We start from the raw sequence: 72,089 nt of genomic DNA, 5'->3' as shown, positions 1-72,089 counted from the left end.
ACCTCTCCTGTGAGTCAAGTTTTAGATTCCGATGCTTCACTTCAGGTTTACTGTATACCTTGGACCTTCTTATTGACGAAGAAATACAGAAATTGCATTCGAATTTAATACAAAAGGCACAATGCCGACTTAAGTAAAAGAGGACTGACACTCTCTCTTTCTATGATTTGAACCTCTCCTGTGAGTCCAGTTTTAGATTCCGATGCTTCACTTCAGGTTTACTGTATACCATGCACCTTCTTATTGACGATGAAATTTAGAAATTGCATGGGAATTAAATTTAAAAGGCACAATGCCGACTTAAGTACAAGAGGACTGACACTCTAACTCTCTATGTCTTTAACCTCTCCTGTGAGTCCAGTTTTAGATTCCGATACTTCACTTCTGGTTTACTGGATACCTTGCACCTTCTTAATGACGATGAAACACAGAAATTGCATCAGAACTAAATTCAAAAGACACAATGCCGACTTAACTACAGGAGGACAGACACTTTAACTATCTATGATTTGAACCTCTCCTGTGTGTCCAGTTTTAGAATCCAATGCTTCATTTCAGGTTTACTGTATCCCTTTTTCCTTCTTATTGACGATGAAACACAGAAATTTCATCGGAATTTAATACAAAAGGCACAATGCCGACTTAAGTAAAAGAGGACTGTGACTCTCTCTTTCTATGATTTGAACCTCTCCTGTGAGTCCAGTTTTAGATTCTATTGCTTCATTTCAGGTTTATACCTTGCACCGTCTTATTGACAATGAAACACAAAAATTGTATCGGAATGAAATTCAAAAGGCACAATGCCGACTTAAGTACCAGAGGACTGACACTCAAACTTTCTATGATTTGAACCTCTCCTGTGAGTCCAGTTTTAGATTCCGATTCTTCACTTCAGGTATACTGTATCCCTTGGACCCTCTTATTGACGATGAAACACAGAAATTTCATCGGAATTTAATACAAAAGGCACAATGCCGACATAAGTAAAAGAGGACTGTCACTCTCTCTTTTTATTTTTTGAACCTCTCCGGTGAGTCCAGTTTTAGATTCCGATGCTTCACTTCAGGTTTACTGTATACCTTGCCCCTTCTTATTGACGATAAATCACAGAAATTGCATCGGAATTTAATACAAAAGGCACAATGCCGACTCAAGTACAAGAGGACTGACACTCTAACTTTCTATGATTTGAACCTCTCCTGTGAGTCCAGTTTTAGATTCCGATGCTTCACTTCAGGTTTACTGTATCCCTTGGACCTTCTTATTGACGATGAAATACAGAAATTGCATCCGGATTTAATACAAAAGGCACAATGCCGACTTAAGTACAAGACGACTGACATTCTAACTTTCTATAATTTGAACCTCTCCTGTGAGTCCAGTTTTAGATTCCGATGCTTCACTTCAGGTTTGCTGTATACCTTGGACCTTCTTATTGACGATGAAATACAGAAATTGCATCCGAATTTAATACAAAAGGCACAATGCCGACTAAAGTAAAAGAGGACTGACACTCTCTCTTTCTACGATTTGAACTTCTCCTGTGAGTCCAGTTTTAGATTCCGATGCTTCACTTCAGGTTTACTGTATACCATGCACCTTCTTATTGACGATGAAACACAGAAATTGCATGGGATTCAAATTTAAAAGGCACTATGCCGACTTAAGTACAAGAGGACTGACACTCTAACTCTGTATGATTTGAACCTCTCCTGTGAGTCCAGTTTTAGATTCCGATGCTTCACTTCTGGTTTACTGTATACCTTGCACCTTCTTATTGACGATGAAACAGAGCAATTGCATCAGAACTAAATTCAAAAGACACAATGCCGACTTAAGTACAAGAGGACAGACACTTTAACTATCTATGATTTGAACCTCTCCTGTGGGTGCAGTTTTAGATTCCAATGCTTCATTTCAGGTTTACTGTATCCCTTGGTCCTTCTTATAGACGATGAAACACAGAAATTTCATCGGAATTTAATACAAAAGGCACAATGCCGACTTAAGTAAAAGAGGACTGTCACTCTCTCTTTCTATGATTTGAACCTCTCCTGTGAGTCCAGTTTTAGATTCCGATGCTTCACTTCAGGTTTACTGTAAACCTTGCACCTTCTTATTGACGATGAAACACAGAAATTGAATCCGAATTTAATACAAAAGGCACAATGCCGACTTAAGTACAAGAGTACTGTCACTCTCCCTTTCTATGATTTGAACCCCTCCTGTGAGTCCAGTTTTAGATTCCGATACTTTACTTCAGGTTTACTGTATCCCTTGGACCTTCTTATTGACGATGAAAATAGAAATTTCATCGGAATTTAATACAAAAGGTACAATGCCGACTTAAGTAAAAGAGGACTGTCACTCTCTCTTTCTATGATTTGAACCTCTCCTGTGAGTCCAGTTTTAGATTCCGATGCTTCACTTCAGGTTTACTGTATACCTTGCCCCTTCTTATTGACGATGAATCACAGAAATTGCATCAGAAGGTAATACAAAAGGCACAAAGCCGACTTAAGTACAGGAGGACTGACACTCTCACTTTCTATGATTTGAACCACTCCTGTGATTCCAGTTTTAGATTCCGATGCTTCACTTCAGGTTTATACCTGGCACCGTCTTATTGACAATGAAACACAAAAATTGCATCGGAATGAAATTCAAAAGGCACAATGCCGACTTAAGTACCTGAGGACTGACACTCTAACTTTCTATGATTTGAACCTCTCCTGTGAGTCCAGTTTTAGGTTCCGATGCTTCACTTCAGGTGTATACCTTGCACCGTCTTATGCACGATGAAACACAGAAATTTCATCGGAATTTAATACTAAAGGCACAATGCCGACTTAAGTAAAAGAGGACTGTCACTCTCTCGTTCTATGATTTGAATCTCTCCTGTGAGTCCAGTTTTAGATTCCAATGCTTCTCTTCAGGTTTACTGTATACCTTGCACCTTCTTATTGACGATGAAACACAGAAATTGCATCGGAATTTAATACAAAAGGCACAATGCCGACTTAAGTACAAGAGGACTGACACTCTCACCTTCTATGATTTGAACCTCTCCTGTGATTCTAGTTTTAGATTCCATTGCTTCACTTCAGGTTTATACCTTGAACCGTTTTATGGACGATGAAACACAAATATTGCATCGGAATGAAATTCAAAAGGCACAATGCCGACTTAAGTACAAGAGGACTGACACTCTCCCTTTCTATGATTTGAACCTCTCCTGTGAGTCCAGTTTTAGATTCCGATGCTTAACTTCAGGTTTACTGTATCCCATAGACCCTCTTATTGACGATGAAACACAGAAATTTCATCGGAATTTAATACAAAAGGCCAATGCCGACGTAAGTACAAGAGGACTAAAACTCGCACTTTCTATGATTTGAACCTCTCCTGTGAGTCAAGTTTTAGATTCCGATGCTTCACTTCAGGTTTACTGTATACCTTGGACCTTCTTATTGAGGAAGAAATACAGAAATTGCATTCGAATTTAATACAAAAGGCACAATGCCAACATAAGTAAAAGAGGACTGTGACTCTCTCTTCCTATGATTTGAACCTCTCCTGTGAGTCCAGTTCTAGATTCTATTGCTTTACTTCAGGTTTATACCTTGCACCGTCTTATTGACGATGAAACACTAAAATTGCATCGGAATGAAATTTAAAAGGCACAAAGACGACTTAAGTACCAGAGGACTGACACTCTAACTTTCTATGATTTGAGCCTCTCCTGTGAGTCCAGTTTTAGATTCCGATGCTTCACTTCAGGTTTACTGTATCCCTTGGACCTTCTTATTGACGATGAAATACAGAAATTGCATTCGGATTTAATACAAAAGGCACAATGCCGACTTAAGTACAAGACGACTGACACTCTAACTTTCTATAATTTGAACCTCTCCTGTGAGTCAAGTTTTAGATTCCGATGCTTCACTTCAGGTTTACTGTATACCTTGGACCTTCTTATTGACGATGAAACACAGAAATTGCAACGGAATTTAATACAAAAGGCACAATTCCGACTTAAGTACAAGAGGACTGACACTCTCACTTTCTATGATTTGGACCTCTCCTGTGAGTCCAGTTTTAGATTCCGAAGCTTCACTTCAGGTTTACTGTATACCTTGCACCGTCTTATTGACGATGAAACATAAAAATTGCATCGGAATTAAATTCAAAAGGCACAATGCCGACGTAGGTACAAGAGGACTGACACTCTAACTTTCTATGATTTGAACCTTTCCTGTGAGTCCAGTTTTAGATTCCGATGCTTCACTTCAGGTTTACTGTATACCTTGCACCGTCTTTCTGACGATGAAACACAGAAATTGCATCCGAATTAAATTCAAAAGGCACAATGCCGACAAGTACAAGAGGACTGACACTCTAACTTTCTATGATTTGAACCTCTCCTGTGAGTCCAGTTTTAGATTCCGATGCTTCTCTTCAGGTTTACTGTATACCACGCACATTCTTATTGACGATGAAACACAGAAATTGCATCGGAATTAAATTCAAAATGCACAATGCCTTCTTAAGTACAAGAGGACTGACACTCTATGATCTGAACCTCTCCTGTGAGTCCAGTTTTAGATTCCGATGCTTCACTTCAGGTTTACTGTATACCTTGCACCTTCTAATTGACTATGAAATACAGAAATTGCATCCGAATTTAATAAAAAAGTACCAATGCCGACTTAAGTACAAGACGACTGACACTCTAACTTTCTATGATTTGAACCTCTGCTGTGAGTCCAGTTTTGGATTCTGATGCTTCACTTCAGGTTTACTGTATACCTTGCACCTTCTTATTGACGATGAAACACAGAAATTGCAACGGAATTTAATTCAAAAGGCACAATGCCGTCTTAAGTACAAGACGACTGACACTCTAACTCTCTATGATTTGTACCTCTCCTGTGAGTCCAGTTTTGGATTCCGATACTTCCCTTCAGGTTTACTGTCTACCTTGCAAATTCTTATTGACGATGAAACACAGAAATTGCATCGGAATTAAATTCAAAAGGCACAATGCCGACTTAAGTACAAGAGGACTGACACTCTAACTTCCTATGATTTGAACCTCTGCTGTGAGTCCAGTTTTAGATTCCGATGCTTCACTTCAGGTTTACTGTATACCTTGCACCTTGTTATTGACGATGAAACACAGAAATTGCATCGGAATTAATACAAAAGGCACATTGCCGACTTAAGTACAAGAGGACTTACACTCTCACTTTCTATGATTTGAACCTCTCCTGTGATTCCAGTTTTAGATTCCGATGCTTCACTTCAGGTTCATACCTTGCACCGTCTTATTGACGATGAAACACAAAAATTGCATCGGAATTAAATTCAAAAGGCACCATGCCGACTTAAGTACAAGAGGACTGACACTCTAACTTTCCATGATTTGAACCTCTCCTGTGGGTCCAGTTTTAGATTCCGATTCTTCACTTCAGGTTTACTGTATCCCTTGGACCTTCTTATTGACGATGAAATACAGAAATTGCATCCGCATTTAATACAAAAGGGCACAATGCCGACTTAGGTACAAGAGGACTGACACTCTAACTTTCTATGATTTGAACCTCTCCTATGAGTCCAGTTTTAGATTCCGTTGTTTCACTGCAGGTTTACTGTATACCTTGCACCTTCTTATTGACGATGAAACACTGAAATTGCATAGGAATTAAATTCAAAATCACAATGCCGACTTAAGTACAAGGGGACTGACACTCTAACACTCTATGATTTGAACCTCTCCTGTGAGTCCAGTTTTGGATTCTGATGCTTCACTTCAGGTTTACTGTATACCTTGCACCTTCTTATTGACGATGAAACACTGAAATTGCATCGGAATTAAATTCAAAAGGCACAATGCCAACTTCAGTACAAGAGGACTGACACTCTCACTTTCTATGATTTGAACCTCTCCTGCGAGTCCAGTTTTAGATTCTGATGCTTAACTTCAGGTTTACTGTATACCTTGCACCGTCTTATTGACGATGAAACATAAAAATTGCATCGGAATTCAATTCAAAAGGCACAATGCCGACGTAAGTACAAGAGAACTGACACTCTACCTTTTTATGATTTGAACCTCTAATGTGAGTCCAGTTTTAGATTCCGATGCTTCACTTCAGGTTTACTGTATACTTTGCACCTTCTAATTGACTATGAAATACAGAAATTGCATCCGAATTTAATACAAAAGGCACAATGCCGACTTAAGTACAAGAGGACTGACACTCTAACTTTCTATGATTTGAACCTCTGCTGTGAGTCCACTTTTGGATTCCGATGCTTCCCTTCAGGTTTACTGTCTACCCTGCACCTTCTTATTGACGATGAAACACAGAAATTGCAACGGAATTAAATTCAAAAGGCACATTGCCGACATAAGTACAAGACGACTGACACTCTAACTCTCTATGATTTGCACCTCTCCTGTGAGTCCAGTCTTGGATTCCGATGCTTCCCTTCAGGTTTACTGTCTACCCTGCACCTTCTTATTGACGATGAAACACAGAAATTGCATCGGAATGAAATTCAAAAGGCACAATGCCGACTTTAGTACAAGAGTACTGACACTCTAACTTTCTGTGATTTGAACCTCTGCTGTGAGTCCAGTTTTAGATTCAGATGCTTCACTTCAGGTTTACTGTATACCTTGGACCTTCTTATTGACGATGAAATACAGAAATTGCATCCGAATTTAATACAAAAGGCACAATGCCGACTTCAGTAAAAGAGGACTGACACTCTCCTTTCTATGATTTGAACCTCTCCTGTGGGTCCAGTTTTAGATTCCGATGCTTTACTTCAGGTTTACTGTATACCTTGCACCTTCTTATTGACGTCGAAACACAGAAATTGCTTCGGAATTAAATTTAAAAGGCACAATGCCGACTTGAGTACAACAGCACTGACTTTCTAACTATCTATGATTTGAACCACTCCTGTGGGTCCAGTTTTAGATTCCGATGCTTCACTTAAGGTTTACTGTATCCCTTGGTCCTCCTTATTGCCGATGAAACATAGAAATTGTATCCGAATTTAATACAAAAGGCACAATGCTGACTTAAGTAAAAAAGGACTGACACACTCCCTTTCTATGATTTGAACCTCTCCTGTGAGTCCAGTTTTAGATTCCGATGCTCAGTTCAGGTTTACTGCATACCTTGCTCCTTCTTATTGACGAAGAAACACAGAAATTGAATCCGAATTTAATACAAAAGGCACAATGCCGACTTAAGTACAAGAGGACTGACACTCTCCCTTTCTATGATTTGAACTTCTCCTGTGAGTCCAGTTTTAGATTCCGATGCTTCACTTCAGGTTTACTGAATCCCTTGGACCTTCTTATTGACGATGGAACACAGAAATTGCAACGGAATTTAATACAAAAGGCACAATTCCGACTTAAGTACAAGAGGACTGACACTCTCACTTTCTATGATTTGGACCTCTCCTGTGAGTCCAGTTTTAGATTCCGATGCTTCACTTCAGGTTTACTGTATACCTTGCACCGTCTTATTGACGATGAAACATAAAAATTGCATCGGAATTAAATTCAAAAAGCACAATGCCGACGTAGGTACAAGAGGACTGACACTCTAACTTTCTATGATTAGAACCTTTCCTGTGAGTCCAGTTTTAGATTTCGATGCTTCACTTCAGGTTTACTGTATACCTTGCACCGTCTTATTGACGATGAAACACAGAAATTGCATCGGAATTAAATTCAAAATGCACAATGCCTTCTTAAGTACAAGAGGACTGACACTCTATGATCTGAACCTCTCCTGTGAGTGCAGTTTTAGATTCCGATGCTTCACTTCAGGTTTACTGTATACCTTGCACCTTCTAATTGACTATGAAATACAGAAATTGCATCCGAATTTAATAAAAAAGGACCAATGCCGACTTAAGTACAAGACGACTGACACTCTAACTTTCTGTGATTTGAACCTCTGCTGTGAGTCCAGTTTTGGATTCCGATGCTTCACTTCAGGTTTACTGTATACCTTGCACCTTCTTATTGACGATGAAACACAGAAATTGCAACGGAATTTAATTCAAAAGGCACAATGCCGTCTTAAGTACAAGACGACTGACACTCTAACTCTCTATGATTTGAACCTCTCCTGTGAGTCCAGTTTTGGATTCCGATACTTCCCTTCAGGTTTACTGTCTACCTTGCACCTTCTTATTGACGATGAAACACAGAAATTGCATCGGAATTAAATTCAAAAGGCACAATGCCGACTTAAGTACAAGAGGACTGACACTCTAACTTCCTATGATTTGAACCTCTGCTGTGAGTCCAGTTTTAGATTCCGATGCTTCACTTCAGGTTTACTGTATACCTTGCACCTTCTTATTGACGATGAAACACAGAAATTGCATCGGAATTTAATACAAAAGGCACATTGCCGACTTAAGTACAAGAGGACTTACACTCTCACTTTCTATGATTTGAACCTCTCCTGTGATTCCAGTTTTAGATTCCGATGCTTCACTTCAGGTTCATACCTTGCACCGTCTTATTGACGATGAAACACAAAAATTGCATCGGAATTAAATTCAAAAGGCACAATGCCGACTTAAGTACAAGAGGACTGACACTCTAACTTTCTATGATTTGAACCTTTCCTGTGAGTCCAGTTTTAGATTCCGATGCTTCACTTCAGGTTTACTGTATACCTTGCACCGTCTTATTGACGATGAATCACAGAAATTGCATCGGAATTAAATTCAAAATGCACAATGCCTTCTTAAGTACAAGAGGACTGACACTCTATGATCTGAACCTCTCCTGTGAGTCCAGTTTTAGATTCCGATGCTTCACTTCAGGTTTACTGTATACCTTGCACCTTCTAATTGACTATGAAATACAGAAATTGCATCCGAATTTAATAAAAAAGGACCAATGCCGAATTAAGTACAAGACGACTGACACTCTAACTTTCTATGATTTGAACCTCTGCTGTGAGTCCAGTTTTGGATTCCGATGCTTCACTTCAGGTTTACTGTATACCTTGCACCTTCTTATTGACGATGAAACACAGAAATTGCAACGGAATTTAATTCAAAAGGCACAATGCCGTCTTAAGTACAAGACGACTGACACTCTAACTCTCTATGATTTGAACCTCTCCTGTGAGTCCAGTTTTGGATTCCGATACTTCCCTTCAGGTTTACTGTCTACCTTGCACCTTCTTATTGACGATGAAACACAGAAATTGCATCGGAATTAAATTCAAAAGGCACAATGCCGACTTAAGTACAAGAGGACTGACACTCTAACTTCCTATGATTTGAACCTCTGCTGTGAGTCCAGTTTTAGATTCCGATGCTTCACTTCAGGTTTACTGTATACCTTGCACCTTCTTATTGACGATGAAACACAGAAATTGCATCGGAATTTAATACAAAAGGCACATTGCCGACTTAAGTACAAGAGGACTTACACTCTCACTTTCTATGATTTGAACCTCTCCTGTGATTCCAGTTTTAGATTCCGATGCTTCACTTCAGGTTCATACCTTGCACCGTCTTATTGACGATGAAACACAAAAATTGCATCGGAATTAAATTCAAAAGGCACAATGCCGACTTAAGTACAAGAGGACTGACACTCTAACTTTCCATGATTTGAACCTCTCCTGTGGGTCCAGTTTTAGATTCCGATTCTTCACTTCAGGTTTACTGTATTCCTTGGACCTTCTTATTGACGATGAAATACAGAAATTGCATCCGCATTTAATACAAAAGGGCACAATGCCGACTTAGGTACAAGAGGACTGACACTCTAACTTTCTATGATTTGAACCTCTCCTATGAGTCCAGTTTTAGATTCCGTTGTTTCACTGCAGGTTTACTGTATACCTTGCACCTTCTTATTGACGATGAAACACTGAAATTGCATAGGAATTAAATTCAAAATCACAATGCCGACTTAAGTACAAGGGGACTGACACTCTAACTCTCTATGATTTGAACCTCTCCTGTGAGTCCAGTTTTAGATTCCGATGCTTCACTTCAGGTTTACTGTATACCTTGCACCGTCTTATTGACGATGAAACACAGAAATTGCATCGGAATTAAATTCAAAAAGCACAATGCCGACGTAGGTACAAGAGGACTGACTCTCTAACTTTCTATGATTTGAACCTCTCCTGTGAGTCCAGTTTTGGATTCCGATACTTCCCTTCAGGTTTACTGTCTACCTTGCACCTTCTTATTGACGATGAAACACAGAAATTGCATCGGAATTAAATTCAAAAGGCACAATGCCGACTTAAGTACAAGAGGACTGACACTCTAACTTCCTATGATTTGAACCTCTGCTGTGAGTCCAGTTTTAGATTCCGATGCTTCACTTCAGGTTTACTGTATACCTTGCACCTTGTTATTGACGATGAAACACAGAAATTGCATCGGAATTAATACAAAAGGCACATTGCCGACTTAAGTACAAGAGGACTTACACTCTCACTTTCTATGATTTGAACCTCTCCTGTGATTCCAGTTTTAGATTCCGATGCTTCACTTCAGGTTCATACCTTGCACCGTCTTATTGACGATGAAACACAAAAATTGCATCGGAATTAAATTCAAAAGGCACCATGCCGACTTAAGTACAAGAGGACTGACACTCTAACTTTCCATGATTTGAACCTCTCCTGTGGGTCCAGTTTTAGATTCCGATTCTTCACTTCAGGTTTACTGTATCCCTTGGACCTTCTTATTGACGATGAAATACAGAAATTGCATCCGCATTTAATACAAAAGGGCACAATGCCGAATTAGGTACAAGAGGACTGACACTCTAACTTTCTATGATTTGAACCTCTCCTATGAGTCCAGTTTTAGATTCCGTTGTTTCACTGCAGGTTTACTGTATACCTTGCACCTTCTTATTGACGATGAAACACTGAAATTGCATAGGAATTAAATTCAAAATCACAATGCCGACTTAAGTACAAGGGGACTGACACTCTAACTCTCTATGATTTGAACCTCTCCTGTGAGTCCAGTTTTGGATTCTGATGCTTCACTTCAGGTTTACTGTATACCTTGCACCTTCTTATTGACGATGAAACACTGAAATTGCATCGGAATTAAATTCAAAAGGCACAATGCCGACTTCAGTACAAGAGGACTGACACTCTCACTTTCTATGATTTGAACCTCTCCTGCGAGTCCAGTTTTAGATTCTGATGCTTAACTTCAGGTTTACTGTATACCTTGCACCGTCTTATTGACGATGAAACATAAAAATTGCATCGGAATTCAATTCAAAAGGCACAATGCCGACGTAAGTACAAGAGAACTGACACTCTACCTTTTTATGATTTGAACCTCTCCTGTGAGTCCAGTTTTAGATTCCGATGCTTCACTTCAGGTTTACTGTACACTTTGCACCTTCTAATTGACTATGAAATACAGAAATTGCATCCGAATTTAATACAAAAGGCACAATGCCGACTTAAGTACAAGAGGACTGACACTCTAACTTTCTATGATTTGAACCTCTGCTGTGAGTCCACTTTTGGATTCCGATGCTTCCCTTCAGGTTTACTGTCTACCCTGCACCTTCTTATTGACGATGAAACACAGAAATTGCAACGGAATTAAATTCAAAAGGCACATTGCCGACATAAGTACAAGACGACTGACACTCTAACTCTCTATGATTTGCACCTCTCCTGTGAGTCCAGTCTTGGATTCCGATGCTTCCCTTCAGGTTTACTGTCTACCCTGCACCCTCTTATTGACGATGAAACACAGAAATTGCATCGGAATGAAATTCAAAAGGCACAATGCCGACTTTAGTACAAGAGTACTGACACTCTAACTTTCTGTGATTTGAACCTCTGCTGTGAGTCCAGTTTTAGATTCAGATGCTTCACTTCAGGTTTACTGTATACCTTGGACCTTCTTATTGACGATGAAATACAGAAATTGCATCCGAATTTAATACAAAAGGCACAATGCCGACTTCAGTAAAAGAGGACTGACACTCTCCTTTCTATGATTTGAACCTCTCCTGTGAGTCCAGTTTTAGATTCCGATGCTCAGTTCAGGTTTACTGCATACCTTGCACCTTCTTATTGACGAAGAAACACAGAAATTGAATCCGAATTTAATACAAAAGGCACAATGCCGACTTAAGTACAAGAGGACTGACACTCTCCCTTTCTATGATTTGAACTTCTCCTGTGAGTCCAGTTTTAGATTCCGATGCTTCACTTCAGGTTTACTGAATCCCTTGGACCTTCTTATTGACGATGGAACACAGAAATTGCAACGGAATTTAATACAAAAGGCACAATTCCGACTTAAGTACAAGAGGACTGACACTCTCACTTTCTATGATTTGGACCTCTCCTGTGAGTCCAGTTTTAGATTCCGATGCTTCACTTCAGGTTTACTGTATACCTTGCACCGTCTTATTGACGATGAAACATAAAAATTGCATCGGAATTAAATTCAAAAAGCACAATGCCGACGTAGGTACAAGAGGACTGACACTCTAACTTTCTATGATTTGAACCCTTCCTGTGAGTCCAGTTTTAGATTCCGATGCTTCACTTCAGGTTTACTGTATACCTTGCACCGTCTTATTGACGATGAAACACAGAAATTGCATCGGAATTAAATTCAAAATGCACAATGCCTTCTTAAGTACAAGAGGACTGACACTCTATGATCTGAACCTCTCCTGTGAGTCCAGTTTTAGATTCCGATGCTTCACTTCAGGTTTACTGTATACCTTGCACCTTCTAATTGACTATGAAATACAGAAATTGCGTCCGAATTTAATAAAAAAGGACCAATGCCGACTTAAGTACAAGACGACTGACACTCTAACTTTCTATGATTTGAACCTCTGCTGTGAGTCCAGTTTTGGATTCCGATGCTTCACTTCAGGTTTACTGTATACCTTGCACCTTCTTATTGACGATGAAACACAGAAATTGCAACGGAATTTAATTCAAAAGGCACAATGCCGTCTTAAGTACAAGACGACTGACACTCTAACTCTCTATGATTTGAACCTCTCCTGTGAGTCCAGTTTTGGATTCCGATACTTCCCTTCAGGTTTACTGTCTACCTTGCACCTTCTTATTGACGATGAAACACAGAAATTGCATCGGAATTATATTCAAAAGGCACAATGCCGACTTAAGTACAAGAGGACTGACACTCTAACTTCCTATGATTTGAACCTCTGCTGTGAGTCCAGTTTTAGATTCCGATGCTTCACTTCAGGTTTACTGTATACCTTGCACCTTCTTATTGACGATGAAACACAGAAATTGCATCGGAATTTAATACAAAAGGCACATTGCCGACTTAAGTACAAGAGGACTTACACTCTCACTTTCTATGATTTGAACCTCTCCTGTGATTCCAGTTTTAGATTCCGATGCTTCACTTCAGGTTCATACCTTGCACCGTCTTATTGACGATGAAACACAAAAATTGCATCGGAATTAAATTCAAAAGGCACAATGCCGACTTAAGTACAAGAGGACTGACACTCTAACTTTCCATGATTTGAAACTCTCCTGTGGGTCCAGTTTTAGATTCCGATTCTTCACTTCAGGTTTACTGTATCCCTTGGACCTTCTTATTGACGATGAAATACAGAAATTGCATCCGCATTTAATACAAAAGGGCACAATGCCGACTTAGGTACAAGAGGACTGACACTCTAACTTTCTATGATTTGAACCTCTCCTATGAGTCCAGTTTTAGATTCCGTTGTTTCACTGCAGGTTTACTGTATACCTTGCACCTTCTTATTGACGATGAAACACTGAAATTGCATAGGAATTAAATTCAAAATCACAATGCCGACTTAAGTACAAGGGGACTGACACTCTAACTCTCTATGATTTGAACCTCTCCTGTGAGTCCAGTTTTGGATTCTGATGCTTCACTTCAGGTTTACTGTATACCTTGCACCTTCTTATTGACGATGAAACACTGAAATTGCATCGGAATTAAATTCAAAAGGCACAATGCCGACTTCAGTACAAGAGGACTGACACTCTCACTTTCTATGATTTGAACCTCTCCTGTGAGTTCAGTTTTAGATTCTGATGCTTAACTTCAGGTTTACTGTATACCTTGCAGCGTCTTATTGACGATGAAACATAAAAATTGCATCGGAAATCAATTCAAAAGGCACAATGCCGACGTAAGTACAAGAGGACTGACACTCTACCTTTTTATGATTTGAACCTCTCCTGTGAGTCCAGTTTTAGATTCCGATGCTTCACTTCAGGTTTACTGTATACTTTGCACCTTCTAATTGACTATGAAATACAGAAATTGCATCCGAATTTAATACAAAAGGCACAATGCCGACTTAAGTACAAGAGGACTGACACTCTAACTTTCTAAGATTTGAACCTCTGCTGTGAGTCCACTTTTGGATTCCGATGCTTCCCTTCAGGTTTACTGTCTACCCTGCACCTTCTTATTGACGATGAAACACAGAAATTGCAACGGAATTAAATTCAAAAGGCACATTGCCGACATAAGTACAAGACGACTGACACTCTAACTCTCTATGATTTGCACCTCTCCTGTGAGTCCAGTCTTGGATACCGATGCTTCCCTTCAGGTTTACTGTCTACCCTGCACCTTCTTATTGACGATGAAACACAGAAATTGCATCGGAATTAAATTCAAAAGGCACAATGCCGACTTAAGTACAAGAGTACTGACACTCTAACTTTCTGTGATTTGAACCTCTGCTGTGAGTCCAGTTTTAGATTCAGATGCTTCACTTCAGGTTTACTGTATACCTTGGACCTTCTTATTGACGATGAAATACAGAAATTGCATCCGAATTTAATACAAAAGGCACAATGCCGACTTCAGTAAAAGAGGACTGACACTCTCCTTTCTATGATTTGAACCTCTCCTGTGGGTCCAGTTTTAGATTCCGATGCTTCACTTCAGGTTTACTGTATACCTTGCACCTTCTTATTGACGACGAAACACAGAAATTGCAACGGAATTAAATTCAAAAGGCACAATGCCGACTTAAGTACAAGAGTACTGACACTCTAACTTTCTGTGATTTGAACCTCTGCTGTGAGTCCAGTTTTAGATTCAGATGCTTTACTTCAGGTTTACTGTATACCTTGCACCTTCTTATTGACGATGAAACACTGAAATTGCATCGGAATTTAATACAAAAGGCACAATGCCGACTTAAGTAAAAGAGGACTGTCACTCTCTCTTTCTATGGTATGAACCTCTCCGGTGAGTCCAGTTTTAGATTCCGATGCTTCACTTCAGGTTTACTGTATACCTTGCCCCTTCTTATTGACGATGAATCACAGAAATTGCATCGGAATTTAATACAAAAAGCACAATGCCGACTTAAGTAAAAGAGGACTGACACTCTAACATTCTATGATTTGAACCTCTCCTGTGAGTCCAGTTTTAGATTCCGATGCTTCACTTCAGGTTTACTGTATCCCTTGGACCTTCTTATTGACGTTGAAATACAGAAATTGCATCCGCATTTAATACAAAAGGGCACAATGCCGACTTAGGTACAAGAGGACTGACACTCTAACTTTCTATGATTTGAACCTCTCCTATGAGTCCAGTTTTAGATTCCGTCGTTTCACTGCAGGTTTACTGTATACCTTGCACCTTCTTATTGACGATGAAACACAGAAATTGCATCGTAATTAAATTCAAAAGGCACAATGCCGACTTCAGTACAAGAGGACTGACACTCTCACTTTCTATGATTTGAACCTCTCCTGTGAGTCCAGTTTTAGATTCCGATGCTTAACTTCAGGTTTACTGTATACCTTGCACCGTCTTATTGACGATGAAACATAAAAATTGCATCGGAATTAAATTCAAAAGGAACAATGCCGACGTAAGTACAAGTGGACTGACACTCTAACTTTCTATGATTTGAACCTCTCCTGTGGGTCCAGTTTTAGATTCCGATGCTTCACTTCAGGTTTACTGTATACCTTGCACCGTCTTATTGACGATGAAACACAGAAATTGTATCCGAAATAATTCAAAAGGCACAATGCCGACAAGTACAAGAGGACTGACACTCTAACTTTCTATGATTTGAACCTCTCCTGTGAGTCCAGTTTTAGATTCCGATGCTTCTCTTCAGGTTTACTATATACCATGCACCTAATTATTGACGATGAAACACAGAAATTGCATCGGAATTAAATTCAAAATGCACAATATCTTCTTAAGTACAAGAGGACTGACACTCTATGATCTGAACCTCTCCTGTGAGTCCAGTTTTAGATTCCGATGCTTCACTTCAGGTTTACTCTATACCTTGCACCTTCTTATTGACGAAGCATCATAGAAATTGCATCGGAGTTATATTCAAAAGGCACAATGCCGACTAAAGTACAAGAGGACTGACACTCTAACTTTCTATGGTTTGAACATCTCCTGTGAGTCCAGCTAAAGATTCCGATGCTTCACGTCAGGTTTACTGTGTACCTTGGACCTTCTTATTGACGATGAAACACAGAAATTGCATCGGAAATAAATTCAAAAGGCACAATGCCGACTTAAGTACAAGATTACTGACACTCTAAATTTCTATGATTTGAACCTCTCCTGTGGGTCCAATTTTAGATTCCGTTGCTTCACTTCAGTCTTACTGTATACCTTGCACCTTTTTATTGACGATGAAACACAGAAATTGCATCCGATTTTAATACAAAAGGGACAATGCCGACATAAGTACAAGAGGACTGACAATCTCCCTTTCTATGATTTAAACCTCTCCTGTGAGTCCAGTTTAAGTTTCCGATGGTTCACTTCAGGTTTACTGTATCCCTTGAACCGTCTTATTGACGATGAAACACAGTACTTGCATCCGAATTTAATACAAAAGGCACAATGCTGACTTAAGTAAAAGAGCACTGACACTCTCACTTTCTGAGATTTGAACCTCTCCTGTGTGTCCAGTTCTTGATTCCGATGCTTCACTTCAGGTTTACTGTATTCCTTGGACCTTCGTATTGACGATGAAACACAGAAATTGCATCTGAATTTAGTACAAAAGACACAATGCCGACTTAACTACAAGAGGACTGACACTCTCACTTTCTATGAATTGAACCTCCCTGTGAGTCCAGTTCTAGATTCCGATGCTTCACTTCTGGTTTACTGTATCCCTTGGACCTTCTAATTGACGTTGAAACATAGAGATTGCATCCGAATTTAATACAAAAGGCACAATGCCGACTTAAGTAAAAGAGGACTGACACTCTCACTTTCTAGGATTTGAGCTTCCCATGTGAGTCCAGTTTTAGATTCCGTTGCGTCACTTCAGGTTTACCGTATACCTTGCAACTTCTTATTGACGATGACACACAGAAATTGCATCGGAATTTAATACAAAAGACACAATGCTGACATAAGTACAAGAGGACTGACACTCTAATTTTCTATGATTTCAACCTCTCCTGTGAGTCCAGTTTTAGATTCCGATGCATCAATTCAGCTTTACTGTATCCCTTGGACCTTCTTATTGAAATACAGAGATTGCTTCCGAATTTAATACAAAAGGCACAATGCTGACTTAATTAAAGAGGACTGACACTCTCTCTTTCAATGATTTGAACCTCTCCTGAGAGTCCAGTTTTAGATTCCGATGCTTCACACAGGTTTACTGTATACCTTGCACCTTCTTATTGACGATGAAACACAGAAATTGCATCGGAATTAAATTCAAAAGGCACAATGCCGACTTAAGTACAAGAGGATTGACACTCTAACTTTCTAAGATTTGAACCTCTCCTGTGAGTCCAGTTCTAGATTCCGATGATTGACTTCACTTTTACTGTATACCTTGCACCTTCTTATTGACGATGAAACAGAAATTGCATCGGAACTAAATTCAAAAGGCTCAATGCCGACTTAAGTACAAGAGGACTGACACTCTCACTTCCTATGGTTTGAACTTGTCCTGTGGGTCCAGTTATAAATTCCGATGCGTCACTTCAGGTTTACTGTATACCTTGCACCTTCTTATTGACCATGAAACACAGAAATTGCATCGGAATTTAATACAAAGGTTACAATGCCGACATAAGTACAAGAGGACTGACACTCTCTCTTTCAATGATTTGAACCTCTCCTGTGAGTCCAGTTTTAGATTCCGATGCTTCACTTCAGGATTAATCTATACCTTGCACCTTCTTATTGACGATGAAACATAGAAATTGCATCGGAGTTAAATTCAAAAGGCACAATGCCGACTAAAGTACAAGAGAACTTACACTCTAACTTTCAATGGTTTGAACCTCTCCTGTTAGTCCAGTTAAATATTCCGATGCTTCACGTCAGGTTTACTGTATACCTTGCACCTTCTTATTGACGATGAAACACAGAAATTGCATCGGAATTAAATTCAAAAGGCACAATGCCGACTTAAGTACAAGATTACTGACACTCAAACTTTCTATGATTTGAACCTCCCCTGTGGGACCAGTTTTAGATTCCGTTGCTTGACTTCAGGTTTACTGTATACCTTGCACCTTCTTAATGACGATGAAACACAGAAATTGCATCCGAATTTAATACAAAAGGCACAATGCCGACTTAGGTACAAGAGGACTGACAATCTCCCTTTCTATTATTTGAACCTCTCCTGTGAGTCCAGTTGAAGTTTCCGATGGTTCACTTCAGGTTTACTGTATCACTTGAACCTTCTTATTGACGATGAAACACAGTAATTGCATCCGAATTTAATACAAAAGGCACAATGCTGACTTAAGTAAAAGAGGACTGACACTCTCACTTTCTGTGATTTGAACCTCTCCTTTGAGTCCAGTTTTAGATTCCGATGCTTCACTTCAGGTTTACTGTATTCCTTGCACCTTCTTATTGACGATGAAACACAGAAATTGCAACGGAATTAAATTCAAATGGCACATTGCCGACTTAAGTACAAGACGACTGACACTCTAACTCTCTATGATTTGCACCTCTCCTGTGAGTCCACTTTTGGATTCCGATGCTTCCCTTCAGGTTTACTGTCTACCCAGCACCTTCTTATTGACGATGAAACACAGAAATGGCATCGGAATTAAATTCAAAAGGCACAATGCCGACTTAAGTACAAGAGGACTGACACTCTAACTTTCTGTGATTTGAACCTCTGCTGTGAGTCCAGTTTTAGATTCAGATGCTTCACTTCAGGTTTACTGTATTCCTTGGACCTTCTTATTGACGATGAAATACAGAAATTGCATCCGAATTTAATACAAAAGGCACAATGCCGACTTCAGTAAAAGAGGAGTGACACTCTCCTTTCTATGATTTGAACCTCTCCTGTGGGTCCAGTTTTAGAGTCCGATGCTTCACTTCAGGTTTACTGTATACCTTGCACCTTCTTATTGACGACGAAACACAGAAATTGCATCGGAATTAAATTTAAAAGACACAATGCCGACTTGAGTACAGCAGTACTGACTTTCTAATTATCTATGATTTGAACCGATCCTGTGGGTCCAGTTTTAGATTCCGATGCTTCACTTAAGGTTTACTGTATCCCTTGGTCCTCCTTATTGCCGATGAAACATAGAAATTGTATCCGAATTTAATACAAAAGGCACAATGCTGACTTAAGTAAAAAAGGACTGACACTCTCCCTTTCTATGATTTGAACCTCTCCTGTGAGTCCAGTTTTAGATTCCGATGCTCAGTTCAGGTTTACTGCATACCTTGCACCTTCTTATTGACGATGAAACACAGAAATTGAATCCGAATTTAATACAAAAGGCACAATGCCGACTTAAGTACAAGAGGACTGACACTCTCCCTTTCTATGATTTGAACCTCTCCTGTGAGTCCAGTTTTAGATTCCGATGCTTCACTTCAGGTTTACTGAATCCCTTGGACCTTCTTATTGACGATGAAACACAGAAATTTCATCGGAATTTAATACAAAAGGCACATGGCCGACTTAAGTAAAGGAGGACTGTCACTCTCTCTTTCTATGATTTGAACCTCTCCTGTTAGTCCAGTTTTAGATTCCGATGCTTCACTTCAGGTTTACTGTATACCTTGCACCTTCTTATTGACGATGAAACACAGTAATTGCATCGGAATTTAATACAAAAGGCACATTGCCGACTTAAGTACAAGAGGACTGACACTCTCACATTCTATGATTTGAACCTCTCCTGTGATTCCAGTTTTAGATTCCGATGCTTCACTTCAGGTTTACTGTATACCTTACACCTTCTTATTGACGATGAGACACAAAAATTGCATCGGAATTAAATTTAAAAGGCACAATGCCGACTTAAGTACAAGAGGACTGACACTCTTACTCTCTATGATTTGATCCTCTCCTGTGAGTCCAGTTTTAGATTCCGATGCTTCACTTCAGGTTTATACCTTGCACCGTCTTATTGGCAATGAAACACAAAAATTGCATCGGAATGAAATTCAAAAGGCACAATGCCGACTTAAGTACCAGAGGACTGACACTCTAACTTTCTATGATTTGAACCTCTCCTGTGAGTCCAGTTTTAGATTCCGATTCTTCACTTCAGGTTTACTGTATCCCTTGGACCTTCTTATTGACGATGGGACACAGAAATTTCATCGGAATTTAATACAAAAGGCACAATGCCGACTTAAGTAAAAGAGGACTGTCACTCTCTCTTTCTATGGTTTGAACCTCTCCGGTGAGTCCAGTTTTTGATTCCGATGCTTCACTTCAGGTTTACTGTATACCTTGCCCCTTCTTATTGACGATGAATCACAGAAATTGCATCGGAATTTAATACAAAAGGCACAATGCCGACTTAAGTACAAGAGGACTGACACTCTCCCTTTCTATGATTTGAACCTCTCCTGTGAGTCCAGTTTTAGATTCCGATGCTTCACTTCAGGTTTACTAAATCCCTTGGACCTTCTTATTGACGATGAAACACAGAAATTTCATCGGAATTTAATACAAAAGGCACAATGCCGACTTAAGTAAAGGAGGACTGTCACTCTCTCTTTCTATGATTTGAACCTCTCCTGTGATTCCAGTTTTTGATTCCGATGCTTCACTTCAGGTTTACTGTATACCTTACACCTTCTTATTGACGATGAGACACAAAAATTGCATCGGAATTAAATTTAAAAGGCACAATGCCGACTTAAGTACAAGAGGACTGACACTCTTACTCTCTATGATTTGATCCTCTCCTGTGAGTCCAGTTTTAGATTCCGATGCTTCACTTCAGGTATATACCTTGCACCGTCTTATTGGCAATGAAACACAAAAATTGCATCGGAATGAAATTCAAAAGGCACAATGCCGACTTATGTACCAGAGGACTGACACTCTAACTTTCTATGATTTGAACCTCTCCTGTGAGTCCAGTTTTAGATTCCGATTCTTCACTTCAAGTTTACTGAATCCCTTGGACCTTCTTATTGACGATGAAACACAGAAATTTCATCGGAATTTAATACAAAAGGCACAATGCCGACTTAAGTAAAAGAGGACTGTCACTCTCTCTTTCCATGGTTTGAACCTCTCCGGTGAGTCCAGTTTTTGATTCCGATGCTTCACTTCAGGTTTACTGTATACCTTGCCCCTTCTTATTGACGATGAATCACAGAAATTGCATCGGAATTTAATACAAAAGGCACAATGCCGACTTAAGTAAAAGAGGACTGACACTCTAACTTTCTATGATTTGAACCTCTCCTGTGAGTCCAGTTTTAGATTCCGATGCTTCACTTCAGGTTTACTGTACCCCTTGGAACTTCTTATTGACGTTGAAATACAGAAATTGCATCCGCATTTAATACAAAAGGGCACAATGCCGACTTAGGTACAAGAGGACTGACACTCTAACTTTCTATGATTTGAACCTCTCCTATGAGTCCAGTTTTAGATTCCGTTGTTTCACTGCAGGTTTACTGTATACCTTGCACCTTCTTATTGACGATGAAACACAGAAATTGCATAGGAATTAAATTCAAAAGCACAATGCCGAGTTAAGTACAAGAGGACTGACACTCTAACTCTCTATGATTTGAACCTCTCCTGTGAGTCCAGTTTTGGATTCTGATGCTTCACTTCAGGTTTACTGTATACCTTGCACCTTCTTATTGACGATGAAACAAAGAAATTGCATCGTAATTATATTCAAAAGGCACAATGCCGACTTCAGTACAAGAGGACTGACACTCTCACTTTCTATGATTTGAACCTCTCCTGTGAGTCCAGTTCTAGATTCCGATGCTTAACTTCAGGTTTACTGTATACCTTGCACCGTCTTATTGACGATGAAACATAAAAATTATATCGGAATTAAATTCAAAAGGCACAATGCCGACGTAAGTACAAGAGGACTGACACTCTAACTTTCTATGATTTGAACCTCTCCTGTGAGTCCAGTTTTAGATTCCGATGCTTTACTTCAGGTTTACTGTATACCTTGCACCGTCTTATTGACGATGAAACACAGAAATTGTATCCGAAATAATTCAAAAGGCACAATGCCGACAAGTACAAGAGGACTGACACTCTAACTTTCTATGATTTGAACCTCTCCTGTGAGTCCAGTTTTAGATTCCGATGCTTCTCTTCAGGTTTACTATATACCATGCACCTTCTTATTGACGATGAAACATAGAAATTGCATCGGAATTAAATTCAAAATGCACAATGTCTTCTTAAGTACAAGAGGACTGACACTCTATGATCTGAACCTCTCCTGTGAGTCCAGTTTTAGATTCCGATGCTTCACTTCAGGTTTACTCTATACCTTGGACCTTCTTATTGACGATGAATTACAGAAATTGCATCCGAATTTAATACAAAAGGCACAATGCCGACTTAATTAAAGAGGACTGACACTCTCTCCTTCAATGATTTGATCCTCTCCTGTGAGTCCAGTTTTAGATTCCGATGCTTCACTTCAGGTTTACTCTATACCTTGCACCTTCTTATTGACGATGCAACATAGAAATTGCATCGGAGTTAAATTCAAAAGGCACAATGCCGACTAAAGTACAAGAGGACTGACACTCTAACTGTCTATGGTTTGAACCTCTCCTGTGAGTCCAGTTAAAAATTCCGATGCTTCACGTCAGGTTTACTGTATACCTTGGACCATCTTATTGACGATGAAACACAGAAATTGCATCGGAAATAAATTCAAAAGGCACGATGCCGACTTAAGTACAAGATTACTGAAACTTTAACTTTCTATGATATGAACCTCTCCTGTGGGTCCAGTTTTAGATTCCGTTGCTTCACTTCAGTCTTACTGTAAACCTTGCACCTTCTTATTGACGATGAAACACAGAAATTGCATCCGATTTTAATACAAAAGGGACAATTCCGAATTAAGTACAAGAGGACAGACAATCTCCCTTTCTATGATTTGAACCTCTCCTGTGAGTCCAGTTTAAGTTTCCGAAGGTTCACTTCAGGTTTACTGTATCCCTTGAACCTTCTTATTGACGATGAAACACAGTACTTGCATCCGAATTTAATACAAAAGGCACAATGCTGACTTAAGGAAAAGAGGACTGACACTCTCACTTTCTGCGATTTGAACCTCTAATGTGTGTCCAGTTCTTGATTCCGATGCTTCACTTCAGGTTTACTGTATACCTTGGACCTTCGTATTGACGATGAAACACAGAAATTGCATCTGAATTTAGTACAAAAGGCACAATGCCGACTTAACTACAAGAGGACTGACACTCTCACTTTCTATGATTTGAACCTCCCCTGTGCGTCCAGTTCTAGATTCCGATGCTTCACTTCTGGTTTACTGAATCCCTTGGACCTTCTTATTGACGTTGAAACACAGAAATTGCATCCGAATTTAATACTAAAGGCACAATGCCGACTTAAGTAAAAGAGGACTGACACTCTCACTTTCTAGGATTTGAACTTCTCATGTGAGTCCAGTTTTAGATTCCGATGCGTCACTTCAGGTTTACCGTATACCTTGCACCTTCTTATTGACGATGACACACAGAAATTGCATCGGAATTTAATACAAAAGGCACAATGCTGACATAAGTACAAGAGGACTGACACTCTAATTTTCTATGATTTTAACCTCTCCTGTGAGTCCAGTTTTAGATTCCGATGCTTCACTTCAGGTTTACTGTATACCTTGCACCTTCTTATTGACGATGAAACACAGAAATTGCAACGGAATTAAATTCAAAAGGCACAATGCCGACTTAAGTACAAGAGGACTGACACTCTAACTTTCTATGATTTGAACCTCTCCTTTGAGTCCAGTTTTGGATTCCGATGCATCAATTCAGCTTTACTGTATCCCTTGGACCTTCTTATTGAAATACAGAAATTGCATCCGAATTTAATACAAAAGGCACAATGCCGACTTAAGTACAAGAGGATTGACACTCTAACTTTCTAAGATTTGAACCTCTCCTGTGAGTCCAGTTCTAGATTCCGATGATTGACTTCAGTTTTACTGTATACCTTGCACCTTCTTATTGACGATGAAACATAGAAATTGCACCGGAACTAAATTCAAAAGGCACAATGCCGACTTAAGTAAGGAGGACTGACACTCTCACTTCCTATGATTTGAACTTGTCCTGTGAGTCCAGTTATAAATTCCGATGCGTCACTTCAGGTTTACCGTATACCTTGCACCTTCTTATTGACGATGAAACACAGAAATTGCATCGGAATTAAATATACAAAAGGCACAATGCCGACATGAGTACAAGAGAACTGACACTCTAATTTTCTATGATTTCAACCTCTCCTGTGAGTCCAATTTTAGATTCCGATGCTTCACATCAGGTTTAATGTATACCTTGCACCTTCTTATTGACGATGAAACACAGAAATTGCATCGGAATTAAATTCAAAAGGCACAATGCCGACTTAAGTACAAGAGGACTGACACTCTAACTTTCTAAGATTTGAACCTCTCCTGTGAGTCCAGTTCTAGATTCCGATGATTGGCTTCAGTTTCACAGTATACCTTGCACCTTCTTATTGACGATGAAACATAGAAATTGCATCGGAACTAAATTCAAAAGGCACAATGCCGACTTAAGTACAAGAGGACTGACACTCTAACTTTCTATGATTTGAACCTCCCCTGTGGGACCAGTTTTAGATTCCGTTGCTTGACTTCAGGTTTACTGTATACCTTGCACCTTCTTATTGACGATGAACCACAGAAATTGCATCTGAATTTAATACAAAAGGCACAATGCCAACTTAGGTACAAGAGGACTGACAATCTCCCTTTCCATTATTTGAACCTCTCCTGTGAGTCCAGTTTAAGTTTCCGATGGTTCACTTCAGGTTTACTGTATCACTTGAACCTTCTTATTGACGATGAAACACAGTAATTGCATCCGAATTTAATACAAAAGGCACAATGCTGACTTAAGTAAAAGAGGACTGACACTCTCACTTTCTGTGATTTGAACGTCTCCTGTGAGTCCAGTTTTAGATTCCGATGCTTCACTTCTGGTTTACTGTATCCCTTGGAACTTCTTATTGACGATAAAACACAGAAATTGCATCCGAATTTAATACATAAGGCACAATGCCGACTTAAGTAAAAGAGGACTGACACGCTCACTTTCTATGATTTGAACTTCTCCTGTGAGTTCAGTTTTAGAATCCGATGCGTCACTTCAGGTTTACCGTATACCTTGCACCTTCTTATTGACGATGACACACAGAAATTGCATCGGAATTTAATACAAAAGGCAAATTGCCGACATAGGTACAAGAGGACTGACACTCTAACTTTCTATGATTTCAACCTCTCCTGTGAGTCCAGTTTTAGATTCCGATGCTTCACTTCAGGTTTACTGTATCCCTTGGACCTTCTTATTGACGATGAAATACAGAAATTGCATCCGAATTTAATACGAAAGGCACGATGCCGACTTAAGTAAAAGAGGATTGACACTCTCACTTTCTATGATTTGAACCTCTCATGTGAGTCCAGTTTTAGATTCCGATGCTTCACTTCAGGTTTACTGTATACCTAGCACCTTCGTATTGACGATGAAACACAGAAATTGCATCGGAATTTAATACAAACGGCACAATGCCGACTTAAGTAAAATAGGACAGACACTCTCACTTTCTATGATTTGAACCTCTCCTGTGAGTCCAGTTTTAGATTCCGATGCTTCACTTCAGGTTTACTGTATACCTTGCACCTTCTTATTGACGATGAAACGCAGAAATTGCATCCGAATTTAATACAAAAGCCACAATGCCGACTTAAGTACAAGAGGACTGATACTCTCACTTTCTAGGATTTAAACCTCTCCTGTGAGTCCAGTTGCAGATTCCAATGCTTCACTTCAGGTTTACTGTATCCCTTTGACCTTCTTATTGACGATGGAATACAGAAATTGCATCCGAATTTAATACAAAAGGCACAATGCCGACATAAGTAAAAGAGGACTGATACTCTCTCTTTCTATGATTTGAACCTCTCCTGTGGGTCCAGTTTTAGATTCCGATGCTTCATTTCAGGTTTACTGAATCCCTTGGACCTTCTTGTTGACGATGAAACTAAGAAATTGCACCCGAATTTAATACAAAAGGCACAATGCCGACTTAAGTAAAAGAGGATTGACACTCTCCCTTTCTATGATTTGAACCTCTCCTGTGAGTCCAGCTTTAGATTCCGATGCTTCACTTATGGTTTACTGTATCCCTTGGTCCTTCTTATTGACGATGAAAGACAGAAATTTCATCGGAATTTAATTCATAATGCACATTGCCGATATATGTAAAAGAGGACTGTCACTCTCTCTTTCTATGATTTGAATCTCTCCTGTGAGTCCAGTTTTGGATTCCGATGCTACACTTCAGGTTTACTGTATCCCTTGTACCTTCTCATTGACGATGAAACACAGAAATCGCATCCGAATTTAATACATAAGTCACAATGCCGACATAACTACAAGATGAATGACACTCTAACTTTCTATGATTTGAAATTCTCCTGTGAGTCCAGTTTTAGATTCCGATGCGTCACTTCGGGTTTACCGTATACCTTGCACCTTCTTATTGGCGATCAAACACAGAAATTGCATCGGAATTTAATACAAAAGGCACAATGCCGACATAACTACAAGGTGAATGACACTCTAACTTTCTAAGATTTGAACCTCTCCTGTGAGTCCAGTTTTAGATTCCGATGCTTCACGTCAGGTTTACTGTATCCCTTGGACCTTCTTATTGACGATGAAATACAGAAATTGCATCCGAATTTAATACAAAAGGCACAATGCCGACTTAAGTAAAAGAGGACTGACACTCTCTCTTTCTATGATTTGAACCTCTCCTGTGAGTCCAGTTTTAGGTACCGATGATTCACTTCAGGTTTACTGTATACCTTGCACCTTCTTATTGACGATGGAATACGGAAATTGCATCCGAATTTCATACAAAAGGCACAATGCCGAATTAAGTAAAAGAGGACTGATACTCTCTCTTTCTATGATTTGAACCTCTCCTGTGAGTCCAGTTTTAGATTCCGATGCTTCATTTCAGGTTTACTGATCCCATGGACCTTCTTATTGACGATGAAACTAAGAAATTGCATCCGAATTTAATACAAAAGGCACAATGCCGACTTAAGTAAAAGAGGATTGACACTCTCCCTTTCTATGATTTGAACCTCTCCTGTGAGTCCAGCTTTAGATTCCGATGCTTCACTTATGGTTTACTGTATCCCTTGGTCCTTCTTATTGACGATGAAAGACAGAAATTTCATCGGAATTTAATTCAAAAGGCACATTGCCGACATAAGTAAAAGAGGACTGTCACTCTCTCTTTCTATGATTTGAATCTCTCCTGTGAGTCCAGTTTTGGATTCCGATGCTACACTTCAGGTTTACTGTATCCCTTGGACCTTCTCATTGACGATGAAACACAGAAATTGCATCCGAATTTAATACATAAGTCACAATGCCGACTTAAGTAAAAGAGGACTGACACTCTCACTTTCTATGATTTGAAATTCTCCTGTGAGTCCAGTTTTAGATTCCGATGCGTCACTTCGGGTTTACCGTATACCTTGCACCTTCTTATTGGCGATCAAACACAGAAATTGCATCGGAATTTAATACAAAAGGCACAATGCCGACATAACTACAAGGTGAATGACACTCTAACTTTCTAAGATTTGAACCTCTCCTGTGAGTCCAGTTTTAGATTCCGATGCTTCACGTCAGGTTTACTGTATCCCTTGGACCTTCTTATTGACGATGAAATACAGAAATTGCATCCGAATTTAATACAAATGGCACAATGCCGACTTAAGTAATAGAGGACTGACACTCTCTCTTTCTATGATTTGAACCTCTCCTGTGAGTCCAGTTTTAGGTACCGATGATTCACTTCAGGTTTACTGTATACCTTGCACCTTCTTATTGACGATGAAACATAGAAATTGCATCGGAATTATATTCAAAAGGCACAATGCCGTTTTAAGTACAAGAGGACTGACACTCTAACCCTTTTGTGATTTGAACCTCTCCTGTGAGTCCAGTTTTAGATTCCGATGCTTCACTTCAGGTTTACTGTATAGCTTGGATCTTCATATTGACGATGAAGCACACTAATTGCATCCGAATTTAATACAAAAGGCACAACGCCGACTTAAGTAAAAGAGGACTGACGCTCTCACTTTCTATGATATGAACTTCTCCTGTGAGTCCAGTTTTAGATTCCGATGCGTCACTTCAGGTTTACCGTATACCTTGCACCTTCTTATTGACGATGAAATACAGAAATTGCATCCGAATTTAATACAAGAGGCACAATGCCGACTTAAGTAAAAGAGGACTAACACTCTCACTTTCTATGATTTGAACTTCTCATGTGAGTCTAGTTTTAGATTCCGATGCGTCACTTCAGGTTTACCGTATACCTTGCACCTTCTTATTGACGATGACACACAGAAATTGCATCGGAATTTAATACAAGAGGCACAATGCCGACATAAGTACAAGAGGACTGACACTCTAATTTTCTATGATATCAACCTCTCCTGTGAGTCCAGTTTTAGATTCCGATGCTTCACTTCAGGTTTACTGTATACCTTGCACCATCTTATTGACGATGAAACACAGAAATTGCATCGGAATGAAATTCAAAAGGCACAATGCCGTACAAGAGGACTGACACTCTAACTTTCTAAGATTTGAACCTCTCCTGTGTGTCCAGTTCTTGATTCCGATGCTTCACTTCAGGTTTACTGTATACCTTGGACCTTCGTATTGACGATGAAACGCAGAAATTGCATCTGAATTTAGTACAAAAGCCACAATGGCGCCTTAACTACAAGAGGACTGACACTCTCACTTTCTATGATTTAAACCTCCCCTGTGAGTCCAGTTCTAGATTCCGATGCTTCACTTCTGGTTTACTGTATCCCTTGGACCTTCTTATTGACGTTGAAACACAGAAATTGTATCCGAATTTAATACAAAAGGCACAATGCCGACTTAAGTAAAAGAGGACTGACACTCTCACTTTCTAGGATCTGAACTTCTCATGTGAGTCCAGTTTTAGATTCCGATGCGTCACTTCAGGTTTACCGTATACCTTGCACCTTCTTATTGACGATGACACACAGAAATTGCATCGGAATTTAATACAAAAGGCACAATACCGACATAAGTACAAGAGGACTGACACTCTAATTTTCTACGATTTCCACCTCTCCTGTGAGTCCAGTTTTAGATTAAGATGCTTCACTTCAGGTTTACTGTATACCTTGCACCTTCTTATTGACGATGAAACACAGAAATTGCATCGGAATTAAATTCAAAAGGCACAGTGCCGACTTAAGTACAAGAGGACTGACACTCAAACTTTCTATGATTTGAACCTCTCCTTTGAGTCCAGTTTTAGATTCCGATGCATCAACTCAGCTTTACTGTATCCCTTGGACCTTCTTATTGAAATACAGAAATTGCATCCAAATTTAATACAAAAGGCACAATGCTGACTTAATTAAAGAGGACTGACACTCTAACTTTCAATGATTTGAACCTCTCCTGAGAGTCCAGTTTTAGATTCCGATGCCTCACACAGGTTTACTGTATACCTTGCACCTTCTTATTGACGATGAAACACAGAAATTGCATCGGAAGTTATTTCAAAAGGCACAATGCCGACTTAAGTACAAGAGGACTGACACTCAAACTTTCTAAGATTTGAACCTCTCCTGTGAGTCCAGTTCTAGATTCCAATGATTGACTTCAGTTTTACTGTATACCTTGCACCTTCTTATTGACGATGAAACATAGAAATTGCATCGGAACTAAATTCAAAAGGCACAATGCCGACATAAGTACAAGAGGACTGACACTCTCACTTCCTATAATTTGAACTTGTCCTGTGAGTCCAGTTATAAATTCCGATGCGTCACTTCAGATTTACCGTATACCTTGCACCTTCTTATTGACGATGAAACACAGAAATTGCATCGGAATTTAATACAAAAGGAACAATGCCGACATGAGTACAAGAGGACTGACACTCTAATTTTCTATGATTTGAACCTCTCCTTTGAGTCCAGTTTTAGATTCCGTTGCTTCAATTCAAGTTTACTGTATCCCTTGGACATTCTTATTGACGATGAAATATAGAAATTGCATCCGAATTTAATACAAAAGGCACAATGCCGACTTAATTAAAGAGGACTGACACTCTCTCTTTCTATGATTTGAACCTCTCCTGTGAGTCCAGTTTTAGATTCCGATGCTTCACTTCAGGATTAATCTACACCTTGCACCTTCTTATTGACGATGAAACATAGAAATTGCATCGGAGTTAAATTCAAAAGGCACAATGCCGACTAAAGTACAAGAGGACTTACACACTTACTTTCTATGGTTTGAACCTCTCCTGTGAGTCCAGTTAAATATTCCGATGCTTCACGTCAGGTTTACTGTATACCTTGCACCTTCTTATTGACGATGAAACACAGAAATTGCATCGGAATTAAATTCAAAAGGCACAATGCCGACTTAAGTACAAGATTACTGACACTCTAACTTTCTATGATTTGAACCTCCCCTGTGGGTCCAGTTATAGATTCCGGTGCTTGACTTCAGGTTTACTGTATACCTTGCACCTTCTTATTGACGATGAAACACAGAAATTGCATCCGAATTTAATACAAAAGGCACAATGCCGACTTATTTACAAGAGGACTGACAATCTCCCTTTCTATTATTTGAACCTCTCCTGTGAGTCCAGTTTAAGTTTCCGATGGTTCACTTCAGGTTTACTGTATCACTTGAACCGTCTTATTGACGATGAAACACAGTAATTGCATCCGAATTTAATACAAAAGGCACAATGCTGACTTAAGTAAAAGAGGACTGACACTCTCACTTTCTGTGATTTGAACCTCTCCTGTGAGTCCAGTTTTAGATTCTGATGCTTCACTTCAGGTTTACTGTATGCCCTGCACCTTCTTATTGACGATGAAACACAGATGTTGCATCCGAATTTAATACAAAAGGCACAATGCCGACTTAAGTACAAGAGGACAGACAATCTCCCTTTCTATGATTTGAACCTCTCCTGTGAGTCCAGTTTAGGTTTCCGATGGTTCACTTCAGGTTTACTGTATACCTTGGACCTTCTTATTGACGATGAAACACAGAAATTGCATCCGTATGTAGTACAAAAGGCACAATGCCGACTTAAGTACAAGAGGACTGATGCTCTCAGTTTCTATGATTTGAACCTCTCCTGTCAGTCCAGTTTTAGATTCCGATGCTTCACTTCTGGTTTACTGTATCCCTTGGAACTTCTTATTGACGATAAAACACAGAAATTGCATCCGAATTTAATATATAAGGCACAATGCCGACTTAAGTAAAAGAGGACTGACACGCTCACTTTCTATGATTTGAACTTCTCCTGTGAGTTCAGTTTTAGAATCCGATGCGTCACTTCAGGTTTACCGTATACCTTGCACCTTCTTATTGACGATGACACACAGAAATTGCATCGGAATTTAATGCAAAAGGCAAATTGCCGACATAAGTACAAGAGGACTGACACTCTAACTTTCTATGATTTCAACCTCTCCTGTGAGTCCAGTTTTAGAGTCCGATGCTTCACTTCAGGTTTACTGTATCCCTTGGACCTTCTTATTGACGATGAAATACAGAAATTGCATCCGAATTTAATACGAAAGGCACAATGCCGACTTAAGTAAAAGTGGACTGACACTCTCACTTTCTGTGATTTAAACCTCTCCTGTGAGTCCAGTTTTAAATTCCGATGCTTCACTTCAGGTTTACTGTATACCTAGCACCTTCGTATTGACGATGTAACACAGAAATTGCATCGGAATTTAATACAAAAGGCACAATGCCGACTTAAGCCAAATAGGACAGACACTCTCACTTTCTATGATTTGAACCTCTCCTGTGAGTCCAGTTTTAGATTCCGATGCTTCACTGCAGGTTTACTGTATACCTTGCACCTTCTTATTGACGATGAAACACAGAAATTGCATCCGAATTTAATACAAAAGCCACAATGCCGACTTAAGTACAAGAGGACTGATACTCTCTCTTTCTAGGATTTAAACCTCTCCTGTGAGTCCAGTTACAGATTCCGATGCTTCACTTCAGGTTTACTGTATCCCTTTGACCTTCTTATTGACGATGGAATACAGAAATTGCATCCGAATTTAATACAAAAGGCACAATGCCGACTTAAGTAAAAGAGGACTGATACTCTCTCTTTCTATGATTTGAACCTCTCCTGTGAGTCCAGTTTTAGATTCCGATGCTTCATTTCAGGTTTACTGAATCCCTTAGACCTTCTTATTGACGATGAAACTAAGAAATTGCATCCAAATTTAATACAAAAGGCATAATGCCGACTTAAGTAAAAGAGGATTGACACTCTCCCTTTCTATGATTTGAACCTCTCCTGTGAGTCCAGCTTTAGATTCCGATGCTTCACTTATGGTTTACTGTATCCCTTCGACCTTCTTATTGACGATGAAATACAGAAATTGCATCCGAATTTAATACAAAAGGCACAATGCCGACTTAAGTAAAAGAGGACTGACACTCTCACTTTCTATGATTTGAAATTCTCGTGTGAGTCCAGTTTTAGATTCCGATGCGTCACTTCAGGTTTACCGTATACCTTGCACCTTCTTATTGACGATCAAACACAGAAATTGCATCGGAATTTAATACAAAAGGCACAATGCCGACATAACCGCAAGATGAATGACACTCTAACTTTCTATGATTTGAACCTCTCCTGTGAGTCCAGTTTTAGATTCCGATGCTTCACGTCAGGTTTACTGTATCCCTTGGACCTTCTTATTGACGATGAAATACAGAAATTGCATCCGAATTTAATACAAAAGGCACAATGCCGACTTAAGTAAAAGAGGACTGACACTCTCTCTTTCTATGATTTGAACCTCTCCTTTGAGTCCAGTTTTAGGTACCGATGATTCACTTCAGGTTTACTGTATACCTTGCACCTTCTTAAATGACGATGAAACATAGAAATTGCATCGGAATTAAATTCAAAAGGCACAATGCCGTTTTAAGTACAAGAGGACTGACACTCTAACACTTTTGTGATTTGAACCTCTCCTGTGAGTCCAGTTTTAGATTCCGATGCTTCACTTCAGGTTTACTGTATACCTTGGATCTTCATATAGACGATGAAACACACTAATTGCATCCGAATTTAATACAAAAGGCACAACGCCGACTTAAGTAAGAGAGGACTGACGCTCTCACTTTCTATGATATGAACTTCTCCTGTGAGTCCAGTTTTAGATTCCGATGCGTCACTTCAGGTTTACCATATACCTTGCACCTTCTTATTGACGATGAAATCCAGAAATTGCATCCGAATTTAATACAAAAGGCACAATGCCGACTTAAGTAAAAGAGGACTGACACTCTCACTTTCTGTGATTTGAACCTCTCCTGTGAGTCCAGTTTTAGATTCTGATGCTTCAATTCAGGTTAATTGTATATCTTGCACCTTCTTATTGACGATGAAACACAGAAATTGCTTTGGAATTAAATTCAAAAGGCACAATGCCGATTTAAGTACATGAGGACAGACACTCTAACTTTCTAAGATATGAACTTCTCCTGTGAGTCCAGCTCTAGATTCCGATGCTTCACTTCAGGTTTACTGTATACCATGGACCTTCTTATTGACGATGAAACACAGAAATTGCATACGAATTTGGTACAAAAGGCACAATGCCGACTTAAGTACAAGAGGACAGACACTCTCACTTTCTATGATTTGAACCTCTCCTTTGAGTCCAGATTTAGATTCCGATGCATCAATTCAGGTTTACTGTATCCCTTGCACCTTTTATTGAAATACAGAAATTGCATCCGAATTTAATACAAAAGGCACAATGCTGACTTAAATAAAGAGGACTGACACTCTCTCTTTCAATGATTTGAACCTCTCCTGTGAGTCCAGTTTTAGATTCCGATGCTTCACACAGGTTTACTGTATACCTTGCACCTTTTTATTGACGATGAAACACAGAAATTGCATCGGAAGTTAATTCAAAAGGCACAATGCCGACTTAAGTACATGAGGACTGACACTCTAACTTTCTAAGATTTGAACCTCTCCTGTGAGTCCAGTTCTAGATTCCGATGATTGACTTCAGTTTTTCTGTATACCTTGCACCTTCTTATTGACGATGAAACATGGAAATTGCATCGGAACTAAATTCAAAAGGCACAATGCCGACTTAAGTACAAGAGGACTGACACTCTCACTTCCTATGATTTGAACTTGTCCTGTGACTCCAATTATATATTCTGATGTGTCACTTCAGGTTTACCGTATACCTTGCACCTTCTTATTGACGATGAAATACAGAAATTGCATCCGAATTTAATACAAAAGGCACAATGCCGACTTAAGTAAAAGAGGACTGACACTCTAATTTTCTATGATTTGAACCTCTCCTTTGAGTCCAGTTTTAGATTCCGATGCCTCAATTCAAGTTCACTGTATCCCCTGGACCTTCTTATTGACGATGAAATACAGAAATTGCATCCGAATTTAATACAAAAGGCACAATGCCGACTTAATTAAAGAGGACTGACACTCTCTCTTTCAATGATTTGAACCCCTCCTGTGAGTCCAGTTTTAGATTCCGATGCTTCACTTCAGATTTACTCTATACCTTGCACCTGTTTATTAACGATGAAACATAGAAATTGCATCGGAGTTAAATTCAAAAGGCACAATGCCGACTTAAGTACAAGAGGACTGACACTTTAACTTTCTATGGTTTGAACCTATCCTGTGAGTCCTGTTAAATATTCCGATACTTCACGTCAGGTTTACTGTATACCTTGCACCTTCTTATTGACAATGAAACATAGAAATTGCATCGGAATGAAATTCAAAAGGCACAATGCTGACTTAAGTACAAGATTACTGACACTCTAACTTTCTATGATTTGAACCTCACCTGTGGGTCCAGTTTTAGATTCCGTTGCTTGACTTCAGGTTTACTGTATACCTTGCACCTTCTTATTGACGATGAAACACAGAAATTGCATCCGAATTTAATACAAAAGGCACAATGCCGACTTAAGTAAAAGAGGACTGACACTCTCACTTTCTATGATTTCAATTTCTCCTGTGAGTCCAGTTTTAGATTCCGATGCGTCACTTCAGGTTTACCGTATACCTTGCACCTTCTTATTGACGATCAAACACAGAAATTGCATCGGAATTTATATACAAAAGGCACAATGCCGACATAACTACAAGATGAATGACACTCTAACTTTCTATGATTTGAACCTCTCCTGTGAGTCCATTATTAGATTCCGATGCTTCACGTCAGGTTTACTGTATCCCTTGGACCTTCTTATTGACGATGAAACTAAGAAATTGCATCCAAATTTAATACAAAAGGCATAATGCCGACATAAGTAAAAGAGGATTGACACTCTCCCTTTCTATGATTTGAACCTCTCCTGTGAGTCCAGCTTTAGATTCCGATGCTTCACTTATGGTTTACTGTATCCCTTGGACCTTCTTATTGACGATGAAATACAGAAATTGCATCCGAATTTAATACAAAAGGCACAATGCCGACTTAAGTAAAAGAGGACTGACACTCTCACTTTCTATGATTTGAAAATCTCGTGTGAGTCCAGTTTTAGATTCCGATGCGCCACTTCAGGTTTACCGTATACCTTGCACCTTCTTATTGACGATCAAACACAGAAATTGCATCGGAATTTAATACAAAAGGCACAATGCCGACATAACTACAAGATGAATGACACTCTAACTTTCTATGATTTGAACCTCTCCTGTGAGTCCAGTTTTAGATTCCGATGCTTCACGTCAGGTTTACTGCATCCCTTGGACCTTCTTATTGACGATGAAATACAGAAATTGCATCCGAATTTAATACAAAAGGCACAATGCCGACTTAAGTAAAAGAGGACTGACACTCTCTCTTTCTATGATTTGAACCTCTCCTTTGAGTCCAGTTTTAGGTACCGATGATTCACTTCAGGTTTACTGTATACCTTGCACCTTCTTAAATGACGATGAAACATAGAAATTGCATCGGAATTAAATTCAAAAGGCACAATGCCGTTTTAAGTACAAGAGGACTGACACTCTAACCCTTTTGTGATTTGAACCTCTCCTGTGAGTCCAGTTTTAGATTCTGATGCTTCACTTCAGGTTTACTGTATACCTTGGATCTCCATATAGACGATGAAACACACTAATTGCATCCGAATTTAATACAAAAGGCACAACGCCGACTTAAGTAAAAGAGGACTGACGCTCTCACTTTCTATGATATGAACTTCTCCTGTGAGTCCAGTTTTAGATTCTGATGCTTCAATTCAGGTTTACTGCGTATCTTGCACCTTCTTATTGACGATGAAACACAGAAATTGCTTTGGAATTAAATTCAAAAGGCACAATGCCGATTTAAGTACATGAGGACAGACACTCTAACTTTCTAAGATTTGAACCACTCCTGTGAGTCCAGTTTTAGATTCTGATGCTTCAATTCAGGTTTACTGCGTATCTTGCACCTTCTTATTGACGATGAAACACAGAAATTGCTTTGGAATTAAATTCAAAAGGCACAATGCCGATTTAAGTACATGAGGACAGACACTCTAACTTTCTAAGATTTGAACCTCTCCTGTGAGTCCAGCTCTAGATTCCGATGCTTCACTTCAGGTTTACTGTATACCATGGACCTTCCTATTGACGATGAAACACAGAAATTGCATACGAATTTGGTACAAAAGGCACAATGCCGACTTAAGTACATGAGGACTGACACTCTAACTTTCTAAGATTTGAACCTCTCCTGTGAGTCCAGTTCTAGATTCCGATGATTGACTTCAGTTTTTCTGTATACCTTGCACCTTCTTATTGACGATGAAACATGGAAATTGCATCGGAACTAAATTCAAAAGGCACAATGCCGACTTAAGTACAAGAGGACTGACACTCTCACTTCCTATGATTTGAACTTGTCCTGTGACTCCAGTTATAAATTCCGATGTGTCACTTCAGGTTTACCGTATACCTTGCACCTTCTTATTGACGATGAAATACAGAAATTGCATCCGAATTTAATACAAAAGGCACAATGCCGACTTAAGTAAAAGAGGACTGACACTCTAATTTTCTATGATTTGAACCTCTCCTTTGAGTCCAGTTTTAGATTCCGATGCCTCAATTCAAGTTCACTGTATCCCTTGGACCTTCTTATTGACGATGAAATACAGAAATTGCATCCGAATTTAATACAAAAGGCACAATGCCGACTTAAGTAAAAGAGGACTGACACTCTCACTTTCTATGATTTGAAAATCTCGTGTGAGTCCAGTTTTAGATTCCGATGCGCCACTTCAGGTTTACCGCATACCTTGCACCTTCTTATTGACGATCAAACACAGTAATTGCATCGGAATTTAATACAAAAGGCACAATGCCGACATAACTACAAGATGAATGACACTCTAACTTCCTATGATTTGAACCTCTCCTGTGAGTCCAGTTTTAGATTCCGATGCTTCACGTCAGGTTTACTGTATCCCTTGGACCTTCTTATTGACGATGAAATACAGAAATTGCATCCGAATTTAATACAAAAGGCACAATGCCGACTTAAGTAAAAGAGGACTGACACTCTCTCTTTCTATGATTTGAACCTCTCCTTTGAGTCCAGTTTTAGGTACCGATGATTCACTTCAGGTTTACTGTATACCTTGCACCTTCTTAAATGACGATGAAACATAGAAATTGCATCGGAATTAAATTCAAAAGGCACAATGCCGTTTTAAGTACAAGAGGACTGACACTCTAAACCTTTTGTGATTTGAACCTCTCCTGTGAGTCCAGTTTTAGATTCCGATGCTTCACTTCAGGTTTACTGTATACCTTGGATCTTCATATAGACGATGAAACACACTAATTGCATCCGAATTTAATACAAAAGGCACAACGCCGACTTAAGTAAAAGAGGACTGACGCTCTCACTTTCTATGATATGAACTTCTCCAGTGAGTCCAGTTTTAGATTCCGATGCGTCACTTCAGGTTTACCATATACCTTGCACCTTCTTATTGACGATGAAATCCAGAAATTGCATACGAATTTAATACAAAAGGCACAATGCCGACTTAAGTAAAAGAGGACTGACACTCTCACTTTCTGTGATTTGAACCTCTCCTGTGAGTCCAGTTTTAGATTCTGATGCTTCAATTCAGGTTTACTGCATATCTTGCACCTTCTTATTGACGATGAAACACAGAAATTGCTTTGGAATTAAATTCATAAGGCACAATGCCGATTTAAGTACATGAGGACAGACACTCTAACTTTCTAAGATTTGAACCTCTCCTGTGAGTCCAGCTCTAGATTCCGATGCTTCACTTAAGGTTTACTGTATACCATGGACCTTCTTATTGACGATGAAACACAGAAATTGCATACGAATTTGGTACAAAAGGCACAATGCCGACTTAAGTACATGAGGACTGACACTCTAACGTTCTAAGATTTGAACCTCTCCTGTGAGTCCAGTTCTAGATTCCGATGATTGACTTCAGTTTTTCTGTATACCTTGCACCTTCTTATTGACGATGAAACATGGAAATTGCATCGGAACTAAATTCAAAAGGCACAATGCCGACTTAAGTACAAGAGGACTGACACTCTCACTTCCTATGATTTGAACTTGTCTTGTGACTCCAGTTATAAATTCCGATGTGTCACTTCAGGTTTACCGTATACCTTGCACCTTCTTATTGACGATGAAATACAGAAATTGCATCCGAATTTAATACAAAAGGCACAATGCCGACTTAAGTAAAAGAGGACTGACACTCTAATTTTCTATGATTTGAACCTCTCCTTTGAGTCCAGTTTTAGATTCCGATGCCTCAATTCAAGTTCACTGTATCCCTTGGACCTTCTTATTGACGATGAAATACAGAAATTGCATCCGAATTTAATACAAAAGGCACAATGCCGACTTAAGTAAAAGAGGACTGACACTCTCACTTTCTATGATTTGAAAATCTCGTGTGAGTCCAGTTTTAGATTCCGATGCGCCACTTCAGGTTTACCGCATACCTTGCACCTTCTTATTGACGATCAAACACAGAAATTGCATCGGAATTTAATACAAAAGGCACAATGCCGACATAACTACAAGATGAATGACACTCTAACTTCCTATGATTTGAACCTCTCCTGTGAGTCCAGTTTTAGATTCCGATGCTTCACGTCAGGTTTCCTGTATCCCCTCGACCTTCTTATTGACGATGAAATACAGAAATTGCATCCGAATTTAATACAAAAGGCACAATGCCGACTTAAGTAAAAGAGGACTGACACTCTCTCTTTCTATGATTTGAACCTCTCCTTTGAGTCCAGTTTTAGGTACCGATGATTCACTTCAGGTTTACTGTATACCTTGCACCTTCTTAAATGACGATGAAACATAGAAATTGCATCGGAATTAAATTCAAAAGGCACAATGCCGTTTTAAGTACAAGAGGACTGACACTCTAACCCTTTTGTGATTTGAACCTCTCCTGTGAGTCCAGTTTTAGATTCCGATGCTTCACTTCAGGTTTACTGTATACCTTGGATCTTCATATAGACGATGAAACACACTAATTGCATCCGAATTTAATACAAAAGGCACAACGCCGACTTAAGTAAAAGAGGACTGACGCTCTCACTTTCTATGATATGAACTTCTCCTGTGAGTCCAGTTTTAGATTCCGATGCGTCACTTCAGGCTTACCATATACCTTGCACCTTCTTATTGACGATGAAATCCAGAAATTGCATCCGAATTTAATACAAAAGGCACAATGCCGACTTAAGTAAAAGAGGACTGACACTCTCACTTTCTGTGATTTGAACCTCTCCTGTGAGTCCAGTTTTAGATTCTGATGCTTCAATTCAGGTTTACTGCATATCTTGCACCTTCTTATTGACGATGAAACACAGAAATTGCTTTGGAATTAAATTCATAAGGCACAATGCCGATTTAAGTACATGAGGACAGACACTCTAACTTTCTAAGATTTGAACCTCTCCTGTGAGTCCAGCTCTAGATTCCGATGCTTCACTTAAGGTTTACTGTATACCATGGACCTTCTTATTGACGACGAAACACAGAAATTGCATACGAATTTGGTACAAAAGGCACAATGCCGACTTAAGTACATGAGGACTGACACTCTAACTTTCTAAGATTTGAACCTCTCCTGTGAGTCCAGTTCTAGATTCCGATGATTGACTTCAGTTTTTCTGTGTACCTTGCACCTTCTTATTGACGATGAAACATGGAAATTGCATCGGAACTAAATTCAAAAGGCACAACGCCGACTTAAGTACAAGAGGACTGACACTCTCACTTCCTATGATTTGAACTTGTCCTGTGACTCCAGTTATAAATTCCGATGTGTCACTACAGGTTTACCGTATACCTTGCACCTTCTTATTGACGATGAAATACAGAAATTGCATCCGAATTTAATACAAAAGGCACAATGCCGACTTAAGTAAAAGAGTACTGACACTCTAATTTTCTATGATTTGAACCTCTCCTTTGAGTCCAGTTTTAGATTCCGATGCCTCAATTCAAGTTCACTGTATCCCTTGGACCTTCTTATTGACGATGAAATACAGAAATTGCATCCGAATTGAATACAGAAGGCACAATGCCGACTTAATTAAAGAGGACTGACACTCTCTCTTTCAATGATTTGAACCCCTCCTGTGAGTCCAGTTTTAGATTCCGATGCTTCACTTCAGGTTTACTCTATACCTTGCACCTGCTTATTAACGATGAAACATAGAAATTGCATCGGAGTTAAATTCAAAAGGCACAATGCCGACTTAAGTACAAGAGGACTGACACTCTAACTTTCTATGGTTTGAACCTATCCTGTGAGTCCTGTTAAGTATTCCGATGCTTCACGTCAGGTTTACTGTATACCTTGCACCTTCTTATTGACAATGAAACATAGAAATTGCATCGGAATGAAATTCAAAAGGCACAATGCTGACTTAAGTACAAGATTACTGACACTCTAACTTTCTATGATTTGAACCTCACCTGTGGGTCCAGTTTTAGATTCCGTTGCTTGACTTCAGGTTTACTGTATACTTTGCACCTTCTTATTGACGATGAAACACAGAAATTGCATCCGAATTTAATACAAAAGGCACATTGCCGACTTAAGTAAAAGAGGACTGACACTCTCGCTTTCTATGATTTCAATTTCTCCTGTGAGTCCAGTTTTAGATTCCGATGCGTCACTTCAGGTTTACCGTATACCTTGCACCCTCTTATTGACGATCAAACACAGAAATTGCATCGGAATTTATATACAAACGGCACAATGCCGACATAACTACAAGATGAATGACACTCTAACTTTCTATGATTTGAACCTCTCCTGTGAGTCCAGTTTTAGATTCCGATGCTTGACGTCAGGTTTACTGTATCCCTTGGACCTTCTTATTGACGATGAAATACAGAAATTGCATCCGAATTTAATACAAAAGGCACAATGCCGACTTAAGTAAAAGAGGACTGACACTCTCTCTTTCTATGATTTGAACCTCTCCTGTGAGTCCAGTTTTAGATTCCGATGATTCACTTCAGGTTTACTGTATACCTTGCACCTTCTTATTGACGATGAAACATAGAAATTGCATCGGAATTAAATTCAAATGGCACAATGCCGTTTTAAGTACAAGAGGACTGACACTCTAACCCTTTATGATTTGAACCTCTCCTGTGAGTCCAGTTTTAGATTCCGATGCTTCACTTCAGGTTTACTGTATACCTTGGATCTTCTTATTGACGATGAAATACAGAAATTGCATCCGAATTTAATGCAAAAGGCACAATGCCGACTTAATTAAAGAGGACTGACCCTCTCTCTTTCAATGATTTGAACCCCTCCTGTGAGTCCAGTTTTAGATTCCGATGCTTCACTTCAGGTTTACTGTATAAATTGCACCTTCTTATTGACGATGAAACATAGAAATTGCATCGGAACTAAATTCAAAAGGCACAATGCCGACTTAAGTACAAGAGGACTGACACTCTCACTTTCTGTGATTTGAACCTCTCCTTTGAGTCCAGTTTAAGATTCCGATGCTTCAATTCAAGTTTACTGTATCCCTTGGACCTTCTTATTGACGATGAAATACAGAAATTGCAACCGAATTTAATACAAAAGGCATAATGCCGACTTAATTAAAGAGGACTGACAATCTCTCTTTCAATGATTTGAACCCCTCCTGTGAGTCCAGTTTTAGATTCCTATGCTTCACTTCAGGTTTACTGTATCCCTTGGACCTTCTTATTGACGATGAAACACAGAGTTTGCATCCGAATTTAATACAAAAGGCACAATGCCGACTGAAGTACAAGAGGGCAGACACTGTAACTTTCTATGATTTGAACCTCTCCTGTGAGTCCAGTTTTAGATTCCGATGTTCATTTCAGGTTTACTGTATCCCTTGGATCTTCTTATTGACGATGAAACAAAGAAATTGCATCCGAATTTAATACAAAGGGCACAATGCCGACTTAAGCAAAATAGGACAGACACTCTCCTTTTCTATGTTTTGAACCTCTCCTGGGAGTCCAGTTTAAGTTTCCGATGATTCACTTCAGGTTTACTGTATCCCTTGAACCTTCTTATTGACGATAAAACACAGTAATTGCATCATTATTTAATAAAAAAGGCACAGTGCTGACTTAAGTAAAAGAGGACTGGCACTCTCACTTTCTGTGATTTGAACCTCTCCTGTGAGTCCAGTTTTAGATTCCGATGCTTCACTTCAGGTTTACTGTTGCCTTGCACCTTCTTATTGACGATGAAACACAGAAATGGCATCGGAATTAAATTCAAAAGGCACAATGCCGACTTAAGTACAAGAGGACTGACACTCTAACTTTCTAAGATTTGAACCTCTCCTGTGAGTCCAGTTCTACATTCCGATGCTTCACTTCAGGTTTACTGTATACCATGGACCTTCTTATTGACGATGAAACACAGAAATTGCATACGAACTTATTACAAAAGGCACAATGCCGACTTAAGTACAAGAGGACTGACACTCTCACTTTCTATGATTTGAATCTCTCCTGTGAGTCCAGTTTTAGATACCGATGCTTCACTTCTGGTTTACTGTATCCCTTGGACCTTCTTATTGACGATGAAACACAGAAATTGCATACGAATTTAATACAAAAGGCACAATGCTGACTTAAGTAAAAGAGGACTGACACTCTCACTTTCTGTGATTTGAATCTCTCCTGTGAGTCCAGTTTTAGATTCCGATGCTTCACTTCAGGTTTACTGTATGCCTTGCACCTTCTTACTGACGATAAAATACAGAAATTGCATCCGAATTTAATACAAAAGGCACAATGCCGACTTAAGTAAAAGAGGACTGACACTCTCTCTTTCTATGATTTGAACATCTCCTGTGAGTCCAGTTTTAGATTCCGATGCTTCACTTCAGGTTTACCGTATACCTTGCACCTTCTTATTGACGATGAAACACAGAAATTGCATCGGAATTTAATACAAAAAGCAAAATGCCGACATGAGTACAAGAGGACTGACACTCTAATTTTCTATGATTTGAACCTGTCCTTTGAGTCCAGTTTTAGATTCCGATGCTTCAATTCAAGTTTACTGTATCCCTTGGACCTTCTTATTGACGATGAAATACAGAAATTACATCCGAATTTAATACAAAAGGCACAATGCCGACTTAATTAAAGAGGACTGACCCTTTCTCTTTCAATGATTTGAACCCCTCCTGTGAGTCCAGTTTTAGATTCCGATGCTTCACTTCAGGTTTACTGTATCCCTTGGACGTTCTTATTGACGATGAAACACAGAGTTTGCATCCGAATTTAATACAAAAGGCACAATGCCGACTGAAGTACAAGAGGGCAGACACTGTAACTTTCTATGATTTGAACCTCTCCCGTGAGTCCAGTTTTAGATTCCGATGCTTCATTTCAGGTTTACTGTATCCCTTGGATCTTCTTATTGACGATGAAACAAAGAAATTGCATCCGAATTTAATACAAAGGGCACAATGCCGACTTAAGCAAAATAGGACAGACACTCTCCTTTTCTATGATTTGAACCTCTCCTGGGAGTCCAGTTTAAGTTTCCGATGATTCACTTCAGGTTTACTGTATCCCTTGAACCTTCTTATTGACGATAAAACACAGTAATTGCATCATTATTTAATAAAAAAGGCACAATGCTGACTTAAGTAAAAGAGGACTGACACTCTCACTTTCTGTGATTCGAACCTCTCCTGTGAGTCCAGTTTTAGATTCCGATGCTTCACTTCAGGTTTACTGTTGCCTTGCACCTTCTTATTGACGATGAAACACAGAAATGGCATCGGAATTAAATTCAAAAGGCACAATGCCGACTTAAGTAGAAGAGGACTGACACTCTAACTTTCTAAGATTTGAACCTCTCCTGTGAGTCCAGTTCTAGATTCCGATGCTTCACTTCAGGTTTACTGTATACCATGGACCTTCTTAGTGACGTTGAAACACAGAAATTGCATACGAATTTATTACAAAAGGCACAATGCCGACTTAAGTACAAGAGGACTGACACTCTCACTTTCTATGATTTGAATCTCTCCTGTGAGTCCAGTTTTAGATACCGATGCTTCACTTCTGGTTTACTGTATCCCTTGGACCTTCTTATTGACGATGAAACACAGAAATTGCATACGAATTTAATACAAAAGTCACAATGCTGACTTAAGTAAAAGAGGACTGACTCTCTCACTTTCTGTGATTTGAACCTCTCCTGTGAGTCCAGTTTTAGATTCCGATGCTTCACTTCAGGTTTACTGTATGCCTTGCACCTTCTTGTTGACGATGAAATACAGAAATTGCATCCGCATTTAATACAAAAGGCACAATGCCGACTTAAGTAAAAGAGGACTGACACTCTCTCTTTCTATGATTTGAACCCCTCCTGTGAGTCCAGTTTTAGATTCCGATGCTTCACTTCAGGTTTACCGTATGCCTTGCACCTTCTTATTGACGATGAAACACAGAAATTGCATCGGAATTAAATTCAAAGGGCACAATGCCGACTTAAGTACAAGAGGACTGACACTCTAACTTCCTAAGATTTGAACCTCTCCTGTGAGTCGAGTTTTAGATTCCGATGCTTCACTTCAGGAATACTGTATACCATGGACCTTCTTATTGACGATGAAACACAGAAATTGCATACGAATTTATTACAAAAGGCACAATGCCGACTTAAGTACAAGAGGACTGACGCTCTCACTTTCTATGATTTGAATCTCTCCTGTGAGTCCAGTTTAAGTTTCCGATGGTTCACTTCAGGTTTACTGTATCACTTGACCCTTCTTATTGACGATGAAACACAGTAATTGCATCCGAATTTAATACAAAAGGCACAATGCTGACTTAAGTAAAAGAGGACTGACACTCTCACTCTCTGTGATTTGAACCTCTCCTGTGAGTCCAGTTTTAGATTCCGATGCTTCACTTCAGGTTTACTGTATGCCTTGCACCTTCTTATTGACGATGAAATACAGTAATTGCATCCGAATTTAATACAAAAGGCACAATGCCGACTTAAGTAAAAGAGGACTGGCACTCTCTCTTTCTATGATTTGAACCCCTCCTGTGAGTCCAGTTTTAGATTCCGATGCTTCACTTCAGGTTTACCGTATACCTTGCACCTTCTTATTGACGATGAAACACAGAAATTGCATCGGAATTTAATACAAAAAGCAAAATGCCGACATGAGTACAAGAGGACTGACACTCTAATTTTCTATGATTTGAACCTCTCCTTTGAGTCCAGTTTTAGATTCCGATGCTTCATTTCAAGTTTACTGTATCCCTTGGACCTTCTTATTGACGATGAAATACAGAAATTACATCCGAATTTAATACAAAAGGCACAATGCCGACTTAATTAAAGAGGACTGACCCTTTCTCTTTCAATGATTTGAACCCCTCCTGTGAGTCCAAATTTAGATTCCGATGCTTCACTTCAGGTTCACTGTATCCCTTGGACGTTCTTATTGACGATGAAACACAGAGTTTGCATCCGAATTTAATACAAAAGGCACAATGCCGACTGAAGTACAAGAGGGCAGTCACTCTAACTTTCTATGATTTGAACCTCTCCTGTGAGTCCAGTTTTAGATTCCGATGCTTCATTTCAGGTTTACTGTATCTCTTGGACCTTCTTATTGACGATGAAAGACAGAAATTTCATCGGAATTTAATTCAAAAGGCAGAATGCCGACATAAGTAAAAGAGGACTGTCACTTTTACTTTCTATGATTTGAACCTCTCCTGTGAGTCGAGTTTAGGTTTCCGAAGGATCACTTCAGGTTTACTGTATACCTTGGACCTTCTTATTGACGATGAAACACAGAAATTGCATCCGAATGTAGTACAAAAGGCACAATGCCGACTTAAGTACAAGAGGACTGATGCTCTCAGTTTCTATGATTTGAACCTCTCCTGTGAGTCCAGTTTTAGATTCCGATGCTTCACTTCTGGTTTCCTGTATCCCTTGGTCCTTCTTATTGACGATGAAAGACAGAAATTTCATCGGAATTTAATTCAAAAGGCAGAATGCCGACATAAGTAAAAGAGGACTGTCACTCTCTCTTTCTATGATTTGAATCTCACCTGTGAGTCCAGTTTTGGATTCCGATGCTTCACTTCAGGTTTACTGTATCCCTTGGACCGTCTCATTGACGATGAAACACAGAAATTGCATCCGAATTTAATACATAAGGCACAATGCCGACTTAAGTAAAGGAGGACTGACACTCTCAGTTTCTATGATTTGAAATTCTCCTGTGAGTCCAGTTTTAGATTCCGATGCGTCACTTCAGGTTTACCGTATACCTTGCACCTTCTTATTGACGATCAAACACAGAAATTGCATCGGAATGAAATTCAAAAGGCACAATGCTGACTTAAGTACAACATTACTGACACTCTAACTTTCTATGATTTGAACCTCACCTGTGGGACCAGTTTTAGATTTCGTTGCTTGACTTCAGGTTCACTGTATACCTTGCACCTTTTTATTGACGATTAAACACAGAAATTGCATCCGAATTTAATACAAAAGGCACAATGCCGACTTAAGTAAAAGAGGACTGACACTCTCACTTTCTATGATTTGAAATTCTCCTGTGAGTCCAGTTTTAGATTCCGATGCGTCACTTCAGGTTTACCGTATACCTTGCACCTTCTTATTGACGATCAAACACAGAAATTGCATCGGAATTTATATACAAAAGGCACAATGCCGACATAACTACAAGATGAATGACACTCTAACTTTCTATGATTTGAACCTCTCCTGTGAGTCCAGTTTTAGATTCCGATGCTTCACGTCAGGTTTACTGTATCCCTTGGACCTTCTTATTGACGATGAAATACAGAAATTGCATCCGAATTTAATACAAAAGGCACAATGCCGACTTACGTAAAAGAGGACTGACACTCTCTCTTTCTATGATTTGAACCTCTCCTGTGAGTCCAGTTTTAGATTCCGATGATTCACTTCAGGTTTACTGTATACATTGCACCTTCTTATTGACGATGAAACATAGAAATAGCATCGTAATTAAATTCAAAAGGCACAATGCCGTATTAAGTACAAGAGGACTGACACTCTAACCTTTTATGATTTTAACCTCTCCTGTGAGTCCAGTTTTAGATTCCGATGCTTCACTTCAGGTTTACTGTATACCTTGGATCTTCTTATTGACGATGAAACACACTAATTGCATCCGAATTTAATACAAAAGGCACAACGCCGACTTAAGTAAAAGAGGACTGACGCTCTCACTGTCTATGATATGAACTTCTCCTGTGAGTCCAGTTTTAGATTCCGATGCGTCACTTCAGGTTTACCGTATACCTTGCACCTTCTTATTGACGATGAATTACAGAAATTGCATCCGAATTTAATACAAAAGGCACAATGCCGACTTAAGTAAAAGAGGACTGACACTCTCACTTTCTGTGATTTGAACCTCTCCTGTGAGTCCAGTTTTAGATTCCGATGCTTCATTTCAAGTTTACTGTATCCCTTGGACCTTCTTATTGACGATGAAATACAGAAATTACATCCGAATTTAATACAAAAGGCACAATGCCGACTTAATTAAAGAGGACTGACCCTTTCTCTTTCAATGATTTGAACCCCTCCTGTGAGTCCAAATTTAGATTCCGATGCTTCACTACAGGTTTACTGTATCCCTTGGACGTTCTTATTGACGATGAAACACAGAGTTTGCATCCGAATTTAATACAAAAGGCACAATGCCGACTGAAGTACAAGAGGGCAGTCACTCTAACTTTCTATGATTTGAACCTCTCCTGTGATTCCAGTTTTAGATTCCGATGCTTCATTTCAGGTTTACTGTATCCCTTGGACCTTCTTATTGACGATGAAACAAAGAAATTGCATCCGAAATTAATACAAGGGGCACAATGCCGACTTAAGTACAAGAGGACTGACACTCTAACTTTCTAAGATTTGAACCTCTCCGGTGAGTCCAGTTCTAGATTCCGATGCTTCACTTCAGGATTACTGTATACCATGGACCTTCTTATTGACGATGAAACACAGAAATTGCATACGAATTTATTACAAAAGGCACAATGCCTACTTAAGTACAAGAGGACTGACACTCTCACTTTCCGTGATTTGAATCTCTCCTGTGAGTCCAGTTTAAGTTTCCGATGGTTCACTTCAGGTTTACCGTATCACTTGCACCTTCTTATTGACGATGAAACACAGATGTTGCATCCGAATTTAATACAAAAGGCACAATGCTGACTTAAGTAAAAGAGGACTGACACTGTCACTTTCTGTGATTTGAACCTCTCCTGTGAGTCCAGTTTTAGATTCCAATGCTTCACTTCAGGTTTACTGTATACCTTGGACCTTCTTATTGACGATGAAACACAGAAATTGCATGTGAATGTAGTACAAAAGGCACAATGCCGACTTAAGTACAAGAGGACTGATGCTCTCAGTTTCTATGATTTGAACCTCTCCTGTCAGTCCAGTTTTAGATGCCGATGCTTCACTTCTGGTTTACTGTATCCCTTGGTCCTTCTTATTGACGATGAAAGACAGAAATTTCATCGGAATTTAATTCAAAAGTCAGAATGCCGACATAAGTAAAAGAGGACTGTCACTCTCTCTTTCTATGATTTGAATCTCACCTGTGAGTCCAGTTTTGGATTCCGATGCTTCACTTCAGGTTTACTGTATCCCTTGGACCGTCTCATTGACGATGAAACACAGAAATTGCATCCGAATTTAATACATAAGGCACAATGCCGACTTAAGTAAAAGAGGACTGATACTCTCACTTTCTATGATTTGAAATTCGCCTGTGAGTCCAGTTTTAGATTCCGATGCGTCACTTCAGGTTTACCGTATACCTTGCACCTTCTTATTGACGATGAAACATAGAAATTGCATCGGAATTAAATTCAAAAGGCACAATGCCGTATTAAGTACAAGGGGACTGACACTCTAACCCTTTATGATTTGAACCTCTCCTGTGAGTCCAGTTTTAGATTCCGATGCTTCACTTCAGGTTTACTGTATACCTTGGATCTTCTTATTGACGATGAAACACACTAATTGCATCCGAATTTAATACAAAAGTCACAACGCCGACTTAAGTAAAAGAGGACTGACGCTCTCACTTTCTATGATATGATCTTCTCCTGTGAGTCCAGTTTTAGATTCCGATGCGTCACTTCAGGTTTACCATATACCTTGCACCTTCTTATTGACGATGAAATACAGAAATTGCATCCGAATTTAATACAAAAGGCACAATGCCGACTTAAGTACAAGAGGACAGACACTCTCACTTTCTTTGATTTGAACCTCTCCTTTGAGTCCAGTTTTAGATTCCTATGCATCAATTCAGGTTTACTGTATCCCTTGCACTTTCTTATTGAAATACAGAAATTGCATCCGAATTTAATACAAAAGGCACAATGCTGACTTAATTAAAGAGGACTGACACTCTCTCTTTCAATGATTTGAACCTCTCCTGTGAGCCCAGTTTTAGATTCCGATGCTTCACACAGGTTTACTGTATACCTTGCACCTTCTTATTGACGATGAAACATAGAAATTGCATCGGAACTAAATTCAAAAGGTACAATGCCGACTTAAGTACAAGAGGACTGACACTCTCACTTCCTATGATTTGAACTTGTCCTGTGAGTCCAGTTATAAAATCCGATGCGTCACTTCAGGTTTACCGTATACCTTGCACCTTCTTATTGACGATGAAACACAGAAATTGCGTCGGAATTTAATACAAAAAGCAAAATGCCGACATGAGTACAAGAGGACTGACACTCTAATTTTCTATGATTTGAACCTCTCCTTTGAGTCCAGATTTAGATTCCGATGCTTCATTTCAGGTTTACTGTATCCCTTGGACCTTCTTATTGACGATGGAACAAAGAAATTGCATCCAAATTTAATACAAAGCGCACAATGCCGACTTAAGCAAAATAGGACAGACACTCTCACTTTCGATGATTTGAACCTCTCCTGGGAGTCCAGTTTAAGTTTCCGATGGTTCACTTCAGGTTTACTGTATCCCTTGAACCTTCTTATTGACGATAAAACACAGTAATTGCATCCGAATTTAATACAAAAGGCACAATGCTGACTTAAGTAAAAGAGGACTGACACTCTCACTTTCTGTGATTTGAACCTCTCCTGTGAGTCCAGTTTTAGATTCCGATGCTTCACTTCAGGTTTACTGTATGCCTTGCACCTTCTTATTGACGATGAAACACAGAAATTGCATCGGAATTAAATTCAAAAGGCACAATGCCGACTTCAGTACAAGAGGACTGACACTCTAACTTTCTAAGATTTGAACCTCTCCTGTGAGTCCAGTTCTAGGTTCCGGTGCTTCACTTCAGGTTTACTGTATACCAAGGACCTTCTTATTGACGATGAAACACAGAAATTGCATACGAATTTATTACAAAAGGCACAATGCCGACTTAAGTACAAGAGGACTGATACTCTCACTTTCTATGATTTGAATCTCTCCTGTGAGTCCAGTTTTAGATACCGATGCTTCACTTCTGGTTTACTGTATCCCTTGGACCTTCTTATTGACGATGAAACACAGAAATTGCATACAAATTTAATACAAAAGGCATAATGCTGACTTAAGTAAAAGAGGACTGACACTCTCACCTTCTGTGATTTGAACCTCTCCTGTGAGTCCAGTTTTAGATTCCGATGCTTCACTTCAGGTTTACCGTATGCCTTGCACCTTCTTATTGACGATGGAATACAGAAATTGCATCGGAACTTAATTCAAAAGGCACAATGCCGACTTAAGTAAAAGAGGACTGACATTCTCTCTTTCTATGATTTGAACCCCTCCTGTGAGTCCAGTTTTAGATTCCGATGCTTCACTTCAGGTTTACCGTATACCTTGCACCTTCTTATTGACGATGAAACACAGAAATTGCATCGGAATTTAATACAAAAAGCAAAATGCCGACATGAGTACGAGAGGACTGACACTCTAATTTTCTATGTTTTGAACCTCTCCTTTGAGTCCAGTTTAAGTTTCCGATGCTTCAATTCTAGTTTACTGTATCCCTTGGACCTTCTTATTGACGATGAAATACAGAAATTGCATCCGAATTTAATACAAAAGGCACAATGCCGACTTAATTAAAGAGGACTGACCCTCTCTCTTTCAATGATTTGAACCCCTGCTGTGAGTCCAGTTTTAGATTCCGATGCTTCATTTCAGGTTTACTGTATCCCTTGGACCTTCTTATTGACGATGAAACAAAGAAATTGCATCCGAATTTAATACAAAGGGCACAATGCCGACTTAAGCAAAATAGGACAGACACTCTCACTTTCTATGATTTGAACCTCTCCTGGGAGTCCAGTTTAAGTTTCCGATGGTTCACTTCAGGTTTACTGTATCCCTTGAACCTTCTTATTGAGGATAAAACACAGTAATTGCATCCGAATTTAATACAAAAGCACAATGCTGACTTAAGTAAAAGAGGACTGACACTCTCACTTTCTGTGATTTGAACCTCTCTAGTGAGTCCAGTTTTAGATTCCGATGCTTCACTTCAGGTTTACTGTATGCCTTGCACCTTCTTATTGACGATGAAACACCGAAATTGCATCGGAATTAAATTCAAAAGGCACAATGCCGACTTAAGTACAAGAGGACTAACACTCTAACATTCTAAGATTTGAACCTCTCCTGTGAGTCCAGTTCTAGATTCCGATGCTTCACTTCAGGTTTACTGTATACCATGGACCTTCTTATTGACGATGAAACACCGAAATTGCATACGAATTTATTACAAAAGGCACAATGCCGACTTAAGTACAAGAGGACTGACACTCTCACTTTCTATGATTTGAATCTCTCCTGTGAGTCCAGTTTAAGTTTCCGATGGTTCACTTCAGGTTTTCTGTATCACTTGATCCTTCTTATTGACGATGAAACACAGTAATTGCATCCGAATTTAATACAAAAGGCACAATGCTGACTTAAGTAAAAGTGGACTGACACTCTCACTTTCTGTGATTTGAACCTCTCCTGTGAGTCCAGTTTTAGATTCCGATGCTTCACTTCAGGTTTACTGTATGCCTTGCACCTTCTTATTGACGATGAAATACAGAAATTGCATCCGAATTTAATACAAAACGCACAATGCCGACTTAAGTAAAAGAGGACTGACACTCTCTCTTTCTATGATTTGAACCCCTCCTGTGGGTCCAGTTTTAGATTCCGATGCTTCACTTCAGGTTTACTGTATACCTTGCACCTTCTTATTGACGATGAAACACAGATGTTGCATCCGAATTTAATACAAAAGGCACAGTGCCGACTTAAGTACAAGAGGACTGACAATCTCCCTCTCTATGATTTGAACCTCTCCTGTGAGTCCAGTTTAGGTTTCCGATGGTTCACTTCAGGTTTACTGTATACCTTGGACCTTCTTATTGACGATGAAATACAGAAATTGCGTCCGAATTTAATACAAAAGGCACAATGCCGACTTAATTAAAGAGGACTGACCCTCTCTCTTTCTATGATTTGAACCTCTCCTGTGAGTCCAGTTTTAGATTCCGATGCTTAATTTCAGTTTTACTGAATCCCTTGGACCTTCTTATTGACGATGAAACTAAGAAATTGCATCCGATTCTAATACAAAAGGCACAATGCCGACTAAAGTAAAAGAGGATTGATACTCTCCCTTTCTATGATTTGAACCTCTCCTGTGAGTAGGCTTTAGATTCCGATGCTTCACGTATGGTTTACTGTATCCCTTGGTCCTTCGTATTGACGATGAAAGACAGATATTTCATCGGAATTTAATTCAAAAGGCACAATGCCGACATAAGTAAAAGAGGACTGTCACTTTCTCTTTCTATGATTTGAATCTCTCCTGTGAGTCCAGTTTTGGATTCCGATGCTTCACTTCAGGTTTACAGTATCCCTTGGACCTTCTCATTCACGATGAAACACAGAAATTGCATCCGAATTTAATACATTAGGCACAATGCCGACTTAAGTAAAAGAGGACTGACACTCTCACTTTCTATGATTTGAAATTCTCCTGTGAGTCCAGTTTTAGATTCCGATGCGTCACTTCAGGTTTACCGTATACCTTGCACCTTCTTATTGACGATCAAACACAGAAATTGCATCGGAATTTAATACAAAAGGCACAATGCCGACATAACTACAAGATGAATGACACTCTAACTTTCTATGATTTGAACCTCTCCTGTGAGTCCAGTTTTAGATTCCGATGCTTCTCTTCAGTTTTACTGTATCCCTTGGACCATCTTATTGACGATGATACACAGAAATTGCATCCGAATTTAATACAAAAGTCACAATGCCGACTTAAGTACAAGAGGACTGACACTCTAACTTTCTATGATTTGAACCTCTCCTGTGTGTCCGGTTTTAGATTACGATGCTTCACTTCAGGTATACTTTATCCCTTGGACCTTCTTATTGACGATGAAACACAGAAATTGCATCCGAAGTTAATACAAAAGGCACAATGTCGACTTAAGTACAAGGGGAGTGACACTCTAACTTTCTATGATTTGAACCTCTCCTGTGAGTCCAGTTTTAGATTCCTATGCTTGACTTCAGGTTTACTGTATCCCTTGGACCTTCTTATTGACGATGAAACACAGAAATTGCATCCGAATTTAATACAAAAGGCACAATGCAAACTTAAGTACAAGAGGACAGACACTCTAACTTCTTTGATTTAAACCTCTTCTGTGAGTTCATTTTCAGATTCCGTTGCTTCACTTCAGGTTTACTGTATCCCTCGGACCTTCTTATTGACGATGAAACACAGAAATTGCATCCGAATTTAATACAAAAGGCACAGTGCCGACTTAAGTACAAGAGGACAGACACTCTAACTTTCTTTGATTCAAACCTCTCCTGTGAGTCCAGTTTTTGATTCCGATGCTTCACTTCAGGTTTACTGTATCCCTTGGGCCCTCTTATTGGCGATGAAACACAGAAATTGCATCCGAATTTAATACAAAAGGCACAATGCCGACTTATGTACAAGAGGACCGACACTCTATCTTTCTTTGCTTTAAACCTCTCTTGTGAGTCCAGTTTTAGATTCCGAAGCTTTACTTCAGGTTTACTGTATCCGTTGGACCTTCTTATTGACGATGAAGCACAGAAATTGCATCCGAATTTAATTCATAAGGCACAATACTGACATAAGTACAAGAGGACTGACACTCTAACATTCTATGATTTGAACCTCTCCTGTGAGTCCAGTTTATATTCCGATGCTTCACTTCAGGTTTACTGTATCCCTTGGACCTTCTTATTGACGATGATACGCAGAAACTGCATCCGAATTTAATACTAAAGGCACAATGCCGACTTAAGTACAAGAGGACTGACTCTCTAACTTTCTATGATTGGAACCTCTCCTGTGAGTTGAGTTTTAGATTCCGATGCTTCAATCAGGTTTACTGTATACCTTTCACCTTCTTATTGATGATCAAACACAGAAATTGCATCCGAGTTTAAAACAAAAGGCACAATGCCGACTTAAAACAAGAGGACTGACACTCTCACTTTCTATGATTTGAACCTCTCCTGTGAGTCCAGTTTTAGATTCCGATGCTTGACTTCAGGTTTACAGAATACCTAAGACCTTCTTATTCACGATGAAACATAGCAATTGCATCCGAATTTAATACAAAAGGCACAATGCCGACTTAAGTACAAGAGGACTGACACTCTAACTTTCTATGATTAGAACCTCTCCTGTGAGTCCAGTTTTTGATTCCGATGCTTCACTTCAGGTTTACTGTGTACTTTGGACCTTCTTATTGACGACGAAACACAGAAATTGCATCCGAATTTAATACAAAAGTTACAATGCCGACTTAAGTACAAGAGGACAGACACTCTAACTTTCTTTGATTTAAACCTCTCCCGTGAGTCCAGTTTTTGATTCCGATGTTTCACTTCAGGTTTACTGTATCCCTTGACCTTCTTATTGACGATGAAGCACAGAAATTGCATCCGAATTTAATACAAAAGGCACAATGCCGACCTTAGTACAAGAGGACTGACACTCTAACTTTCTATGATTTGAGCCTCTCCTGTGGGTCTAGTTTTAGATGACGATGCTTCACTTCAGGTTTACTGTATCCCTTGGACCTTCGTATTGACGATGAAACACAGAGATTGCTCCCGAATTTAATACAAAAGGCACAATGCCGACTTAAGTACAAGAGGACTGACAGTCTAACTTTCTATGATGTAAACCTCTCCTGTGAGTCCAGTTTTAGATTCCGATGCTTCTCTTCAGTTTTACTGTATCACTTGGACCATCGTTTTGACGATGAAACACAGAAATTGCATCCGAATTTAATACAAAAGTCACAATGCCGACTGAAGTACAAGAGGACTGACACTCTAACTTTCCATAATTTCAACCTCTCCAGTGTGTCCAGTTTTAGATGACGATGCTTCACTTCAGGTATACTGTATCCCTTGGACCTTCTTATTGACGATGAAACACAGATATTGCATCCGTAGTTAATACAAAAGGCACAATGTCGACTTAAGTACAAGGGGAGTGACACTCTAACTTTCTATGATGTGAACCTCTCCTGTGAGACCACTTTTATATTTCCGATGCTTCACTTCAGGCTTACTGTATCCCTTGACCTTCTTATTGACCATGAAGCTCAGAAATTGCATCCGAATTGAATACAAAAGGCACAATGCCGACCTTAGTACAAGAGGACTGACACTCTAACTTTCTATAAATTGAACCTCTCCTGTGAGACCACTTTTATATTTCCGATGCTTCACTTCAGGCTTACTGTATCCCTAGACCTTCTTATTGACGATGAAGCACAGAAATTGCATCCGAATTTAATACAAAAGGCACAATGCCGACCTTAGTACAAGAGGACTGACACTCTAACGTTCTATGATTTGAACCTCTCCTGTGGGTGTAGTTTTAGATGACGATGCTTCACTTCAGGTTTACTGTATCCCTTGGACCTTCTTATTGACGATGAAACACAGAGATTGCTATCGAATTTAATACAAAAGGCACAATGCCGACTTAAGTACAAGAGGACTGACAGTCTAACTTTCTATGATGTGAACCTCTCCTGTGAGTCCAGTTTTAGATTCCGATGCTTCTCTTCAGTTTTACTGTATCCCTTGGACCATCTTATTGACGATGAAACACAGAAATTGCATCCGAATTTAATACAAAAGTCACAATGCCGACTGAAGTACAAGTGGACTGACACTCTAACTTTCTATGATTTGAACCTCTCCTGTGTGTCCAGTTTTAGATTACGATGCTTCACTTCAGGTATACTGTATCCCTTGGACCTTCTTATTGTTGATCAAACACAGAAATTGCATCCGAATTTAATTCAAAATGCACAAAGACGGCTTACGTACAAGAGGACTGACACTCTCATTTTCTATGTTTTGAACCTCTCCCTTGAATCCAGTTTCAGATTCCGATGCTTCACTCCAGGTTTACTGTATCCCTTGGACCTTCTTATTGATGATGAAACACAGAAATTGCATCCGATTTTAATACAAAAGGCACAATGCCGACTTAAGTACAAGAAAACAGACACTCTCACTTTCTTTGATTTAAACCTCTCCTGAGAGTTCATTTTTAGATTCCGTTGCTTCACTTCAGGTTTACTGTATCCCTTGGACCTTCTTATTTACGATGAAACACAGAAATTGCATCCGAATTTAATACATAAGGCACAATGCTGACTTAAGTACAAGAGGACTGACACTCTAACATTCTATGATTGGAACTCTCCTGTGAGTCCAGTTTAAATTCCGATGCTTCACTTCAGGTTTACTGTATCCCTTGGACCTTCTTACTGACGATGAAACGCATAAATTGCATCCGAATTTAATACAAAAGGCACAATGCCGACTTAAGTACAGGAGGACTGACACTCTAACTTTCTATGATTGGAACCTCTCCTGTGAGTCCAGTTTTAGATTCCGATGCTTCACTTCAGGTTTACAGTATACCTAAGACCTTCTTATTGACGATGAAACACAGAAATTGCATCCGAATTTAATACAAAAGGCACAATGCCGATTTAAGTACAAGAGGACTGACACTCTAACTGTCTATGATTTGAACCTCTCCTGTGAGTCCAGTTTTAGATTCCGATGCTTCACTTCAGGTTTCCTGTATACCTGGGACCTTCTTATTGGCGATGAAACACAGAAATTGCATCCGAATTTAATACAAAAGGCACAATGCCGACTTAAGTAAAAGAGGACTGACAGTCTAACTTTCTATGATGTGAACCTCTCCTGTGAGTCCAGTTTTAGATTCCAATGCTTCTCTTCAGTTTTACTGTATCACTTGGACCATCGTATTGACGATGAAACACAGAAATTGCATCCGAATTTAATACAAAAGTCACAATGCCGACTGAAGTACAAGAGGACTGACACTCTAACTTTCTATGATTTCAACTTCACCAGTGTGTCCAGTTTTAGATGACGATGCTTCACTTCAGGTATACTGTATCCCTTGGACCTTCTTATTGACGATGAAACACAGATATTGCATCCGTAGTTAATACAAAAGGCACAATGTCGACTTAAGTACAAGGGGAGTGACACTTTAACTTTCTATGATGTGATCCTCTCCTGTGAGACCACTTTTATATTTCCGATGCTTCACTTCAGGCTTACTGTATCCCTTGACCTTCTTATTGACGATGAAGCTCAGAAATTGCATCCGAATTGAATACAAAAGGCACAATGCCGACCTTAGTACAAGAGGACTGACACTCTAACTTTCTATGATTTGAACCTCTCCTGTGAGACCACTTTTATATTTCCGATGCTTCACTTCAGGCCTACTGTATCCCTTGACCTTCTTATTGACGATGAAGCACAGAAATTGCATCCGAATTTAATACAAAAGGCACAATGCCGACCTTAGTACAAGAGGACTGACACTCTAACGTTCTATGATTTGAACCTCTCCTGTGGGTGTAGTTTTAGATGACGATGCTTCACTTCAGGTTTACTGTATCCCTTGGACCTTCTTATTGACGATGAAACACAGAGATTGCTATCGAATTTAATACAAAAGGCACAATGCCGACTTAAGTACAAGAGGACTGACAGTCTAACTTTCTACGATGTGAACCTCTCCTGTGAGTCCAGTTTTAGATTCCGATGCTTCTCTTCAGTTTTACTGTATCCCTTGGACCATCTTATTGACGATGAAACACAGAAATTGCATCCGAATTTAATACAAAAGTCACAATGCCGACTGAAGTACAAGTGGACTGACACTCTAACTTTCTATGATTTGAACCTCTCCTGTGTGTCCAGTTTTAGATTACGATGCTTCACTTCAGGTATACTGTATCCCTTGGACCTTCTTATTGTTGATCAAACACAGAAATTGCATCCGAATTTAATTCAAAATGCACAAAGACGGCTTACGTACAAGAGGACTGACACTCTCATTTTCTATGTTTTGAACCTCTCCCTTGAATCCAGTTTCAGATTCCGATGCTTCACTCCAGGTTTACTGTATCCCTTGGACCTTCTTATTGATGATGAAACACAGAAATTGCATCCGATTTTAATACAAAAGGCACAATGCCGACTTAAGTACAAGAAAACAGACACTCTCACTTTCTTTGATTTAAACCTCTCCTGAGAGTTCATTTTTAGATTCCGTTGCTTCACTTCAGGTTTACTGTATCCCTTGGACCTTCTTATTTACGATGAAACACAGAAATTGCATCCGAATTTAATACATAAGGCACAATGCTGACTTAAGTACAAGAGGACTGACACTCTAACATTCTATGATTGGAACTCTCCTGTGAGTCCAGTTTAAATTCCGATGCTTCACTTCAGGTTTACTGTATCCCTTGGACCTTCTTACTGACGATGAAACGCATAAATTGCATCCGAATTTAATACAAAAGGCACAATGCCGACTTAAGTACAGGAGGACTGACACTCTAACTTTCTATGATTGGAACCTCTCCTGTGAGTCCAGTTTTAGATTCCGATGCTTCACTTCAGGTTTACAGTATACCTAAGACCTTCTTATTGACGATGAAACACAGAAATTGCATCCGAATTTAATACAAAAGGCACAATGCCGATTTAAGTACAAGAGGACTGACACTCTAACTGTCTATGATTTGAACCTCTCCTGTGAGTCCAGTTTTAGATTCCGATGCTTCACTTCAGGTTTCCTGTATACCTGGGACCTTCTTATTGACGATGAAACACAGAAATTGCATCCGAATTTAATACAAAAGGCACAATGCCGACTTAAGTAAAAGAGGACTGACAGTCTAACTTTCTATGATGTGAACCTCTCCTGTGAGTCCAGTTTTAGATTCCAATGCTTCTCTTCAGTTTTACTGTATCACTTGGACCATCGTATTGACGATGAAACACAGAAATTGCATCCGAATTTAATACAAAAGTCACAATGCCGACTGAAGTACAAGAGGACTGACACTCTAACTTTCTATGATTTCAACCTCTCCAGTGTGTCCAGTTTTAGATGACGATGCTTCACTTCAGGTATACTGTATCCCTTGGACCTTCTTATTGACGATGAAACACAGATATTGCATCCGTAGTTAATACAAAAGGCACAATGTCGACTTAAGTACAAGGGGAGTGACACTTTAACTTTCTATGATGTGATCCTCTCCTGTGAGACCACTTTTATATTTCCGATGCTTCACTTCAGGCTTACTGTATCCCTTGACCTTCTTATTGACGATGAAGCTCAGAAATTGCATCCGAATTGAATACAAAAGGCACAATGCCGACCTTAGTACAAGAGGACTGACACTCTAACTTTCTATGATTTGAACCTCTCCTGTGAGACCACTTTTATATTTCCGATGCTTCACTTCAGGCCTACTGTATCCCTTGACCTTCTTATTGACGATGAAGCACAGAAATTGCATCCGAATTTAATACACAAGGCACAATGCCGACCTTAGTACAAGAGGACTGACACTCTAACGTTCTATGATTTGAACCTCTCCTGTGGGTCTAGTTTTAGATGACAATGCTTCACTTCAGGTTTACTGTATCCCTTGGACCTTCTTATTGACGATGAAACACAGAGATTGCTATCGAATTTAATACAAAAGGCACAATGCCGACTTAAGTACAAGAGGACTGACAGTCTAACTTTCTATGATGTGAACCTCTCCTGTGAGTCCAGTTTTAGATTCCGATGCTTCTCTTCAGTTTTACTGTATGCCTTGGACCATCTTATTGACGCTGAAACACAGAAATTGCATCCGAAGTTAATACAAAAGGCACATTGTCGACTTAAGTACAAGGGGAGTGACACTCTAACTTTCTATGATTTGAATCTCTCCTGTGAGTCCAGTTTTAGATTCCTATGCTTCACTTTAGGTTTACTGTATCCCTTGGACCTTCTTATTGATGATCAAACACAGAAATTGCATCCGAATTTAATTCAAAATGCACAAAGACGGCTTACGTACAAGAGGACTGACACTCTCATTTTCTATGTTTTGAACCTCTCCTTTGAATCCAGTTTCAGATTCCGATGCTTCACTTCAGGTTACTGTATCCCTTGGACCTTCTTATTGATGATGAAACACAGAAATTGCATCCGAATTTAATACAAAAGGCACAATGCCGACTTAAGTACAAGAGGACAGACACTCTCACTTTCTTTGATTTAAACCTCTCCTGAGAGTTCAATTTTAGATTCCGTTGCTTCACTTCAGGTTTACTGTATCCCTTGGACCTTCTTATTGACGATGAAACACAGAAATTGCATCCGAATTTAATACATAAGGCACAATGCTGACTTAAGTACAAGAGGACTGACACTGTAACATTTATGATTGGAACTCTCCTGTGAGTCCAGTTTAAATTCCGATGCTTCACTTCAGGTTTACTGTATAACTTGGACCTTCTTACTGACGATGATACGCATAAATTGCATGAGAATTTAATACAAAAGGCACAATGCCGACTTAAGTACAGGAGGACTGACACTCTAACTTTCTATGATTGGAACCTCTCCTGTGAGTCCAGTTTTAGATTCCGATGCTTCTCTTCAGGTTTACAGTATACCTAAGACCTTCTTATTGACGATGAAACACAGAAATTGCATCCTAATTTAATACAAAAGGCACAATGCCGATTTATGTACAAGAGGACTGACACTCTATCTTTCTTTGTTTTAAACCTCTCCTGTGAGTCCAGTTTTAGATTCCGATGCTTCACTAAAGGTTTACTGTATCCGTTGGACCTTCTTATTGACGATGAAGCACAGAAATTGCATCCGAATTTGATACATAAGGCAAAATGCTGACTTAAGTACAAGAGGACTAACACTCTAACATTCTATGATTGGAACTCCTCCTGTGAGTCCAGTTTAAATTCCGATGTTTCACTTCAGGTTTACTGTATCCCTTGGACCATCTTACTGACGATGAAACGCAGAAATTACATCCGAATTTAATACAAAAGGCACAATGCCGATTTAAGTACAAGAGGACTGACACTCTAACTGTCTATGATTTGAACCCCTCCTGTGAGTCCAGTTTTAGATTCCGATGCTTCACTTCAGGCTTCCTGTATACCTGGGACCTTCTTATTGACGATGAAACACAGAAATTGCATCTGAATTTAATACAAAAGGCACAATGCCGACTTAAGTAAAAGAGGACTGACACTATATCTTACTATGATTTGAACCTCTCCTGTGAGTTGAGTTTTAGATTCCGATGCTTCACTGCAGGTTTAGTGTATACCTTGGACCTTCTTATTGACGATCAAACACAGAAATTACATCCGAATTTAATACAAAAGGCACAATGCCGACTTAAGTAAAAGAGGACTGACACTCTCACTTCCTATGATTTGAACCTCTCCTGTGTGTCCAGTTTTAGATTCCGATGCTTCACTTCAGGTTTAATGTATACCTAAGACCTTCTTATTGACGATGAAACACAGAAATTGCATCCGAATTTAATACAAAAGGCAAAATGCCGACTTAAGTACAAGAGCACCGACATTCTAACTTTCTATGATTTGAACCTCTCCTGTGAGTCCAGTTTTAGATTCTGATGCTTCACTTCAGGTTTACTGTATACTTTGGACCTTCATATTGACGATGAAATACAGAAATTGCATCCGAACTTAATACAAAAGGCACAATGCCGACTTAAGTACAAGAGGGCTGACACTCTAACTTTCTATGATTGGAACCTCTCCTGTGAGTCCAGTTTTAGATTCCGATGCTTCACTTCAGGTTTACTGTATACTTTGGACCTTCATATTGACGATGAAATACAGAAATTGCATCCGAACTTAATCCAAAAAGCACAATGCCGACTTAAGTACAAGAGGACTGACACTCTAACTTTCTATGATTTGAACCTCTCCTGTGAGTCCAGTTTTAGATTCCGATGCTTCACTTAAGGTTTACTGTATACCTTGGACCTTCTTATTGACGATGAAACACAGAAATTGCATCCGAATTTAATACAAAAGGCACAATGATGACTTAAGTACAAGAGGACAGACACTCTAACATTCTCTGATTTAAACCTCTCCCGTGAGTCCAGTTTTTTATTCCGATGCTTCACTTCAGGTTTACTGTATCCCTTGGAACTTCTTATTGACGATGAAACACAGAAATTGCATCCGAATTTAATACAAAAGGCACAATGCCAACTTAAGTACAAGAAGACAGACATTCTAACTATCTTTGATTTAAACCTCTCCTGTGAGTCCAATTTTAGATTCCGATGCTTCACTTCAGGTTTACAGTATACCCAAGACCTTCTTATTGACGATGAAATACAGAAATTGCAACCGAATTTAATACAAAAGGCACAATGCCGACTTAAGTACAAGAGGACTGACACTCTAACTTTCTATGATTTGAACCTCTCCTGTGAGTCCAGTTTTAGATTCCGATGCTTCACTTCAGGTTTACTGTATCCTTAGGACCTTTTTATTGACTATGAAACACAGAAATTGCATCCGAATTTAATACAAAAGGCACAATGCCAACTTAAGTACAAGAGAACAGACACTCTAACTATCTTTGATTTAAACCTCTCCAGTGAGTCCAGTTTTAGATTCCGATGCTTCACTTCAGGTGTAGAGTATACCTATGACCTTGTTATTGACGATGAAATACAGAAATTGCATCCGAATTTAATACAAAAGGGACAATGCAGACTTAAGTACAAGAGGCCTGACACTCTAACTTTCTATGATTTGAACCTCTCCTGTGAGTCCAGTTTTAGATACCGATGCTTCACTTCAGGTTTACTGTATACCTTGGACATGTGTATTGACGATGAAACACAGAAATTGCATCCGAACTTAATACAAAAGGCACAATGCCGACTTAAGTACAAGAGGACAGACACTATAACTTTCTTTGATTTAAACCTCTCCAGTGAGTCTAGGTTTAGATTGCGATGCTTCAGTTCAGGTTTACTGTATCCCTTGGACCTTCTTATTGACGATGAAACACAGAAATTACATCCGAATTTAATACAAAAGGCACAATGCCGACTTAAGTACAAGAGGACCGACACTCTATCTTTCTTTGTTTTAAACCTCTGCTGTGAGTCCAGTTTTAGATTCCGATGCGTTACTTCAGGTTTACTGTATCCCTTGGACCTTCTTATTGCCGATGAAACACAGAAACTGCATCCGAATTTAATACAAAAGGCACAATGCCGACTGAAGTGCAAGTGGACTAACACTCTAACTTTCGATGATTGGAACCTCTCCTGTGAGTCCAGTTTTAAATTCCGGTGCTTCACTTCAGGTTTACAGTATACCTAAGACCTTCTTATTGACGATGAAACACAGAAATTGCATCCGAATTTATTACAAAAGGCACAGTGCCGACTTAAGTACAAGAGGACTGACACCGTAACTTTCCATGATTTGAACCTCTCCTGTGAGTCCAGTTTTAGATTCCGATGCTTCACTTCAGGTTTACTGTCTCCCTTGGAAATTCTTGTTGACGATGAAACACAGAAATTGCATCCGAATTTAATACAAAAGGCACAATGCCAACTTAAGTACAAGGGGACAGACGCTCTATCTTTCTTTGATTTAAACCTTACCTGTGAGTCCAGTTTTAGATTCCGATGCTTCACTTCACGTTTACTGTATACCTTGGACCGTCTTTTTGACGATGAAATACAGATATTGCATCCGAATTTATAACAAAAGGCACATTGCTGACATAAGTACAAGAGGACTGACACTCTATCTTTCTATGATTTAAACCTCTCCTGTGAGTCCAGTTTCAGAATCCGATGCTTCACTTCAGGTTTACTGTATCCTTTGGACCTTTTTATTGACGATGAAACACAGAAATTGCATCCGAATTTAATACAAAAGGCACAATGCTGACATAAGTACAAGAGGACTGACACTCTATCTTTCTATGATTTAAACCTCTCCTGTGAGTCCAGTTTTAGATTCCGATGCTTCACTTCAGGTTTACTCTATACCTTGGCCCTTCTTATTGACGATGAAACACAGAAATTGCATCCGAATTTAATACAAAAGGCACAATGCCGACTTAAGTACAAGAGGACAGACACACTAACTTTCTTTGACTTAAACCTCTCCTGTGAGTCCAGTTTTTGATTCAGATGCTTCACTTTAGGTTTACTGTATCCCTTGGGCCTTCTTATTGACGATGAAACACAGAAATTGCATCCGAATTTAATACAAAAGGCACTATGCCGACTTATGTACAAGAGGACCGACACTCTACCTTTCTTTGTTTTAAACCTCTCCTGTGAGTCCACTTTTAGATTCCGATGCTTTACTTCAGGCTTACTGTATCCCTTGGACCTTCTTATTGACGATGAAACACAGAAATTGCATCCGAATTTAATACAAGAGGCACAATGCCGACTTAAGTTCAAGAGGACTGACACTCTAACTTTCGATGATTGGAACCTCTCCTGTGAGTCCAGTTTTAGATTCCGATGCATCACTTCAGGTTTACAGTATACCTTGGACCTTCTTATTGACGATGAAACACAGAAAATGCATCCGAATTTAATACAAAAGGCACAATGATGACTTAAGTACAAGAGGACAGACACTCTAACATTCTTCGATTTAAACCTCCCCCGTGAGTCCAGTTTTTTATTCCGATGCTTCACTTCAGGTTTACTGTATCCCTTGGAACTTCTTATTGACGATGAAACACAGAAATTGCATCCGAATTTAATACAAAAGGCACAATGCCAACTTAAGTACAAGAAGACAGACATTCTAACTATCTTTGATTTAAACCTCTCTTGTGAGTCCAATTTTAGATTCCGATGCTTCACTTCAGGTTTACAGTATACCCAAGACCTTCTTATTGACGATGAAATACAGAAATTGCAACCGAATTTAATACAAAAGGCACAATGCCGACTTAAGTACAAGAGGACTGACACTCTAACTTTCTATGATTTGAACCTCTCCTGTGAGTCCAGTTTTAGATACCGATGCTTCACTTCAGGTTTACTGTATACCTTGGACATTCGTATTGACGATGAAACACAGAAATTGCATCCGAACTTAATACAAAAGGCACAATGCCGACTTAAGTACAAGAGGACAGACACTATAACTTTCTTTGATTTAAACCTCTTCAGTGAGTCTAGGTTTACATTGCGATGCTTCAGTTCAGGTTTACTGTATCCCTTGGACCATCTTACTGACGATGAAACGCAGAAATTACATCCGAATTTAATACAAAAGGCACAATGCCGATTTCAGTACAAGAGGACTGACACTCTAACCGTCTATGATTTGAACCCCTCCTGTGAGTCCAGTTTTAGATTCCGATGCTTCACTTCAGGCTTCCTGTATACCTGGGACCTTCTTATTGACGATGAAACACAGAAATTGCATCCGAATTTAATACAAAAGGCACAATGCCGACTTAAGTAAAAGAGGACTGACACTATATCTTACTATGATTTGAACCTCTCCTGTGAGTTGAGTTTTAGATTCCGATGCTTCACTTCAGGTTTAGTGTATACCTTGGACCTTCTTATTGACGATCAAACACAGAAATTACATCCGAATTTAATACAAAAGGCACAATGCCGACTTAAGTAAAAGAGGACTGACACTCTCACTTCCTATGATTTGAACCTCTCCTGTGTGTCCAGTTTTAGATTCCGATGCTTCACTTCAGGTTTAATGTATACCTAAGACCTTCTTATTGACGATGAAACACAGAAATTGCATCCGAATTTAATACAAAAGGCAAAATGCCGACTTAAGTACAAGAGCACCGACATTCTAACTTTCTATGATTTGAACCTCTCCTGTGAGTCCAGTTTTAGATTCTGATGCTTCACTTCAGGTTTACTGTATACTTTGGACCTTCATATTGACGATGAAATACAGAAATTGCATCCGAACTTAATACAAAAGGCACAATGCCGACTTAAGTACAAGAGGGCTGACACTCTAACTTTCTATGATTGGAACCTCTCCTGTGAGTCCAGTTTTAGATTCCGATGCTTCACTTCAGGTTTACTGTATACTTTGGACCTTCATATTGACGATGAAATACAGAAATTGCATCCGAACTTAATCCAAAAAGCACAATGCCGACTTAAGTACAAGAGGACTGACACTCTAACTTTCTATGATTTGAACCTCTCCTGTGAGTCCAGTTTTAGATTCCGATGCTTCACTTAAGGTTTACTGTATACCTTGGACCTTTTTATTGACTATGAAACACAGAAATTGCATCCGAATTTAAAACAAAAGGCACAATGCCAACTTAAGTACAAGAGAACAGACACTCTAACTATCTTTGATTTAAACCTCTCCAGTGAGTCCAGTTTTAGATTCCGATGCTTCACTTCAGGTGTAGAGTATACCTATGACCTTGTTATTGACGATGAAATACAGAAATTGCATCCGAATTTAATACAAAAGGGACAATGCAGACTTAAGTACAAGAGGCCTGACACTCTAACTTTCTATGATTTGAACCTCTCCTGTGAGTCCAGTTTTAGATACCGATGCTTCACTTCAGGTTTACTGTATACCTTGGACATTCGTATTGACGATGAAACACAGAAATTGCATCCGAACTTAATACAAAAGGCACAATGCCGACTTAAGTACAAGAGGACAGACACTATAACTTTCTTTGATTTAAACCTCTCCAGTGAGTCTAGGTTTAGATTGCGATGCTTCAGTTCAGGTTTACTGTATCCCTTGGACCTTCTTATTGACGATGAAACACAGAAATTACATCCGAATTTAATACAAAAGGCACAATGCCGACTTAAGTACAAGAGGACCGACACTCTATCTTTCTTTGTTTTAAACCTCTGCTGTGAGTCCAGTTTTAGATTCCGATGCGTTACTTCAGGTTTACTGTATCCCTTGGACGTTCTTATTGCCGATGAAACACAGAAACTGCATCCGAATTTAATACAAAAGGCACAATGCCGACTGAAGTGCAAGTGGACTAACACTCTAACTTTCGATGATTGGAACCTCTCCTGTGAGTCCAGTTTTAAATTCCGGTGCTTCACTTCAGGTTTACAGTATACCTAAGACCTTCTTATTGACGATGAAACACAGAAATTGCATCCGAATTTATTACAAAAGGCACAATGCCGACTTAAGTACAAGAGGACTGACACCGTAACTTTCCATGATTTGAACCTCTCCTGTGAGTCCAGTTTTAGATTCCGATGCTTCACTTCAGGTTTACTGTCTCCCTTGGAAATTCTTGTTGACGATGAAACACAGAAATTGCATCCGAATTTAATACAAAAGGCACAATGCCAACTTAAGTACAAGGGGACAGACGCTCTATCTTTCTTTGATTTAAACCTCTCCTGTGAGTCCAGTTTTAGATTCCGATGCTTCACTTCACGTTTACTGTATACCTTGGACCGTCTTTTTGACGATGAAATACAGATATTGCATCCGAATTTATAACAAAAGGCACAATGCTGACATAAGTACAAGAGGACTGACACTCTATCTTTCTATGATTTAAACCTCTCCTGTGAGTCCAGTTTTAGAATCCGATGCTTCACTTCAGGTTTACTGTATCCTTTGGACCTTTTTATTGACGATGAAACACAGAAATTGCATCCGAATTTAATACAAAAGGCACAATGCAGACTTAAGTACAAGAGGCCTGACACTCTAACTTTCTATGATTTGAACCTCTCCTGTGAGTCCAGTTTTAGATACCGATGCTTCACTTCAGGTTTACTGTATACCTTGGACATTCGTATTGACGATGAAACACAGAAATTGCATCCGAACTTAATACAAAAGGCACAATGCCGACTTAAGTACAAGAGGACAGACACTATAACTTTCTTTGATTTAAACCTCTCCAGTGAGTCTAGGTTTAGATTGCGATGCTTCAGTTCAGGTTTACTGTATCCCTTGGACCTTCTTATTGACGATGAAACACAGAAATTACATCCGAATTTAATACAAAAGGCACAATGCCGACTTAAGTACAAGAGGACCGACACTCTATCTTTCTTTGTTTTAAACCTCTGCTGTGAGTCCAGTTTTAGATTCCGATGCGTTACTTCAGGTTTACTGTATCCCTTGGACGTTCTTATTGCCGATGAAACACAGAAACTGCATCCGAATTTAATACAAAAGGCACAATGCCGACTGAAGTGCAAGTGGACTAACACTCTAACTTTCGATGATTGGAACCTCTCCTGTGAGTCCAGTTTTAAATTCCGGTGCTTCACTTCAGGTTTACAGTATACCTAAGACCTTCTTATTGACGATGAAACACAGAAATTGCATCCGAATTTATTACAAAAGGCACAATGCCGACTTAAGTACAAGAGGACTGACACCGTAACTTTCCATGATTTGAACCTCTCCTGTGAGTCCAGTTTTAGATTCCGATGCTTCACTTAAGGTTTACTGTCTCCCTTGGAATTTCTTGTTGACGATGAAACACAGAAATTGCATCCGAATTTAATACAAAAGGCACAATGCCAACTTAAGTACAAGGGGACAGACGCTCTATCTTTCTTTGATTTAAACCTCTCCTGTGAGTCCAGTTTTAGATTCCGATGCTTCACTTCACGTTTACTGTATACCTTGGACCGTCTTTTTGACGATGAAATACAGATATTGCATCCGAATTTATAACAAAAGGCACAATGCTGACATAAGTACAAGAGGACTGACACTCTATCTTTCTATGATTTAAACCTCTCCTGTGAGTCCAGTTTTAGAATCCGATGCTTCACTTCAGGTTTACTGTATCCTTTGGACCTTTTTATTGACGATGAAACACAGAAATTGCATCCGAATTTAATACAAAAGGCACAATGCTGACATAAGTACAAGAGGACTGACACTCTATCTTTCTATGATTTAAACCTCTCCTGTGAGTCCAGTTTTAGATTCCGATGCTTCACTTCAGGTTTACTGTATACCTTGGCCCTTCTTATTGACGATGAAACACAGAAATTGCATCCGAATTTAATACAAAAGGCACAATGCCGACTTAAGTACAAGAGGACAGACACTCTAACTTTCTTTGACTTAAACCTCTCCTGTGAGTCCAGTTTTTGATTCAGATGCTTCACTTTAGGTTTACTGTATCCCTTGGGCCTTCTTATTGACGATGAAACACAGAAATTGCATCCGAATTTAATACAAAAGGCACTATGCCGACTTATGTACAAGAGGACCGACACTCTACCTTTCTTTGTTTTAAACCTCTCCTGTGAGTCCACTTTTAGATTCCGCTGCTTTACTTCAGGCTTACTGTATCCCTTGGACCTTCTTATTGACGATGAAACACAGAAATTGCATCCGAATTTAATACAAGAGGCACAATGCCGACTTAAGTGCAAGAGGACTGACACTCTAACTTTCGATGATTGGAACCTCTCCTGTGAGTCCAGTTTTAGATTCCGATGCATCACTTCAGGTTTACAGTATACCTTGGACCTTCTTATTGACGATGAAACACAGAAAATGCATCCGAATTTAATACAAAAGGCACAATGATGACTTAAGTACAAGAGGACAGACACTCTAACATTCTTCGATTTAAACCTCCCCCGTGAGTCCAGTTTTTTATTCCGATGCTTCACTTCAGGTTTACTGTATCCCTTGGAACTTCTTATTGACGATGAAACACAGAAATTGCATCCGAATTTAATACAAAAGGCACAATGCCAACTTAAGTACAAGAAGGCAGACATTCTAACTATCTTTGATTTAAACCTCTCCTGTGAGTCCAATTTTAGATTCCGATGCATCACTTCAGGTTTACAGTATACCCAAGACCTTCTTATTGACGATGAAATACAGAAATTGCAACCGAATTTAATACAAAAGGCACAATGCCGACTTAAGTACAAGAGGACTGACACTCTAACTTTCTATGATTTGAACCTCTCCTGTGAGTCCAGTTTTAGATACCGATGCTTCACTTCAGGTTTACTGTATACCTTGGACATTCGTATTGACGATGAAACACAGAAATTGCATCCGAACTTAATACAAAAGGCACAATGCCGACTTAAGTACAAGAGGACAGACACTATAAATTTCTTTGATTTAAACCTCTTCAGTGAGTCTAGGTTTAGATTGCGATGCTTCAGTTCAGGTTTACTGTATCCCTTGGACCTTCTTATTGACGATGAAACACAGAAATTACATCCGAATTTAATACAAAAGGCAC

The sequence above is a fragment of the Schistocerca americana genome, chromosome 8, assembly GCF_021461395.2.
Source record: "Schistocerca americana isolate TAMUIC-IGC-003095 chromosome 8, iqSchAmer2.1, whole genome shotgun sequence".
NCBI lineage: Eukaryota > Metazoa > Arthropoda > Insecta > Orthoptera > Acrididae > Schistocerca > Schistocerca americana.
This window is presented reverse-complemented; position numbering follows the sequence as displayed.